The 68,510-nt window shown below is 37.5% G+C and overlaps 8 protein-coding genes and 1 pseudogene across 15 annotated transcripts in view; 6 read left to right on the forward strand and 3 right to left on the reverse strand.

Annotated features, from left to right (window-relative positions):
* LOC117624019 (G-type lectin S-receptor-like serine/threonine-protein kinase At4g27290) overlaps positions 1 to 3,880 on the forward strand; it is a 4,495-nt gene extending 615 nt beyond the window's left edge. Inside the window, exons 3-9 of one of the 2 annotated variants that reach the window (XM_034355133.1) lie at positions 347 to 1,549; positions 1,738 to 1,851; positions 2,084 to 2,232; positions 2,325 to 2,535; positions 2,650 to 2,893; positions 2,990 to 3,140; positions 3,227 to 3,880. In XM_034355133.1, coding sequence (XP_034211024.1) covers positions 347 to 1,549; positions 1,738 to 1,851; positions 2,084 to 2,232; positions 2,325 to 2,535; positions 2,650 to 2,893; positions 2,990 to 3,140; positions 3,227 to 3,529 — 2,375 coding nt within the window. In that variant the 3' untranslated portion in view covers positions 3,530 to 3,880. Of the gene's footprint in view, positions 1 to 51; positions 1,550 to 1,737; positions 1,852 to 2,083; positions 2,233 to 2,324; positions 2,536 to 2,649; positions 2,894 to 2,989; positions 3,141 to 3,226 lie in introns of those variants that run through there. The other variant, XM_034355132.1, reaches the window with a different exon arrangement.
* A 6,751-nt stretch (positions 3,881 to 10,631) lies between these two features.
* On the forward strand, positions 10,632 to 23,360 carry LOC117625377 (annotated as a pseudogene). Its single transcript, XR_004585429.1, has 14 exons — positions 10,632 to 12,260; positions 12,456 to 12,569; positions 12,802 to 12,950; positions 13,043 to 13,253; positions 13,368 to 13,611; positions 13,708 to 13,858; positions 13,945 to 14,242; positions 20,063 to 21,307; positions 21,429 to 21,535; positions 21,780 to 21,922; positions 22,018 to 22,225; positions 22,344 to 22,587; positions 22,678 to 22,817; positions 22,904 to 23,360. The product of XR_004585429.1 is annotated as an uncharacterized LOC117625377 (transcript).
* A 2,210-nt stretch (positions 23,361 to 25,570) lies between these two features.
* Positions 25,571 to 29,027, forward strand: LOC117624020 (G-type lectin S-receptor-like serine/threonine-protein kinase At4g27290). Its single transcript, XM_034355134.1, has 7 exons — positions 25,571 to 27,012; positions 27,127 to 27,249; positions 27,421 to 27,554; positions 27,652 to 27,862; positions 27,993 to 28,230; positions 28,330 to 28,480; positions 28,571 to 29,027. The coding sequence occupies exons 1-7, from the start codon at positions 25,728 to 25,730 to the stop codon at positions 28,871 to 28,873; spliced, it is 2,445 nt and encodes an 814-aa protein (XP_034211025.1). The 5' UTR covers positions 25,571 to 25,727; the 3' UTR covers positions 28,874 to 29,027.
* A 902-nt stretch (positions 29,028 to 29,929) lies between these two features.
* Positions 29,930 to 32,944, forward strand: LOC117624026 (G-type lectin S-receptor-like serine/threonine-protein kinase SD1-1). Of its 2 annotated transcripts, XM_034355139.1 has the most exons (7): positions 29,930 to 30,520; positions 30,701 to 30,814; positions 31,213 to 31,370; positions 31,475 to 31,685; positions 31,778 to 32,015; positions 32,152 to 32,302; positions 32,383 to 32,944. In XM_034355139.1, exons 1-7 carry the CDS (start codon positions 29,941 to 29,943, stop codon positions 32,686 to 32,688), a joined length of 1,758 nt encoding a protein of 585 aa, XP_034211030.1. In that variant the 5' UTR covers positions 29,930 to 29,940; the 3' UTR covers positions 32,689 to 32,944. The 2 variants fall into 2 exon arrangements, with proteins under 2 accessions (XP_034211030.1, XP_034211031.1); XM_034355140.1 differs by lacking the exons at positions 29,930 to 30,520; positions 30,701 to 30,814; positions 31,213 to 31,370 and having other exon boundaries at positions 31,571 to 31,685; positions 31,842 to 32,015.
* A 2,005-nt stretch (positions 32,945 to 34,949) lies between these two features.
* On the forward strand, positions 34,950 to 40,101 carry LOC117624024 (G-type lectin S-receptor-like serine/threonine-protein kinase At4g27290). Of its 2 annotated transcripts, XR_004585268.1 has the most exons (10): positions 34,950 to 35,082; positions 35,265 to 36,523; positions 36,766 to 36,879; positions 37,696 to 37,853; positions 37,961 to 38,171; positions 38,298 to 38,535; positions 38,671 to 38,821; positions 38,896 to 39,259; positions 39,543 to 39,598; positions 39,991 to 40,101. XR_004585268.1 is itself a non-coding variant. In XM_034355136.1 (9 exons), exons 2-8 carry the CDS (start codon positions 35,533 to 35,535, stop codon positions 39,214 to 39,216), a joined length of 2,184 nt encoding a protein of 727 aa, XP_034211027.1. In that variant the 5' UTR covers positions 34,950 to 35,082; positions 35,265 to 35,532; the 3' UTR covers positions 39,217 to 39,259; positions 39,543 to 39,835. The 2 variants fall into 2 exon arrangements, 1 of the variants encoding a protein (XP_034211027.1); XM_034355136.1 differs by lacking the exon at positions 39,991 to 40,101 and having other exon boundaries at positions 39,543 to 39,835.
* Positions 39,641 to 42,471, reverse strand: LOC117624022. The gene has a single exon (XM_034355135.1). The coding sequence runs from the start codon at positions 42,197 to 42,199 to the stop codon at positions 39,812 to 39,814; it is 2,388 nt and encodes a 795-aa protein (XP_034211026.1). The 5' UTR covers positions 42,200 to 42,471; the 3' UTR covers positions 39,641 to 39,811.
* A 604-nt stretch (positions 42,472 to 43,075) lies between these two features.
* LOC117624025 (G-type lectin S-receptor-like serine/threonine-protein kinase At4g27290) lies at positions 43,076 to 47,254 on the reverse strand. 4 transcript variants are annotated; one of them, XR_004585271.1, is made up of 8 exons: positions 46,236 to 47,254; positions 45,870 to 45,980; positions 45,012 to 45,169; positions 44,710 to 44,920; positions 44,332 to 44,569; positions 44,101 to 44,251; positions 43,613 to 44,022; positions 43,076 to 43,520 (listed from the first exon to the last, which is right to left on the reverse strand). XR_004585271.1 is itself a non-coding variant. In XM_034355137.1 (7 exons), exons 1-7 carry the CDS (start codon positions 47,161 to 47,163, stop codon positions 43,684 to 43,686), a joined length of 2,142 nt encoding a protein of 713 aa, XP_034211028.1. In that variant the 5' UTR covers positions 47,164 to 47,254; the 3' UTR covers positions 43,076 to 43,683. The 4 variants fall into 4 exon arrangements, 1 of the variants encoding a protein (XP_034211028.1); XR_004585270.1 differs by having other exon boundaries at positions 43,076 to 43,373; positions 45,870 to 45,986; XR_004585269.1 differs by having other exon boundaries at positions 45,870 to 45,986.
* Positions 47,255 to 58,613: 11,359 nt separating this feature from the next.
* LOC117626176 (probable NAD(P)H dehydrogenase (quinone) FQR1-like 1) lies at positions 58,614 to 62,564 on the forward strand. Its single transcript, XM_034357828.1, has 4 exons — positions 58,614 to 58,773; positions 60,715 to 60,808; positions 61,644 to 61,906; positions 62,003 to 62,564. Exons 1-4 carry the CDS (start codon positions 58,751 to 58,753, stop codon positions 62,232 to 62,234), a joined length of 612 nt encoding a protein of 203 aa, XP_034213719.1. The 5' UTR covers positions 58,614 to 58,750; the 3' UTR covers positions 62,235 to 62,564.
* A 3,075-nt stretch (positions 62,565 to 65,639) lies between these two features.
* LOC117625139 (transcription factor bHLH123) overlaps positions 65,640 to 68,510 on the reverse strand; it is a 3,102-nt gene continuing 231 nt past the window's right edge. Inside the window, exons 1-7 of the mRNA XM_034356737.1 lie at positions 68,288 to 68,510; positions 67,484 to 68,084; positions 67,198 to 67,299; positions 66,996 to 67,061; positions 66,725 to 66,790; positions 66,593 to 66,643; positions 65,640 to 66,454 (exon numbers count right to left, since the gene is read on the reverse strand). The exon at positions 68,288 to 68,510 is cut by the window's right edge and continues 231 nt beyond it. Of these exons, the coding sequence (XP_034212628.1) occupies positions 66,302 to 66,454; positions 66,593 to 66,643; positions 66,725 to 66,790; positions 66,996 to 67,061; positions 67,198 to 67,299; positions 67,484 to 68,084; positions 68,288 to 68,510 (1,262 nt within the window). The 3' untranslated portion in view covers positions 65,640 to 66,301. The remainder of the gene's footprint in view (positions 66,455 to 66,592; positions 66,644 to 66,724; positions 66,791 to 66,995; positions 67,062 to 67,197; positions 67,300 to 67,483; positions 68,085 to 68,287) is intronic.

Genomic DNA, 68,510 nt, shown 5'->3' on the forward strand with positions numbered 1-68,510 from the left:
GGTTATAAGTCTTGCACCCATAACATACTGAGAAATACATATGCTTTGATTGGCTATGTGAATTCCAGCATATAATGTTCTTTTCTTGATAAATACATCAGCATTTTGTAAAGATCAGAAGTTGCCTATGTTTTCAATGCATACTACTAACCAGTCAATTGTCGTGTCCTTCACGGAACATACAGGGTCTTTTCAGTTAACAATCACAGGGGTGTTTTCTAATTCCATCCTTAACTTGAATGAAACCAGTAGGAAAGGAGATTCAGAACAAAAATGAGTCATCTTTGTTTTTCGTTTATGATCGGTACTAATTTGCTCTTTCTGTTATTCACACTTTCCTTTGCAGTTGACAGCATTAGTCCCTCCCAGTCTATCCGTGATGGAACGACCTTGGTTTCAAAAGGTGGAAGCTTTGAGCTTGGTTTCTTCAGTCCGGGTAGTTCAGAGAACCGTTACTTGGGAATTTGGTACAAGAACATCCCAGTTAGAACTGTTGTGTGGGTTGCAAACAGATGCAACCCCATTAATGATTCTTCCGGCATCTTGATGATAAACAGTACAGGACATCTTGTGCTGTTAGGTCAGAATAAGAGTGTTGTTTGGTGGATAAGCTCAGCTAAACATGCCCCGCGTGCAACAGTAGAGCTTTTAGATTCTGGGAATTTAGTACTAAGAGATGCAGGAACCTATTTGTGGCAAAGCTTTGACTATCCTTCTGATACGTTCTTACCAGGAATGAAGATTGGATGGGACTTGAGGACAGGTATAAAACGGAGTTTATCAGCTTGGAAAAATTCAGAAGACCCGTGTCCAGGAGATTTCACTTATGGGATTGAAATGGAACGTGATACTTATCCTGAGGCATATGTTCGGAAAGGCACTGCAAAATACTATCGTACTGGCCCATGGAATGGCCTGAGATTCAGTGGTTCACCAGAATTAAGGCCTAATCCACTTTATAGTTTCAACTTTGTCAATAATGATGATGAAGTGTACTACATGTACAACCTTCAAAATAAGTCTGTAATCTCAAGAATAATTTTGAACCAAACCACCAGTACTCGCGATCGCCTTACGTGGATTGAAGCAGATCAAAGTTGGAGGGCCTATTCATCAGTACCAAGAGACTTGTGTGATAATTATGGCCTCTGTGGAGCCAATGGAAAGTGTATCATTGAGGAGAATCCAGTCTGCCAATGTCTAAAAGGATTCAAGCCTGTGTCTCAAGAAAAATGGAATTTGATGGACTGGTCTCTAGGATGTGTGCGCAATAAACCATTAAGCTGCCAGGAAAAATATAAAGATGGCTTTGTCAAATTTGTTGGCTTGAAACTGCCAGATACTACACATTCTTGGGTGAACAAAAGTATGAATCTCAAGGAATGCAGAACCAAATGCTTAAAAAACTGTTCCTGTATGGCTTATACAAGCTCGGATATCAGAGGAGGAGGTACTGGCTGCGCCATCTGGTTTGATGATCTAATAGATATCAGGCAGTTTTCAGATGCTGGGCAGGATCTGTATATTCGAATGTCGGCTTCAGGATTCGGTATGGAACTTTGTAACATTGGCAGCTTGTTAAATACTTTTTATGTGACATGTAGCTTGATTGTTGATTCCATGTTGTTTTGATAAGAAATCTATTTTTCTTCTAAGTTAAATCATTGACCTGATTTTTCCTTTATTGTTTGCTGCATTTTTTACTCTTCTCTACTGCATCATACAAACATGATGAAGAAAGTGGTGGTAAAGTGAAGACAGCAATGATAATTGCAGTTTCCGTAGCAGTAGTGTTTTCTGTAGTGCTTTTAGTTGGATATTACCTTCGCCACAACAGGAGAAAATTAAAAGGTACATTAACTACCTTGACCATCTTTGCAAAAAATTTGTGGGTGTTGTTTGATTGTATTTTGATGAATATTTGACAGAAAGGGATTTAAAGTTGTATGGAGTTTAATTTCGCGAAAAGAGATGGTTAAATTAGTACATAGTCTGTTTGCATATATAAGTTTTTGTTTCCTTTACTCTTACTTATAAGCTATCACTGACATCAACCCCATTTCTACTACATGTGGGAAAACAGAGATAGGTGAAACAAATATGAACAATGAAGGGGAACCAGAGGAGGATCTGGAGCTCCCGCTCTTTGACCTGCCCACAGTGGCTAGTGCCACAGAGAACTTTTCAAGCGATAACAAGCTCGGAGAAGGTGGATTTGGACCCGTTTACAGGGTAAATTTATAACTTGTATTTTAAGGGCCAGACTAGGAAAAAATAACTACATCCAGAGTTTCACAATATTTTGAAATACTGTAAATTTCCAGGGGACACTACCAGATGGACAAAAAATTGCTGTGAAGAGGCTTTCAAGAAGTTCTGGCCAAGGATTGAATGAGTTCAAGAATGAAATTATACTGTTTGCCAAGCTCCAGCATCGAAATCTTGTAAAGCTTCTTGGATGCTGCATTAAAGGAGAGGAGAAAATGCTGATTTATGAATACATGCCCAACAGAAGCCTGGACTCCTTTATTTTTGGTTTGGACCTTTGGTGGCTTATAAATTTAGGCAGAATCAATTGCTTTCAAATAATTCATATGTAGGTTTTTAAACAGTTTTGAACTGAAGTTGGATTTGGATTAAACTTGCCAGATAGTGTGAGAGGAGAACTACTGTTAGATTGGCCTAAACGTTTCCATATTATTTGCGGAGTTGCTCGGGGTCTCCTCTATCTCCATCAGGATTCCAGGCTAAGGATTATTCATCGAGATCTCAAAGCAAGTAATGTTTTACTTGATAATGAAATGAATCCAAAAATTTCAGACTTTGGCTTGGCTAGAACATTAATTGGAGTAGATCAGTCTGGTGGAAATACAAACAGAGTGGTTGGAACATAGTAAGTTTTTCTTATAATATTTTGCATGATCTAGTTTTCATCCTCATCAATGGTTTATTTGTTCTCACTTGCATATGATGTTTCTACTTTCAACAGCGGTTATATGGCACCTGAATATGCTATTGATGGGCTGTTTTCTGTCAAATCGGATGTATTTAGCTTTGGTATTTTGGTGCTGGAGGTCATAAGTGGAAGGAAAAATAAGGGATTCTACCATCCAAACCACAGTCATAACCTTATTGGACATGTAAGAATCAGCAGTATAATTTCTTCTTTATGCATATTAGGCCTGTGAATGGCAATTGACTACAGAGGAGTTTTGACATGTTTCAGGCATGGAGATTGTGGATTCAAGGAAGGGCTTTAGAACTGATTGATACGTGTTTAGAAAGCTCATGTACTCTATCGGAAGTGTTACGTTGCGTCCATATTAGTCTCTTATGCGTGCAACATCATCCGGAGGATAGACCAAGCATGGCATCTGTGGTTATCATGCTGGGAAGTGAGATTGCATTGGCTCAGCCCAAACAACCTGGTTTCTTTATAGAAAAGGAATCACATGAAGTAGGCTCTTCTTTAGGTAATCAAACATCTTCAACAAACGAAATATCGATTACACTTTTGGAGGGCCGTTAAAGAATCGATTAATTCATGGTATATAGGTTCATGCTGCTTTGTTTACTTCTTGTGCCTACTTTCAAAACAAGTAACTTAGGAAAAGTTTGATAACCATTTCAATTTTAATTTTTAGTTTTCATTTTTTGTGCTAGAGTATAGAGGAAAAAGAGGGAGAATGGAAGTGAGAATGAGAGTGAAGATGGGATTGAGAGGGCCCTTAGTTTATAGATCGAAGTGGTTTGAGGTATTGAACAATAGATAGGTTGGGTGATAAAGACCATTTAGCTATTCATGTCATACTAATTTATATATGCTACCAACTAATTTCTCAACGGACACTTTTGAACAAAGCAGCAAGGTTATCTTGAAGCATGAATATGTGAATTCTTTGTTTTATGAAATTTTTTTAATATCCCAAGTTCCATAGATCTCATAAACGTTCCGCATCACCCAAAAAAAAAAAGCTTGTTGGCTTGTAAAGACTGGCGAAGAAACACCCATCGCAATTCACAAATTATCAAAATCCATTGTTTATTTGATTTAGACAAATTTTTGTAATTCATAGTTTTAAAATCCTTTTGTAAAATATATCTAGAAAGGACAAAGTATAAAACTTGGAGTTAAAAATATTTGTCATGTAGTAAAAATAAAAGATAATGATATCACTATAATTACCATACGCGGGGGGCACTTGGTGAGATAATAGAAACTATTATCTTTTGAAAATATTTGTCACCACCTTTGAACTTGGTGCACTTGGTGAGAGCCAATGACATTATATAGGGCTGACACGGTTTGGTTCAGGTTGATTTTAAGCTTAAATTGGAAATCAAATTAGGGTCTATAGTTTGAAGAATTTAGGAACCGGACCCATAGGTGATGAAACCGAGCAATCCGCTTAATTAGTCACTCTAATTTAGGCAACATGTGAACAGTTTTGGGCCGACTTTACTTTTGGCCCAAATTTCAATATGCATTTTCATACAGCAAGTCCTAATTTTATAATTGATGAAACAAACATGCATTTTCAATCTCCCTATTTCATTCTAACATCTAAAAATACTAAATTTCAAAACATTCAAAATCTACAACCTGCATTTTCAAAATCCTTAAGATTCCAGGCTAAGGATTATTCATAGAGATCTCAGAGCAAGTAATGTTTTACTTGACAACGAAATGAATCCAAAAATTTCAGACTTTGGCTTGGCTAGAACGTAGTTGGAGGAGATCAGACTGGTGGAAATACAAACAGAGTGGTTGGAACATAGTAAGTTTTCCTTTGAATATTTTTCCACGATCTACTATTCATCCCCATCAATGGTTTATTATGTTCTCACTTCCATATGATATGATGTTTCTACTTTCTACAGCAGTTACATGGCACCTGAATATGCTATTTATGGGCTGTTTTCTGTCAAATCTGATGTCTTTAGCTTTGGTATTTTGGTGTTGGAGGTCATAAGTGGAAGGAAAAATAAGGGATTCTAACATCCAAACCAGTCATAACCTTAACCACAAAGGAGTTTTGACATGTTTCAGGCATGGATATTATGGAATCAAGGGAGGCCTTTAGAACTGATTGATACGCGTTTGGGAAGCTCATATACTCTATCAGAAGTGTTACGTTGCATCCATGTTAGTCTTTTATGCGTGCAACATCATCCTGAGGATAGACCAACCATGGCTTCTGTGCTTATAATGTTGGGAAGTGAGATTCCCTTGGCTCAGCCCAAGCAACCTGGTTTCTTTATAGAAACGGAATCACTTGAAGCAGGCGTTTCTCCAGGTAATCAATCGTCAACAAACAAAATATCGATTACACTTATGGAGGCTCATTAAGGATCTATTAATTCGTGGTATATACAGGGACCGACCCAGGATTTCAATTGGGGTGGGCTAATTTTACATTATGCATAAACCTATTAAGAAGATAGAAAACTTGACAGTATGAGTGAATTTTATTGATCACAAAAAATATATTCTAATCAAGAGGACATAATTGAGCGTTACCCCACAAAATTCATCTAGTACATATCGCTATTTTGTTTTCTACGAACAGGGGTGTGTGAAGTGAAGAACATGTTATTTTCTATCAAAAAAGAAAATAGGGGTATTTTTGACCGAAAATGGGGGTTTAGCCTTTGGCCCTTTTTGTACCCAAAAAATAAAAAATAAAAAATAAAAAAGGTGAAGATTCGGGGTTGTGGTAACTGACCCTGGCTTATATCTTACTATTTACTTCAAACCATATTATCTTCTTCTTATTTTTCCTTTTTTTTTTCTTTTTTTCTTTCTTCCTCTTCTCCCCATTGACTTTTCTTCTTCTTCCTTATCTCAGGCCCGTTTCTTTCTTCCTCCTTTCTTATTCTTTCCAAAGCTTCTTTTTTTTTTTTTTTTCTTCTTTCTTCCTTTCCAGGCCGTTCCTTCTATTTATTTTTTTCTTCCTATTCTTTCCTCTCTTTTCTTCTTCCTTCATTCCTTTTCACTCTCTCTTCATGCTGCACCCCAACTTTTAAGAGAGCCATATCCACTTCTGGATATGTGGTGGCTGCAAACACCCACCCCTCTCTCTTTCTAGTTCCACTAATTAATGGTTGTTGAACTGAGTATGTGGTGGCTGTTTATGGGTCGTGATGATGCTTTGTTTAACTAATTGGGTGGTGATGATGGTTCGATTGGGTCTCTGGCGGCTGGTTATGGGTTTGATGGTGGTGGTCTGACAGAGATGGCGAAGAGAGATGGTTCTGGGTTTTGCGGGTGGCTGTGGTGGCGAAGAGAGATGGGTCTGTGTGTGGCTTACGGGTGGTGGTTATGAGGGAGAACAAATTCGGGGGAGAAGAGGGAGAGCTGGGCAGTGCCAGAGTCTGTCGATTGGGTCTGTGGTGGTGGTGTTTTGATTCAAGGCGTAAGGAAATCCAACCGGACTCGTTGGTTCTATTTTGCGAACTGCATTTGGTTCTATTTTGCGAACTGCATTTGGGGCTCACTGAATTAGACATGTGAGTCCGGTGATTTTTTCACTGTTGGACTATGCAGTCTCATTTAAGTTAATCCCTTTCCTTACCAAACATGGGTTTTAAGTGTTATTTAACACAATCCAGTCCAGTGAGGCATAGTGAGGCCTACCAAACATGCCCTTATAGTGCAAAATTGCAACAACCACCAAAAAAACAAAAAAAAAAAAAACCAACGAAAGAAAGAAAAAGTACCAAAACAAAACGAGTGACCATATAAATTTGTTCTTTTTAGTGTGATGTGCTCATGAAAAGTCATACGCTCATAACAGTGGATAACCAAGTGGCGCACAACCAATCCAAGAGTGTAGTGCATGGTTGTCTCTTGGCTGGGCTAGGTATGTTAGTTTAGGCTGAAAAAAGACAAACTCAGCCCAGGTTAGCCAAAAGGTAGGTCCGTCCCTGGGTATATAGGTTCATCCTGCTTGGCTCAATTGTTGTGCATACTTCCAAAACAAGTCACTTTGTTCATAGATCGGTGTCAGTTTTTGAACACTTAAATTAAAGCATGAATATGTGAATTCTTTGTTTTATGGAATAGGGGTTAACATCCCTAATTCCATAAATCTCATAAACAGGCTTGGGTTATTACTTTCCCATAGTGTTATTCTTTCGTACAGGGCCAATAAAAGGCTTTAGGGCCATCCAATTTTGTAGGTTCAGGCTTTACCAACGTGAAGCATTTATTTATTTATGTTTTATGGAACTTAGACAATGTTTTTTCCTTTTATTATTCGCATTGGTTGGGATCTCTTAATAGTCTTTTAGAAGCATAATTTATTTCATTTTGCTCGAAACTCATGAAATAAATTGATTAACGTGAGTATATGTGTGAACTTTTAGTCACAACACGTGAGTAACATGCTCTTGTTTTTTTTTTTTATATTTTATTTATTTATTATATAAATGATATTTTACTTTAGTCTAATTTAAAGATCAGCTTCAGAAAAACCAAAGTCTAAAGTCAATGTGATAATAATAAGGCAGAGAAAAGAATTGAAAAGAAATGAATTGCATGACCTACTTTATCAGCCATGGCTTACATTTAGGACTTTGAGTTTGAGGTTAGATATAAATTTTTAAAATATTTTGTTAAATGACTTTAGCATATTGACATTAACTGCATTCTCATAATCACTGCAAAAAAATTTACATGTAACGTGGATATTATTGTTTTGTTATTCTACATGTCATTGTGTTATTGGCCAGAGATAGCAGAAAGTGTTATCCCCATTACATGAGAGTTTCTCTCCAGACACTGAGCTCACTGAAAAGCTGAAGAAACTAGCTCCAATTAAAATTGTCAATTAATTAGGTGAATTATAATTGCAAATGTACAGGTACAGCCATTAAAGGAGTGCATTTTCCAGAAGCTTGTTGGCTTGTAAAGACAAAAAATGAAACAGCCATCGCAATCCACAAATGATCAAAATCCATTGTCCATTTGATTTAAAGAAATTTTTATAATTCATTCTTGTCATGGTTTTAATATGCTTTTGTACAATATTTCTTGAAAAGACAAAATGGTACAAATAAAGATAATAATTTACCATACGTGAGATAATCGAAGTCCTACTCTCTTTTGAAAATATTTTTTACCACCTTTGACCTTGGTGCATTACCGCCATCTCAGTTAAGTTGTTGCATGTGTTCTACCTTTGGTTAACTTTGTGAAAACTATAAGTAACTATGATGGACCACATTAGTTTAGAATAAAATGTGGTTTAGGTCAGCTACGTACTTTTAGCATTCTCATACCATGATAATAGGTGGAGAGCCCATGACATTATATAATGTCATTCAATACTTGAATTTCCTATTTCATATACTACTTTTGACATTTCGAAATATGAAGTGATTGGCAATTAAAAAGGTCATTATGTTATTATTTTTATATAAGCGATAGTTTAAATTATTCTAAATTATCTAATATATAGAGAGGGGACTCGAACTTGGATGCAACCCTTAATCTTTTATTTTGAAATTAAATCAGCGATATTAAGAGAGAGGGAGAATCGAACAAAGGACCTCAGATGTAGAATCTTTTAACCACTATACATACCCCTTCCACTTAAATTTAAATTTACATTATGTACAAGTTAAACAATTAGAATATCATTTTGGTACAATAGCATTTCATTTCTTTCACGTAGATAACATTTAGGGTCTATTTGTGCTTTTAGAATGGCTAAAAGTGGGTTATGACAACCAAAAGTGTTTCGAACAGTGTTTAATAGAAAAGTTTAGAAGTGATTTTGGCTCATGGAAGCACTTTCTGGAGAAGCGAGTGCTTTTTCAGGAAGCACTTGGATTTCTTATGAAGATTTTGGGCATATTTGGGAGTGCTTCTGAAAATGCTAAAAGCGCTTCTGACAGCGTTTGACATAAAAGTTTAGAAGCGCTTATAGATCATAGAAACACTTTCTGGAGAAGCACATGCTATATCCTTCTTCAAGAAGCACATGCTATATCCTTCTTCAAGAAGCACTCCCAAGTGATTTTCCATGAAGCACTTGGATTTTTTATGAAAATTCAAGATTTTCATAATAAAAGTGCTTATGAGCATAGGTACTTCCTAAAGAAGCAGTCCCAAACGACCCAACATCTTTATAATAAAAACACTTTTTCTAGAATGCTTATGAGCACAAGTGCTTCCTAGAAAAGCAGTCTCAAACGATCCCTTAGTCATATCTTATTTTTTATTCTCTTCTCAAAGCAACAACAATTAATACATTAGAGGTATATTGCATAATTAGCTTTTGTATAGAGAAAATTTTCATAAGTCTTTTATTTGATTAAAAGGATACAGCTTGCCTCCCTTCAAAGATACTCTTCTCTTTTCTATAAATCACGGTTTAACACATTTGCCAAAATAATTAATCAAAAATACAAAAATAAAAACTTCTACACACATATCAAATTTCTATTGGCAAAACTGTAGGAGTTACTACTTACAAGAGAACGAGGAGAAATTTTTGTATGTTTCAGATACACTAGCTGTTGTACCATCCAATATACATGGGACATGTGGAAATATTTTATTTTATGTCCTATATGTATTGGAGAATATCTCCACATATCTCATATGTATTGAATTGGATGGTACCCGGAACATACATAAATTATTTGCTTTGGAAAGATCACTAAAATGAGCAATTTTTATTTTCAGTCTGAAAAATGAATCGTAAACAGGAAGAAAAAGGAAGAAGCCAGAAAGTTTTAAAGTGGAAAATGGAAGAGGGGAGCCCAAATACTTATTTGTTGTTCCGTACAATCAGAGGAGAGAATGTTAATTTTCGTTCAGAGTGTTAAGTGTTTGTATAAGAAAAATACACTTTTATTTAATCCCACATTGAAAGGGAGTTGTTTCCTTCCATGATTTATAAGTACAAACACTTTAGAAATACTAAATAGAATATGAGGGCCTCACCATTGATTATTAGCCCCTCGAGGTCTATCCGGGACAACCCGACCTTGGTTTCAAGTGATGGAAGCTTTGAGCTTGGTTTCTTCAGGCCAGGTATTTCCACGAATCGTTATTTGGGGATGGAAACCCTTCACATTAATGCCTTGGCTTCTACAACACATCAGCTGCGCATATTTAATACTTTTGGATGTCCAACTACTCATATCAATGCCGTGGAAAAGTCTTCTGTAGAACCTTTTGCTCCAGACTTAGCCTCCTTACATCCTTTGGGGAGCCAATTTTCCCAAAGAAAAAGCTCTCCACATACAAAGGGGCTAGAGGCCCGGTTTATTGTTTCCGAAACCCTCTTTTAATTCTCTTTTCAAATTTGAAAGTCAAATGAGCTCAAAATCTGGAAGAAAGAAAAAGGAAAATTGGAGCGAAAAACTCAAATTTCTTTCTCAGGCTTTTTATTTCCCGAGACTCATCTGTTGATTGTGACCTTAATTAACATAACTGTTAGCTCGAAAATGAACCGCAAGACACAACCTGTGAATGTGAAAGGAGGGAAATTCTTTCTTCACTAAAACAAATTTTTGGTCTTTCAATTGCTGATTGGTGGGGCCCGAGACCAAGCATTGATGCGCTCATTTGGCCAACTGGTATGTACCATACCTCTACAAAGTTACGTGATCTATCGATCAAGACAGAAAATAACAAAAAAAGTTTCAATTTTTACCTGCAATTTTTCCACCGTCGTTTGATGTTTGAATGAGGATGGCATTGGCTGCTTACCAGTCATTTGGGTTATCAGTCTTGCAATTTTTCCACCTGCAATTCCAGCATATAATGTTCTTTTCTCGATAAATACATCAGCATTTTGTAAAGATCAGAAGTTGCCTATGTTTTCAATCCGTACTACTTACCAGTCAATTGTCGTGTCCTTCACGGTACACGCAGGGTCTTCTCAGTCAACAATCACAAGGGTGTTCTCTAATTCTATCCTTAACTTGAATGGAACCAGTAGGAAGGGAGATCCAGAACAAAAACTAAATGGGTCATCTTTGTTTTTCGTTTATGATCGGTACTAATTTGCTCTCTCTGTTATTCACACTTTCTTTTGCAGTTGACAGCATTAGTCCCTCCAAGTCTATCCGTGATGGAACGACCTTGGTTTCAAAAGGTGGAAGCTTTGAGCTTGGTTTCTTCAGTCCAGGTAGTTCCGAGAATCGTTACTTGGGAATTTGGTACAAGAACATCCCAGTTAGAACTGTTGTGTGGGTTGCAAACAGATGCAACCCCATTAATGATTCTTCCGGCATCTTGATGATAAACAGTACAGGACATCTTGTGCTGTTAGGTCAGAATAAGAGTGTCGTTTGGTGGATAAACTCAGCTAAACATGCCCCAAGTGCAACAGTAGAGCTTTTGGATTCTGGGAATTTAGTACTAAGAGATGCAGGAACCTATTTGTGGCAAAGCTTTGACTATCCTTCTGATACGTTGTTACCAGGAATGAAGATGGGATGGGACTTGAGGACAGGTATAAAACGGAGTTTCTCAGCATGGAAAAATTCAGAAGACCCGTGTCCAGGAGATTTCACTTATGGGATTGAAATGGAACGTGATACTTATCCTGAGGCATATGTTCGGAAAGGCACTGCAAAATACTATCGTACTGGCCCATGGAATGGCCTGAGATTCAGTGGTTCACCAGAATTAAGGCCTAATCCACTTTATAGTTTCGACTTTGTCTATAATGATGAGGAAGTGTACTACATGTACAACCTTCAAAATGAGTCTGTAATCTCAAGAATAGTTTTGAACCAAACCACCAGTACTCGTGATCGCTTGACGTGGATTGAAGCAGATCAAACTTGGAGGGCCTATTCATCAGTACCAAGAGACTTGTGTGATAATTATGGCGTCTGCGGAGCCAATGGAAAGTGTATCATTGGTGAGAATCCAGTCTGCCAATGTCTAAAAGGATTCAAGCCTATGTCTCAAGAAAAATGGAATTTGATGGACTGGTCTCTAGGATGTGTGCGCAATAAACCATTAAGCTGCCAGGAAAGATATAAAGATGGCTTTGTCAAATTTGTTGGCTTGAAACTGCCAGATACTACACATTCTTGGGTGAACAAAAGTATGAATCTCAAGGAATGCAGAACCAAATGCTTGAGCAACTGTTCCTGTATGGCTTATACAAGCTCGGATATCAGAGGAGGAGGTACTGGCTGCGCCATCTGGTTTGGTGATCTAATAGATATCAGGCAGTTTCCAGCTGCTGGGCAGGATCTTTATATTCGAATGTCGGCTTCAGAATTAGGTATGGAACTTTGTAGCATCGGCTGCTTTTTAAATACTTTTTATGTGACATGTAGCTCAATTGTTGATTCCATGTTGTTTTGATAAGAAATCCATTTTTCTTCTATCTAAGTTAAATCATTGACCTGAGTTTTCCTTTATTGTTTGCTGCATTTTTTACTCATCTTCTCTACTGCATCATACAAACATGATGAAGAAAGTGGTGGTAAAGTGAAGACAGCAATGATAATTGCAGTTTCCGTAGCAGTAGTGTTTTCTGTAGTGCTGTTAGTTGGATATTACCTTCACCGAAACAGGAGAAAATTAAAAGGTACATTAACTACCTTAACCATCTTTGCAAAAAAATTGTGGGTGTTGTTTGATTGTATTTTGATGAATATTTGACAGAAAGGGATTTAAAGTTGTATGGAGTTTAATTTCGTGAAAAAGAGATGGTTAAATTAGTACATAGTCCGTTTGCATATATAAGTTTTTGTTTCCTTTACTCTTACTTATAAGCTATCACTGACTCAACCCCATTTCTACTACATGTTGGAAAACAGAGATAGGTGAAACAAATATGAACAATGAAAGGGAACCAGAGGAGGATCTGGAGCTTCCGCTCTTTGACCTGCCCACAGTAGCTAGTGCCACAGATAACTTTTCAAGCAATAACAAGCTCGGAGAAGGTGGATTTGGACCGGTTTACAGGGTAAATTTGTAACTTGTATTTTAAGGGCCAAACTAAGAAAAAATAACTACATCCAGATTTTCACAATATTTTGAAATACTGTAAATTTCCAGGGGACACTACTAGATGGACAAGAAATTGCTGTGAAGAGGCTTTCAAGAAGTTCTGGCCAAGGATTGAATGAGTTCAAGAATGAAGTTATACTGATTGCAAAGCTTCAGCATCGAAATCTTGTAAAGCTTCTTGGATTCTGCGTTCAAGGAGAGGAGAAAATGCTGATTTATGAATACATGCCCAACAGAAGCCTGGACTCCTTTATTTTTGGTTTGGACCTTTGGTGGCTTATAAATTTAGGCAGAATCAATTGCTTTAATATAATTCATATGTAGGTTTTTAAACAGTTTTGAACTGAAGTTGGATTTGGATTAAACTTGCCAGATAGTGTGAGAGGAGAACTACTGTTAGATTGGCCTAAACGTTTCCATATTATTTGCGGAGTTGCTCGGGGTCTCCTCTATCTCCATCAGGATTCCAGGCTAAGGATTATTCATCGAGATCTCAAAGCAAGTAATGTTTTACTTGATAATGAAATGAATCCAAAAATTTCAGACTTTGGCTTGGCTAGAACATTAATTGGAGTAGATCAGTCTGGTGGAAATACAAACAGAGTGGTTGGAACATAGTAAGTTTTTCTTATAATATTTTGCATGATCTAGTTTTCATCCTCATCAATGGTTTATTTGTTCTCACTTGCATATGATGTTTCTACTTTCAACAGCGGTTATATGGCACCTGAATATGCTATTGATGGGCTGTTTTCTGTCAAATCGGATGTATTTAGCTTTGGTATTTTGGTGCTGGAGGTCATAAGTGGAAGGAAAAATAAGGGATTCTACCATCCAAACCACAGTCATAACCTTATTGGACATGTAAGAATCAGCAGTATAATTTCTTCTTTATGCATATTAGGCCTGTGAATGGCAATTGACTACAGAGGAGTTTTGACATGTTTCAGGCATGGAGATTGTGGATTCAAGGAAGGGCTTTAGAACTGATTGATACGTGTTTAGAAAGCTCATGTACTCTATCGGAAGTGTTACGTTGCGTCCATATTAGTCTCTTATGCGTGCAACATCATCCGGAGGATAGACCAAGCATGGCATCTGTGGTTATCATGCTGGGAAGTGAGATTGCATTGGCTCAGCCCAAACAACCTGGTTTCTTTATAGAAAAGGAATCACATGAAGTAGGCTCTTCTTCAGGTAATCAAAAATCTTCAACAAACGAAATGACGATTACACTTCTGGAGGGCCGTTAAGAATCGATTAATTCATGGTATATAGGTTCATGCTGCTTTGTTTACTTGTTGTGCATACTTTCAAAACAAGTAACTTAGGGACCGTTTGATAACCATTTCATTTTTCATTTTTAGTTTTTATTTTTTGTGCTAGAATATAGAGGAAAAAGAGGAAGAATGAAAATGAGAATGAGAGTGAAGATGGAATTTTCTTAATATTCCGAGTCCTATGGATCTCATAAACAGACTTGTGTTAGTATTTTTCCTTCTGTTATTCTTTCCAACAGGCCCAATAAAAGGACTTAGGCCCATCCAATGACGAAGGTTCAGGCTTTAGCCAAACTGAGCTATGGAACCTAGCATTTATTTTCATTCTTTTTATTATTCACATTGGTTGGGTGTTTTTTTTTTATTTTTTTAATTTTTATATATACAAATAATATTCTACTTTAATATAATCTAAATTACGAAAAAGGGGATTCGAACTTGGGTGCAAAATTGAAACTATATTCCGCTCTAACCAATTTAGCTAAGCCCATTTATGCACATTGGTTGGCATGTTAATCTTTTAGAAACAGAATTTATTTCATTTTGTTTGAAACTAATGAAATAAATTGAGTGACGTGAGCATACGTGAATGTTCGGTCCAATGTGAGTAACATGCTCTAATTCCATATTAAAATGTGAAGATGCGAGCTTCAGAAAAACCAAAGTGTAAAGTCAATGTTATAATAATAAGGCAGAGAAAGGCAAGTTTTTTTTTGACAAATGAAAAGAAATAAATTTATTTGATGACTTGTGACCTGCTTTATCAGCCATGGCGTACGTTTAGGACTTTGAGGTTAAATTTAAATTTATAAAATATTTTGCTAAAGGACTTTAGCATATTGACATTGACCTAAAATCTTTCAACTGCAGTCACTGAAAAGCTGAAGAAACTTGCTCCAATTGAAATTGTGAATTAATTAGGCGGATTATGATTGCTTACAGAAGCTTGTTGGCTTGTAAAGACTGACGAAGAAACACCCATCACAATCCACAAATTATCAAAATCCATTGCTTATTTGATTTAGACAAATTTTTATAATTCATAGTTTTAATATCCTTGTGTAAAATATATCTAGAAAGGACAAAGTATAAAACTTGGAGTTAAAAATATTTGTCATGTAGTAAAAATAAAAGGTAATATCGCTATAATTACCATGCGTGGGGCACCTGGTGAGATAATAGAAAGTATTCTCTTTTGAAAATATTTGTCACCACCTTCGACCTTGGTGCTTTTGCCATCTCACCTAAGTAAATATATCTACAACCTGCATTTTCAAAATCCACAATCTGCAATTTCAAATAAATACTAACTCATTGATCATCAACAATCTGCAAATACTAACTCAAGTAAGCCTTACAAACCAAAATAATAAAAACATAACATAAATATAAATGGTCTACTACTCAAAGTCGTCAACTTCAAATATTGGCAGCAACATCACTTGTGGAATCATTTGTACTAGGGGTGGACACAGTCTGGTTCGATTCGATTCAAGTGAAATTTTAAAAAAAAATTGGCCGATTTGGTTCTAATCGATTTCGGTCTGGTTCTAATTGGTTTCAATCTGGTTCTGACCGGTTTCGATTTTGAACTGAATTATTTTTTTATTGTTATTTTATTTTATTTTTATTTTTTAAAAATACAAATTATAATAAACAATTATTTTTTGGGTTTGAAAATTAACAAATGATCCAATTCATACAATGAGAAATATTTTGAAGTTGAACTTGGAAAAAAAAAATTATAAAATTAAAAATATAGCATTGGATTTAAAAATTTTGTAAAAAAAAATACAAAATACAAAATTGGTCTGGTCTGGTTTGGTGTGGTGTGAAACTGGAACTAAAACTAGTTCGATCCGATTCCAGTCTGATTTGTTGACTTTTTTGTCAACCGACTTTTTTCCCCTTTTTTTCATCTGGTCCGGTTCTATGTTCCGATTTTCCGGTCCCGATGCCCACCCATAATTTGCACTACGTGGCAATGATGTAATCTCAACAAAACATACATAATGTGAGATAAAAAGGAAGAGGTTATTGAACAACTTTAAAAAAAGTAAAAAAAAAAACATTACAGCAACAAGTTATAATCTCTACAAATGCAAACTTACCAGATTCCATTTTCACCAAAGTCTAATAAAACTCAAGATCATCTTCAGTAGGCTTCTTGTTGAAGTAAAAGCCTCACACTTAAGCCAATCATTAGCGCAAATAAGGGCCTCAATTGTTGTCGGGGTCAAACTAGCTTCAAAATGATCCACAACCCTCTTCCCAACACTAAATGCAAATTTTGAAGGCACACTAGAAACAGGGTTAGTAAATACATCCCTCGCAACCTTAGACAAAATTGAGAACCTTGGAGAGTTTTCTCTCCCCGAAACTAACAAATCAAATCTACTGCTACTTCTGGATCTTGAGCTGCCTCCAATAAGTATTTATCAACCTCATTCTTTATTTGAACTATATCTTTGTCCTTTCTTGTTCTTAAAAACCTTTTTAAGTCTTGGATCACTCCCAACGACTTAATTCCCCCCACCCTGGGCATTAACCTCCACATTGGATTAGCTAAATGTTGGATCCTCTTTCTCATAAGCCTCATACTAACGCATTAAAAGTTATTTCACCCTACTTACCATCACCTCAACCTTAAAAGCATCATCTTCTAAATCATTATATAATGTCATTCAATACTTGAATTTCCTATTTTATATAATGTCATTCAATAACATGTGTTTAAGAAATTGTTGGTCACCCTTACAATTACCTATTGTTTGAAAGGTGGAGAAACACCATTACTAGAGGCTTTAGCAATGTTTCTTGTCACATTAGGTCTTGGTTTCACTAATAGAATGGTACAAGAAAGGTTCCAACATTCAGGGCAAACTGTGTCAAGGTAGTTTGAGATAATATTATAAGCTATATCTCAAATGGCTACTGATCTTATAAGTCCTAGTAATTCTGAATTCAAGAGAGTTTCAAAGAAAATTAAAGATATAATCTATATTGGCCATACTTTAAAGATTGCATAGGGGCAAATGATGGAACACATATATAGTTGTTGTGTCTAAAAAAAGACAAGTGCCTTATATTGGTAGAAAACGCATCACTATCCAGAATATCATGGTTGTATATGATTTATATTTTCTTGGGCTGTATGGGAGGGCGCCGCCCATAATACATGTAGTTATTAAGGCCTTAACAATACCAGCATTGAAACTCCCACATCCACCTACTGGTTAGTAATCAAAATGTTATTTATTTCAAGTTGGATATGTTTCTTCTATCAAATATGGAAAACAATATTGATATTGTTATTGATTCACATGTATAGATAAATATTATCCGGGTGATGATGGCTATCAACAAATGAAATGATATTTAGGCCTTTATAAGGGTGAGCAATATCATCTTCCTGATTTTTGACTAGAAAACCAAACAAGAAGGAGAAAGAAATTTTTAATCATATACATTCATCTCTAAGATGCACAATTGAAAGAACATTTGGAGCCTGGTGTGGTTGTTGAGCTTCTTGCTGCTGATGCCAAAAGCTTGGCTCGTCCAAGGATGGTTGTTGTGTAGTTCTTTTTGTGTTGTTTGGGCTTCGGCCCCTTTTTACCAAAAAAAAAAAAACAAAAAAAAAAATTTGGCGTTTAGAAAAACTGATGGAGAATGATATGTCAAATTCATAATTTTTCTTTGGAAAAACAAGTACAGGTCGTTGTCGCTTTAATGGCTCTCCATAACTTAATAAGAATTCATTCCAAGACAGATGTTGAGTTCCAACCATATGATAATGATGAAGAGCTACTTCCCCCAACACATGAGGCAGAGACTATTATAAAAGAAAAATTAACTCGTGCACGAGAGATGGATAATTGAGAGAAGTACAAATCTTCTTATGTCTTCTTGATATTTGTGTCTTTTTATTTTTGAACGGCATATTTGTGTCATTTAACAAATATTTTCTCATTATAACGAAACATTTATCCATGTAGTTTTTTTTTTTTTTTTTTGAGAAATTCTATGATTGCATTCATAATTCAGCTAAAAAAGTCACTAGCCACAAAAGGGCCATTACAATAACGGAGCGGTCTAATATCAAAATTAAGCAAATCAGGTATGTCTCCACTAACGATCAGGCAAGATCGAAGAAACTCTGGCATAGGCATCCCAACTAAGATTGCAAACTTAGAATAATAAAAAAGAGATAAAGCTTGAAAAAATCAAGCCATAACAATACAAATAAAACTCTCACCAAGGAGAGATGAAAAGCTCTCACAAAGGAGAGATGAAAAACTCTCACAAAAGGAGAGGTGAAAACTACACAGAGAACCCAAAGAGTCTCTGCAACTTATTTCAAACATAAAGAAATTGTAAAAAAGATGGTGGTGGAGATCCGACGCCGAAATGCAGGTGAAGATCCGACGTTGAGCCGCAGCCGCATTTAATGATTGGATGAAAATCATAATAAAACTAAGACAAATAGGGACAACTCTTTGTCTCTGAAAATGAGGGAAGAGATGAAAGGAGGAAGAGAGGAATCGAATAGGGGAGAGGGGAGAGGGAGGAAGAACAATGGCTTCCTCCCCCCTCAAAGTGAAAAAGGCTCTAAGAGTATTTTTTGGGAGAAAGGGGGCTAGGGTTTTTGTGTTTTGGTCGACCTCCTTCATCCATGTAGTTTTTTAAAAGAAAATTTTGGTATGATTTAGAGCTATATATATATTTTTTGTTTAAGAATGCTCAAAATTTAATATTATATGTGTTTTTTCAATTTTAATATGTTTGATGATGAAAATTTACAACAAAAAAACACTTTTTCTTTAGGTAGCCAAACACCATAAATAACATTAAAATCACTTATGTGCAGTATAAAAGCACTTATTTGCAATAAATTGATTCTATGTAAGAGCGATACTGGCATGAATTGATTCAGCTAAAATCACTAATGAGTAAAATCCCTTCTACAGAAATACTCCCATTCTCAAGGCCCGATTAACCAAACGCACTCCAGGCGTAGCTTGATTAGCTTTTATATAGAGAAATTCGAAAAGTCTTTTATTTGATTAATTTCTTTAGGAACGAACGATGGCTAAAATGAGCGGTAACTGGGAGAAAAGGGAAGAAGCCAGAAAGTTTAAGGTAGAAAAGGGAAGAGGGTGGCATTGGCGAGCCCAAGTACTTATTTGTTATTCCTTACAAGCAGAGGAGAGAATGTGGAAACAGAGATTACAGTGATGATATTTAGAGGTCGCAACAACAATGCCGCCACTTTCTCTGTCTTTGACAATCTTCAACTGCCAACAGTAAGTACCCAGACCTCTTTTGAAATTTTGAAGTAACGAATTCAAATAGGCCAAGATTTTGAGCCAAAAAGCTTTCAAATTTCGTTTGGATTAGGCAGTAACAATGTAAAATCTGGGGCTGATTTTCGTCCAAGATGGAAACTTTTACTCCAAAACGCATTTTGTATTCAGTTGTTGACATGTAGGGCCACACCCTTGATGGATTATGTAGATCAAGCAGAGGAAAATCTACTTTTGACTTGTCAAAAACCAACCATCTTCAAATTTCCACAATTCTTTGAAGTTTGGTTGAGGATGCATATAATCCTATCAATTCTGAACCACAAGTATCTTTCCTTTCTAATTATATCTTTAACTTGCTGGAAACCATTAGGCAGGGGACATCAAGGAAAAAAAAAGGAAAATTTAGAGTTTAATGGGTGAACTTTATTTTGTGCTTATCAGTACTAATTTGCTCTTTCTGTTATTCACAATTTCCGTTGCAGTTGACAGCATTAGCCCCTTGCAGTCTATCCTTGACAACACGACCTTGGTTTCAAGTGATGGAAGCTTTGAGCTTGGTTTCTTCAGTCCAGGTAGTTCCACGAATCGTTACTAGGGGATTTGGTACAAGAACATCCCAGTTAGAACTGTTGTTTGGGTTGCAAACAGATGCAACCCCATTAATTATTCTTCCGGCATGTTGATGATAAACAGCACAGGCAATCTTGTGCTGTTGGGTCAGAACAAGAGTGTTGCTTGGTCGACGAGCACAGGTAAACACGTCCAAAGTGCAATGGACAGCTTTTAAATTCTGGAAATTTGGTAGAAAGAGATGTGAAAGATGGAAATACAGGAACTTATTTGTGGCAAAGCTTCGACTATCCTTCTGATACATTGTTACCAGGAATGAAGTTGGGATGGGACTTGAGGACGGGTCTAAAACGGAGTTTATCAGCACGGAAAAATTCAGAAGACCTGAGTCCAGGATATTTCACTTTTGGGATTGAAATGGGACATGATACATATCCTGAGGCATATATTTGGAAAGGCACTGCAAAATACTATCGTAGTGGCCCATGGAATGGCCTGAGATTCAGTGGTGCACCAGAATTAAGGCCTAATCCACTTTATTGTTTCGACTTTGTCTACAATGACGAGGATGTGTACTACATGTACAACCTTCAAAATAAGTCTGTAATCTCAAGACTAGTTTTGAACCAAACCACCAGTACTCATGATTGCTTTACATGGATTGAAGCAGATCAAACTTGGAGGGCCTATTCATCAGTACCAATAGACTTGTGTGATAATTATGGCCTCTGTGGAGCCAATGGAAATTGTATCATTGGTGAGAATCTAGTCTGCCAATGACTAAAAGGATTCAAGCCTAAGTCTCAAGAAAAATGGAATTTGATAGACTGGTCTCTAGGATGTGTCCACAATAAACCGTTGAGCTGCCAGGAAAGATATAAAGATGGGTTTGTCAAATTTAATGGCCTGAAACTGCCAGAGGCTATACATTCTTGGGTGAGCAAAAGTATGAATCTCAAGGAATGCAAAACTAAATGCTTGAAAAACTGTTCCTGTATGGCTTATACAAGCTCAGATATCAGAGGAGGAGGTACCGGATGTGCCATCTGGTTTGGTGATCTAATAGATGTCAGGCAGTTTACAGCTGCTGGACAGGATCTGTATATTCGGATGCCAGCTTCAGAGTTAGGTATGGAACTTGGTAACATGAGCTGCTTGTTAAATACTTTTTATTTTGCTTCTATCTAAGTTAAATAATTGACCTTGATTTTTCCTATTTTTTAGCTGAATTTTCTGTTTATCGTCCCATCTCTACTGCATCATACAACCATGATGAAGAAAATGGCAGTAAATGGCAGTGGCAATTGCAGTTTCCGTAGCAATAGTGCTCTCTGGAGTGCTGTTAGTTGGATATTTCCTTCACCGAAGCAGGAGAAAATTAAAAGGTAGATTAACTAACCTACCCTGGCCATCTTTGCAAATTGTTCATGGCTGTTTTTTTATTGTATTTTGATGAGTATTTGATAGAGGGATTTAAAATTCGATCGAGTTTAATTTGGTTAGAAGAGATATGGTGAAACTAGTACATATTCCATCTGCATATATAAGTTTTTGTTTGCTTACTCTTACTTATAGGCTATCGCTAACATGAAGCCCATTTCTAATATATATGAAATAAAACAGAAATAGGCAAAACAAATCAGAACAATGAAGGGAAACCGAAGGAGGACCTGGAGCTCCCGCTCTTCGACCTAACCATAGTAATAGGAGCCACAAATAACTTTTCAAGCAATAACAAGCTCGGAGAAGGTGGATTTGGACCTGTTTACAGGGTAAGCTTGTAACTTGCTTTATAATAAGGGCCAAACTGACAAAGAATCACTTCATCCAGAGTTTAGGAATATTTTGAAATGATGTAAATTTCCAGGGAACACTACATGGACAAGAAATTGCTGTGAAGAGGCTTGCAAGAAGTTCTGGCCAAGGATTGAATGAGTTCAAGAATGAAGTTATTCTGATTGCCAAGCTTGAGCATCGAAATCTTGTAAAGCTACTTGGATGCTGCGTTCAAGGAGAGGAGAAAATGCTGATTTATGAATACATGCCTAATGGAAGCCTGGACTCCTTTATTTTCGGTTTGGACCTTTGGAACCTTATTTAGGCCAAATTAATTGCTTAATTGTTTTAAAATAATTAATATATAGGTTTTTAAACAGTTTTGTAAATATTACTGAAGTTGGATTTGTGTGCCAGATCAAGTGAGAGGAGGACTACTGTTAGATTGGCCTAAACGTTTCCACCTTATCTGCGGAATTGCTCGGGGTCTCCTCTGTCTCCATCAAGATTCCAGGCTAAGAATTATTCATAGAGATCTCAAAGCAAGTAATGTTTTACTTGATAATGAAATGAATCCAAAATTTTCAGATTTTGGCTTGGCTAGAACTTTAATTGGAGGAGATCAGACTGGTGGAAATACAAACAGAGTGGTTGGAACATAGTAAGTTTTTCTTATAATATTTTGCATGATCTAGTTTTCATCCCCATCAATTATGTTCTCACTTGCATATGATGTTTCTACTTTCAACAGCGGTTACATGGCACCTGGATGGGCTGTTTTCTGTCAAATCGGATGTATTTAGCTTTGGTATTTTGGTGCTGGAGGTCATAAGTGGAAGGAAAAATAAGGGATTGTACCATCCAAACCACAGCCATAGCCTTATTGGACATGTAAGTATCAGGCATATACTTTCTTCTTCAGACATATTAGACATGTGAATGGCCATTCACCACAAAGGAGTTTTGACATGTTTCAGGCATGGAGATTATGGAATCAAGGAAGGCCTTTAGAACTGATTGATACGTGTTTAGAAAGTTCATGTACTCTATCGGAAGTGTTCTGTTGCATCCATGTTAGTCTCTTATGCATGCAACATCATCCCGAGGATAGACCAAGCATGTCATCTGTGGTTATAATGCTGGGAAGCATTGGCTCAGCCCAAACAACCTAGTTTCTTTATGGAAAAGGAATCACATGAAGCAGGCTCTTCTTCAGGTAATCAATCATCTTCAAGAAACGAAATATCAATAACACTATTGGAGGTTCGTTAACGATTGATTAGTTCGCGGTAACTTAGTTTATAGATCGAAGTGGTGTCCTTTATTGAACAATATACAGGTCGAGTGATAAAAACCTTTTAGCTATTCATGTACATGCTACCAACTATTTTTCAAACGTACCCTTTGTGAACGAAGCAGTAAGGTTATCTTAAAGCATGACTATGTGATATTTTAAATTGGAATTAGAATCTTATAGTATCCAACTTAAAATCAATTAAAATAGTAAAGTACAATACACAATGAGTGACGTAAGAGCACATGTGACCATTGAACTCAAAACGTGAATAACGGACCATGGTACCATAGTAAAGCCGAAGTCTGAAGTCAATGTGATAATGAGGCATAGAAAGCCTTCTTCTTCTTTTATTATTATTATTATTTTTTTTAAATGAAAAGAAATGCATTTATTTGATGACCCGTGAGCGTGACCTGCGTTTTCAGCCATGGCGTACATTTATGACTTTGAGGATGTAGGTATATATATATAACCTAAAACATTTCAGTCTCTCGGTCGCTGAAAAGCTGAAGAAAAGAAACTGGATCCAATTAAATTTGTCAACTAATTTCTAGGTTATGATTGCATAAGTACCGCCATTAAAGGGTATGTTTTCCGAAAGGTTGTTGACTTGTAGAGAAAAACAAAGAAATACCCATCGCAATCCACACGTTATCAAAATTCAGTGCCCATTTGATTTAGATAAATTTATACAAGTCATTGTTCTCATAGCTTTTTGACTCAAGGAAAAATAACAGGCGTAATGAAATGTCTGTGGAAATCTAGAAATTACATAGGCATGTGATGCATTTTTCCACAAGCTTTTTGACTCAAGTTAAAAACAACAGGCTTAATAAAACCATGGACAAAATACTTGGCTCCTTTCTTAAGACACATCACAGTCAGATATATATGTGCAGAAATTTTTCATTTTGCAATTTTAATGAGTTAGTCTTGCACGTGTATTTGACGTAGCGTAGTGTCTTTTTGGAAGAAGAGGCTGATGACAGCAAAACCTTCATTCTAGAATAGCTTGGTTTGGTTGGATCCCAGTATTTTCTGAGCTAAATCAACCTAGGTCCGGATGACACCCAAATGCTGGAACTCTTGTTTGCTCATGAAAGCGATCGGACAAGTGACGTGGTCGTCGGGCCAAGAGTTTTTCTTCTTCTAGAATGACATATTATGTAGTGGTTTGAAAATTCAGACAGAATAGTCCAAGTGGGGTTATTGATATTAAAGATAAAAATACAAAAAAAACAAAGTCGTCTTGTTGATGAGTTGCTTTTGGTGATAATTTAACCGACCTTTAATTAGCTTGACACTTCAGCAACAAAGTAGTTCGACTAACAATTGAATTTGAATTTTTTTTAATTTAGGTTGAGAGTAAGCCTGAAAACATAATAAAATGAACTAGAACTGTGCAGGATGTAAAATGCTTAAATGAATGATTGATTAAGGGGAAGGGCAAATTATACGAATGCTCCCTAAATTTTAACTAAAATTTCATTTTGGTCTACATACTTTCATATGTGTGTCCAAACTCCTTTAACGGAAATACTATGAAGGTACTATGAGATTACACCAATAAATGAATCTTTTTTACTGAGCTAAACTCCATCACTTTCGATTTTAAATTTTAAGCACTACATTTTGAATTAAAGACTACACCAATAAATGAAATTCAATCTATAGAACATTGAATTGAAATAAGATTTTCTCGCTGCATCCGAGGGACAAGTATCCTGTTAGAAGAACTATACATCTAACTATATTGGAGTTGATACATAAAAGTATCAGCCAACCACCTTATTAAAAAGTGTCAAGATCTAAAGTAAACCTTGACCCAGAGCATTACTCTAGTCAATAATATCAGCATGGAAAAAGGGGACGCCTTGTCTTTTCCGAACTAGTCTGCTGCATAGTACACAATTACATCCCTTACTGCAATTTGAAAGCCATCCACGGGCAACATCAAAGCTTTCAACTTTAAACCACAAGGTGTGGTGTGGTTGGCAAACTGTCATTTTTAACTAGCGAGTTACCTGGTATCTTAATCGTAAGGATTCGAAATTCGTTGAAAGTATTTTGTAGTCATAGACAAGTCGAATCCTGAGTAGAGATTAATCTTATCCTTCAAATGTTGAGACATCTCGTAATATTTATCCAAAAAAATAAAACTTTTAACTTCCCACCAATATATATATATATATATATATATATATATATTTCAAGAAACGTTCCCTTTTTATTTTCAATACAAAATCTTCATTGTAAGAAAATGATTAAGAATTTTTTAAAAAAACAGGGGTTTCTCATACATATATGTCATGGTCAGAAAAAGTAAAAGAAATGAAGTGCGCTGTTAATGCTAGATAGGGAAGGGACCAAAAATGTCTGCTACAGACAAGTCGACTGCGTGCAGTTCCGGGTCTTTGGGTTCTTCTTAATGCTCCACCAAATAGTATCAATACTTCAACTTGTAAGCAGTAAGCTTGATACTGAGAAAGCTAGAATAGATTTCAATGGAGCTCCTCTGTTTCTTGGTTTTCAGTATCTGCTTACTCTTTTCTCCGAGCAGAATTTCATCAGCTGCTGATACCATTACTTCATCTCAGTCCCTCAGTGATGGCAAGTCATTGGTTTCTTCTCCGGGTGGAATATTTGAGCTGGGTTTTTTCAGTCCAGGCATTTCCAAGAGCCGCTACTTGGGAATTTGGTACAAGAACATCCCAACTCCAACTGTTGTTTGGGTTGCAAACAGGCAAACTCCAATCAATGGTTCCACTGGCAGCTTGATGATCAACAGCACAGGCAATCTTGTCCTTGTCAACAACAACAACCAGACTGTTTGGTCTACAAATTCATTAAAACAGTCCCAGAGCCAGCGCCCTGTCCTGCAGCTCCTGGACAATGGCAATCTTGTCCTCAGAGATGAGAAAGATGCAAACTCAGAAAAGTACTTGTGGCAGAGTTTTGACTACCCATCTGATACTTTGTTGCCAGGAATGAAGCTTGGATGGGACTTGAGAACCGGACTTAATCGACGTTTAACGGCATGGAAAAGTCCAGATGACCCTTCTCCAGGGGACTTCATCTGGGAAATGGAGCTGCATGAGTATCCTGAGCCAGTTATGTGGAAAGGGTCCAAAGAGTACTTGAGAAGTGGCCCATGGAATGGTGTTTTGTTCAGTGGTAAACCAGCCAAGGCACTTCCTGCATTGAACTTCAGTTTCATTTCCAATGAGGATGAGGTTTACTTGACAATCGACATGGTGAATAAGTCTGTACTTGGAAGGATGATCATGAACCAAACCACGTCGACGCCGTATCGACAGGAGTGGATTTGGTCCGAAGCAGACCGGAATTGGACAATTTATGCAACGTTTCCAAGAGACACTTGTGATAGTTATGGCCACTGTGGTGGTAATGGCAATTGTGATCTTAGTTCATCCCCAATTTGTCAATGTTTGGATAGGTTCAGTCCCAGATCACCGGAGAACTGGAACTTAAATGAGTTTTCACAAGGCTGTGAGCGCAGGAAGCCATTGAGCTGCAAGAATGATGGATTCGCCACGTATCCCGGGTTGAAATTGCCCGATACTACGCATAGTTGGGTAGATAAAAGCATGAATCTCAAGGAATGCAAGGCCAAATGCTTATCTAATTGTTCTTGTTCTGCTTATACAAACTTGGATGTGAGAGGAGGAGGCAGTGGTTGTGCCATCTGGTTCGATGATCTAGTCGATATCAAGCAAATGCCAGGTGGTGACCAGAATATATATATCAAGATATCTGCTTCAGAACTAGGTATGAACTTATGGATGTTCCAATTTGATCTTTATGACTTTTTCTGTTATGTGTAAGTTTTGTCTTGATTTTAACTATGTCTGCATACTGTCTCCAACAAAATCATACATGAAGGAGGGAAAGATGAGAAGTGGAAGATAGCTGTGATTATTGCATCTGCCTCTGCCCTTATTCTTGGGATGCTCTTAGTTGGCTATTGTTGCATTCTCAAAACCAGAGGCAGGAAATATGTCAAAGGTAAGATTACCTACTGTAACAGCCTTTGCAGTGATAGAATTAGAGCCATATTTATCTTAAAAAACTTGCAGGAAGATTTTCCTACTAATTGTAATAGAATCACTAGTTCATTATCTTGAACAAGATTAGTTATAATGACTGATAGTTTTTACTTTTTATTGGTTATATAAGGTCAAGACATTGAAGAACAGAAAGACGAAGATCTGGAGCTGCCATTGTTCGACTTGACAACAATAGAGGGTGCCACTAATTTCTTTTCAGTCAACAATAAGCTTGGTGAAGGCGGTTTTGGACCTGTATACAAGGTAGTTTTTAATCTGCTAGTATAAGAACCATAGTTTGAGGAAGCACTTGCTTCATTTGGGACATCACCATCTTTCTGCAAATATGAATAATCTTCAGGGTAGACTCGTAGATGGTCAAGAAATTGCAGTCAAGAGACTTTCAAGAAGTTCTGGACAAGGAATAAAGGAGTTCAAAAATGAAGTAATACTGATTGCCAAACTTCAACACCGAAATCTTGTAAAGCTTCTTGGTTGCTGCATTCAAGGAGAGGAGAAATTGCTGATCTATGAATACATGCCCAACAAAAGCTTGGACTACTTCCTTTTTGGTTTGTTCCCTTAAAATTCTGAATCTAGTTGGACTTTGTTTTTGGTTTGATCCCTTGAAATTCTGATAGTGTAGTGGGACTAGCCTACTGTACAATACTCCTCTGACAGTTCAAGTTTAAAACTTTCCAGATGAAACACGACGTAAATTGTTAGATTGGCCTCAGCGCTTCCAAATAATCTGTGGGATTGCTAGGGGGCTTCTCTATCTTCATCAGGATTCCAGACTGAGGATTATACACAGAGATCTCAAAGCAAGTAATGTTTTACTTGATAGAGACTTGAACCCGAAGATCTCAGATTTTGGTCTTGCTAGAACTTTTGGTGGAGATCAAACTGAAGGAAATACAAACAGAGTGGTTGGAACATAGTAAGTATTTCTGGCATTTTCTTTGCATTCTATACAATTCTCCTTTTGTTTGTAATTTAACATTGCTTAATTTGTTTCAATGATCTTTTCTATATCTAGTGGTTACATGGCACCTGAATATGCTACTGAAGGGCAATTCTCAGTGAAATCTGATGTCTTTAGCTTTGGTATTTTACTGCTGGAGATAATAAGTGGAAAGAAAAGTAAAGGGTTCTATCATTTGAACCACCGCCTGAATCTTATTGGAAATGTAAGTTAAACCAGTAAGTTCAAGCCCAAGATTTCTTTTTTCTTATGTATGTTAAAAGAATGAATGACAAATATGTTCAACATGTTTTAGGCATGGAGATTGTGGAAAGAAGGAAGGCCATTAGAGCTGATTGACGAAGGGTTTGGGAACTCGTGCACTCTATCAGACGTACTGCGATGCATCCATGTCAGTCTGTTATGTGTGCAACTACAGCCTGAGGACAGGCCAACCATGGCATCTGTAGTTCAGATGTTATGTAGTGAAAGTGCCTTGCCTGAGCCCAAAGAACCAGGATTTGTTCCAGAAAAGGATTTACTCAGCGGAGAGTTTCCCCTAATTAACAACGAACCATCTTCTAATGGTTTAACCATTACACAACTCGAGCCTCGTTAAGGATCATTAGATCATATAAATTTATGCAGTGTTGTTTGTCAGACATTGTGTATATGTTTAAGTCTTCCAATGCCCAAGTTACAATAGTCCTTCTTGTAAAATAAACTGTTACAATGTACTCAATATTGAAATAATCAGTGCCTTTTTCCCTCTACTTGTCCATAATCAAACCAAAACTGGATTTTTGCCCAATTCACCCTGCCCCAACCAGCTACAAGCAGTTCTGTGCTGCAAATGTAATGTGGACATACAAAGTTGTTTCCATGGTTTATGGTGATAAAACTAAAAAGTTAGTGCCTATAACTGTCTCCAATTGCAAATGTAAGACACCTCCTGTAGCTTATCACTCAGCTCAAGACTCCAGAGGACATGCCAAAACTCTTGGCACTTCGTCCTCAATTTCAGGCAGGTAGCCCAGCTTGCAGCATATTACAGCACATCATTTGTCAGCAATGAGATCCCTGCAAATATTTGTTTTAAGTACAAGGCCAGAAGGAGAGGGGAGGTTTATTTGAAACTTGACTCCCTTGCACATATTATACAATACTTTACTTGCCACTTGACTATAACAAAGGAAAAAAATTAAAATTGTCCACACAACTTGCAGATTGTGTAATTATGTTCTTGACATTTCAGTTGCTGGGATGCCAATCTTAACGTTTCAACATCGCTGCTTTCTTTGACATTCGTTCTAGTTGCCTTTGAATTTTTTGGATGACTTTCTTTGGCATCCAGTTCAAACAATATTTGCTTTTACTCTTCCAATTTTTTTTATAATTTTTGGGTCCAATAGCCCCTGGAATTACACATGCAGCAACCACATTAATCAAATCACATGTCGACAAACTGCCCCATCAACTTCTAGCTCGTTTTTTCAAGCAAAGAAATCTGGTTTCACCATTAAGTGGGTCAAAAAGTCAACTAACTTGTGGTTGAGGTCTATGCCGTTGAGCTGCTTCATAATGTCTCCATCTAGCTATCATCTTCATCTGCAACTTGCTCACATTAAAGACTTTACAGTTGTGAATTGTAATTAGTAGGCATACTAATCCAAAACTAGAAAAAAAATGGACAAAATTCTTTCATTCATTTCCATTGGAATTTATGTGTTCCTCATTTTCTGCAGAACCTCAACTGCAGCTGATACCTTGATTTTCAAACATGGCAGCTTTGAATTGCGTTTCTTAAATACTGGGGTTTACCGGCGTCTATTAGCATCAACTTCAGGAGATTACTGCGACAACGATGGCCTTTGTGGCGCCAATGGAATGTGTGACATTAGTAATTCACAAGTCTGCAGTTGTTTAAAAGGATTCAAGCCCAAAAGACCAGAAAAATGGAACTTGGGAGAATATACAGAAGGTTGTGTGCGGCCTGAACTTTTGAAATGCCAAATTAAAGTTGGGTTTATGAAATATGCTGCAGTGAAATTGCCAGATAACACAAATTCTTGGGTCAATCAAAGTATGAACCTCATGGAATGCAGAGCAAGTTGCTTGAGCAACTGTTCTTGTATGGCTTACTCAAGCTCCGGTATCAAAGGAGAAGGCAGTGGCTGCACCATCTGGTTTGGTGATCTTATCAACATTAGAAAGCTTTTGGCTGGTGGGCAGGATCTGTATATTCGAATGCCTGCTTCGGAACTGAGTATGTGCAACAGTTTTTTCTTTCGTCCTCAATGAATAATTAGGTTCTCCATTATGTATTTATTTAATCACATTGCCTGCTGAATCCATTATATTATTTCCCCTGCTTTATGTTCTTCACATATTTTTCATTTTACCTGTGATTTAACAATAACTGTTTTTCCCTGTTGAAACTACAAAGACGCGAATTGCCGAAAGACAAAGATTGCAGTGATAGTTGTATCCATTGCTTCGATTGTTTCTGGGATGCTCTTAGCTGTTTGTTGCATTTGCCGTAAGAGTTCGAAGTTCAAAGGTAATAATTCTTCTATCACCACCTTCTTTGCTTTTTTCTTTTCTCAATTAGATATTGTAAAGAGGGGAGTTACTTCTCCATTCTGCAATGCAATATCATGAGCAAGAATACTTTGATGTGTTCTCATTTAGTTTCAACTTTCTACGCTTAAGAACGCCATCAGTAAACACACTGAGATTTTGGCACATCGACATCATCTCACGTGACTCTCTGAATTCTGAGGCAGGCATGGTGAAACTAATGGATATGGAATGACTTGCATCACAAATAATGATTAAAAGAAACCAAAAAGGGAAAGAAAAAAAAACTATCTGGGAGTGCTGTTGATATAAGCTTAATATGGGCAAGAAGTTTCTTTACAATTTGTGGTAACTTATATCTAGCATGCTTCTTATTAGAGAAAATGGGAAAGCATGGAACAATGAGTCAGAACTGTGAAGGACAGAAAGAAGACCTGGAGGTACCATTATTTAGTCTGTCCACAATAGCCACTGCTACTGACAACTTTTCATTCAACAAGAAGCTTGGAGAAGGTGGTTTTGGACCAGTATACAAGGTAAATTTCCTAGGTGTGAGCAAAAGAACTTTAAGCCTCACTGGAGCAGTTTTTCTTTTTCTTTCTCTGAACTCTGTAATCCTTTTGCCAATGAGAATTTTCAGGGTAGACTAATAGATGGGCAAGAAATTGCGGTGAAGAGGCTCTCACAAAGTTCAGGGCAAGGATCAAACGAGTTCAAAACCGAAGTACGACTAATAGCCAAACTTCAGCACCGAAATCTCGTGAGGCTTCTAGGTTGTTGCATTGAGGGCGAAGAGAAGTTGCTGATTTATGAGCACATGCCCAACAAAAGCTTGGACTTCTACATTTTTGGTTCGGACCCTTTTTATATCTTACTATATACTTTTTATGTCAGTTTTACTTATGAGATCTCAAATTGGAGTAACATGAATAAAACTTGCTAGATCAAACTCAAAGTAGACTGTTGTATTGGTCAAAACGCTTCCACATTATCTGTGGGATTGCCAGGGGTCTTCTCTATCTGCATCAAGATTCAAGATTGAGGATTATTCATAGAGATCTTAAAGCAAGTAATGTTTTACTTGACAAGGAGATGAACCCAAAAATCTCCGACTTCGGCTTAGCTAAAACTTTTGGAGGAGATCAGAATGAAGGAGTTACAAGAACTGTTGTTGGAACCTAGTAAGTATGCAGAACATCTCTGCTTATGATCTATTAGTTTCTTAACTAATGTGTTTTGCTTCTTGCTCCATTACATCTCTCCTTATTATCTACTAGCTTTTAAATTAATTTGTTATGTTTCTTATAAATACTACAGTGGTTATATGGCACCGGAATATGCCATTGATGGCCAATTCTCTGTAAAATCAGACGTTTTTAGCTTTGGCATTTTGTTGTTGGAGATAGTAAGTGGGAAGAGAAGTAGAGGATTTTATGATCCGGATGAACACCTTAACCTCATTGGACATGTGGGTATTCTCCATCAAATTCTTCATTTACCTGTGTTTGATGTTGTGGCTGATAAAAATATATATTATGTGCCTCTTAGGCATGGAGATTGTGGAAAGGAGGGAGGTCTCTAGAGTTGATTGATGAAAGCTTAAGCGACGCATGCGCTCTATCAGAAGTCTTGCACTGCATACACATTAGTCTTTTATGTGTGCAACAGCTTCCTGAAGACAGGCCAACCATGTCATCTGTGATTCTGATGTTAGGTGATGGGGGCGCCTTGCCTCAACCCAAAAGGCCAGGTTTCTTTGGTGGAAGATATTCATCTCAAGCAGATTCTTCGTCAAGTAAGAACGAAATATCTTCACCCTTTGACTCTACAATAACCGTGCTGGAGGCTCGATAAGATTCAATCTTGTACCATGTAAATTTTTCGAGGTATTATTAATAACAGTGTTGCAGTTAGGGATTGTCATCTAAAACCGAAATACCAAAACCATACATTAACCATACTGTACCATAGTGATTTCATTTGGGATGGGAAGATAATTGGTACCGTACCGTACCAATAAAATATGGTATGGTAGCGGTATCAATTATCTGGTACCGGTCAATATTGTACCATACCAAATACTGAAATATAATTTTTTTTTAACTTTTTATACTCATATTCTCTCCTTCTCATATCAGCCCCTATTCTTTTTTTCGTTTTAAAATTAAATGCCAACATTCCAACACATTTTCTATGTTATTATTGTTCTTCTTCTCTTCAATTCAACCCAAACACAATGCCTCAGCAAGGGACTTCGACCTAGGTATTCAGCTGGGAAAGTACATTTGACCAAGAACATGACACAAGCCCAATTCTCAGAACAGCAATTCATGAAGTGGGTGAGGTTTGTTGGAAGGCTGAAGCACTCTGTGTTCAAGACAGCCAAAAATAAGCTCTTCCCTTCTTACACTCTGCATGTGGCTAAGAACCGTGCTGCTGGAGACTTCACAACCATTCAGGATGCCATTGACTCTCTCCCATTCATCAATCTCTTGAGAGTGGTCATCAAGGTCCATGCAGGGGTCTACACGTGAGTGTCTTTTTCCTTGAGTGTCTTTTTCCTTGTGATCAGAATTCAGATCACTCTTGGACTTAGTCTCTGTCTTTGACCAAGAAATGCTCTTTTCTTCATGAATTGTCCTATGCTCTGTCTTTCATTATTGTTATGTGGTAATTTCTGAAGCTGTGAAATGTTAAATGTTAAATGTTGTTATTGTTTATTTTTTAGTTGTGTCATTTTGGTTCCGAAATGGTATCGATACCGTACCGATACTAATTTGGCACGGTACTGTACGGTATTAATTTTGACAAACGATAATCTCATACCATACCATACTGATTTTAATTTCCGGTATCGGTAGCAGTACAAGCTCAATACCGTACTGTACCATACCGTACCCACCCCCAGTTGCAGTGCAATTTTCCTGCAGAAACAGTCAAATTATATTAACACATGGAATATTTTTTCTGAATGCACCTTGGAGTAAAAGTAACATTATAGCTTCCACTTCCAGGCTCATGTTCTGTTTGAAGCTTGATAGTTGGAGTTTCTGCAAGCACCGGTCTAAAAAAGCTTGGCAGGAGATTTGGGTGCATTAAACAGTTTTGGGCCTTCAATGTCCCAACATTCTTCAATGATGTGTTTCTCAAAGCTTGTGATTGGCATAGAATGATCATGAGCAAGGAAGGATGGGCCATCAATATTAGCTCTCAGTCCCAGTCAGGGGATACAAATTTCATCTGCACACCCAACAGCCAAACATGTAATGGAGCCTAACAAGAACAGCTGTAGAGATCCTACTTGTATATCTTATAATAGAATCACTAATAAATCACCTAAAGCAGCAAGAAATGAAAACAGAAAATATCCATTTTGTTATGAATGTTAAACCAATTGCAATGAATGGCATACATTCTATGCATATCAAAGATTTGATGCAGAAAAAATATATGAAGTGTTGTTTATCATACATTCCATGCATAGATCTTTCTACTGTCCAAGCTAAGCCACTCCTTTTGTAACTTTTTTTTTTCAAGGGCTAAATATCAATCTTTACCTGCTACAATGCACTCAATATTGAAGTTACCAACCATTACTTACCAAAACTAGATATTTAACCAATTCACCATGTCTCACCCAGCTAACCTGATGCTGTGCTGCAAATGTATTGTGGACTACAACAGTTGTTTTAAGGGATGCGATGATTAATCTAAAAGGTTAATGTCTAATTTTTTTCCCGTATCATTGTATTATTAGTTGGAATAGTAAAAAATGATATTCCCGTTGCATGAGAGTTTCGCTCATCAAATAGACACGAGTTGGGACAATTTGCTTATGGCTTGTATAAAAAAAAATAAAGGTTAATGCCTATAGTCACCAATGATCTATGAACTTAATTTTAGTCCTCGGTCATTCATGTAACTGTTCAACTCCATCACACACGTTTAATCATTCAGTCAACCCCGTAGATTTTTATCGAGTTCATAAATGAGTTAGGAATTTCATCCCCACATCATTTAATCCCTTTTATTTCTGACTTTCTCCCTATCACAGATTCGCAGTAGCCTCTGTGTGATGTGACTACCCACTAAAATCAAATAGGGCCCGCTTGTCTACTGTGGTCACTTCACTTTCATCTTCTTTTTCGGTCCAAACGCACTTGTGTGTACCCTATAGGACCCTTCGCGCCATTACACCCCAACAATCTTCTTGGGTCTTCTCTTCTCCTGGAAAAGAAGGAATTGCAGGTCTCCCCCTCTCTCTCTCTCTCCGTTTTTTATTTATTTGGGTTACAACTTCGGCTTTTTTCCTATTATTGTCTGAGTTTGAGGCTCCAGAATCTGATGGACTTACTTTACTCTTTCCAGTTTCATTTTAAGTAGTATTACGCATGTATATTTGCAAAGAATATAATTTTCCCAATTCCCAGGCTGGCCCGTCACCCGCTAAACTTCGATCTGTGGGGCCAAGCCATGTTTTTTTCATCTTTGTGGGCCACAAAAGTCAACAAATCTGTGGATGGCGGTCAATGGCATTATGCCCCCTTCTGGATACAATACTACATCATCTTTGTACGTATCTACCCATCTAAGAATCTTGAACTTGTAAAGATTCTACTTAGTAGTAGGCTGGCAGGCATAGATGATGTAGAACTCTAAGACTAGATGATGTAGAACTCCAAGACTAGAAAGAAAACAATGGGCAGTATTTTTTCATTCATGTTCATTGGAATTTACGTGTCCCTCTTTTTCAACAAAACCTCAACTGCAGCTGATGCCATTACTCAATCCCAATCCCTTAGAGATGGTAACACCTTGATTTCCAAACATGGCAGTTTTGAATTGGGATTTTTCAGTCAACCAGCTCCTGACTCCAAAAACAGCTTCTTGGGAATTTGGTACAAGAGTTCTGTTTCATTAGTCACAAATGTCACTTGGGTTGCAAACCAGCAAAACCCCATTAATGGTTCATCTGGGATTTTGATGATAAACAGCACGGGCAGTGTTGTCCTTCTAAGCCAAGATCAGACTGTTGTTTGGTCAATAAATTTGTCCAGACAACCTAGGAATCCGATTTTGCAGCTCTTGGATTCTGGCAATCTTGTCCTAAGAGAAGCCAAAGATGGAAACTCAGAAAACTACTTGTGGCAAAGCTTTGACTCTCACTCTGATAAGTTGTTTCAGGGTATGAAGATTGAATGGAAGGTAAAGACTAGGGCTTGCAGGAGTCTATTGGCTTCAAGGGTAGAGCATGACACATCAACTTCAGGAGACTACTGTGACAGTAATGGACGTTGTGGACCCAATGGAATATGTACCATTACTAAATCCCCAGTTTGTAGTTGCTTCAAAGGCTTCGAGCCCAAAGCACTTGGAAAATGGAACATCGGAGCATACCAAGAAGGTTGTGTGCGTACTGAACCTTTGAGCTGCCAAAATAAACATGAGTTTATCAAATATCCTGGGGTAAAGTTGCCAGACATCACAAATTCCTGGGTCAACCAAACTTTGAGTCTCAGGGAATGCAGGGAAATTTGCTTGAACAACTGTTCTTGTATGGCTTACGCAAGCTCCAGTGTCAAAGGAGGAGTCAGTGGCTGCACCATCTGGTTTGGTAATCTGATGAACACCAGAGAGCTCTTGGATGGTGGGCAGGATCTGTATATTCAAATGCCTACTTCAGGATTAAGTATGTGCAACAGATTTTCTTTTTCTCCTCAGTAAATAATTAGGTGCGCCACTAATGTTAAATCATTAATCATTTTCTTCCTAGGGGCTCAATCATTAAGCCAATAGTTGTGTATTGCCTGATGAAACCATAATTTTCTGTAAACTTTTGATCATTTCACTTGTTTTATGTTCTGCTCATATTTGTCATTCTAGCTGTCATTTAACAGTAGTTCTCTTTCTCTGTTGAAATTAACTATGAAGAGGCTAATTGGCCTAAGACAAAGATAGCCGTGATAGTTGTAGCTGTTGCTTCGGTTGTTTCCGGGACACTCTTAGCTGTTTATTGCATTCGCAGAAAGAGGAGAAAGTTCAGAGGTACTAGTTCTTTTATGACCTTCAACTTTGTAAAACTATTGCCATTTTACCTTAGTGTTATTCAATAAAATATTATAAAGAGAGGTTGCTACATCCATTCTGCAATGCAGTATTCTGAGCAAGAATATTTTTTTATGTGTTTTCGTTAATCTCAACTGTCAGTGCTTTAGAAATGAATTCCATTATTGAACGTTGTCACCAGCCAAAAATACCAAGCCGCTGTCTGAATTGTGAGGCTGCCTTGATGAAACTAATACACACTTCATGAATTTCAATCACACAATGATCAAACAATAAAAAAAAGGCCACCCAGGACTTCTTTTTATACAGAAGACTAGAGGTTGGTTCTTGTTATTCTAGTTTGTGTTGACTTCAAATCAAGCATTTTTCTTAATTGATAATTATATAATATTTCTGGGTTCCATCCTACGTCTGCATCAAGTGCTGCTCATTTGACTTTACCAATGATCTCTTTTCTTAAGATGGTGTATTTAGCTTCCAACCATAGGATGGTGTACTGAATAATGCGCTATCCACTCCCCATGACATTTGCTTCTGGGCAGATTAAACTCATTACTCATGTGGATTTAGATTCCTTAAGTTTGCAGTTATTTGTTGTATACGCTCTGTTACCTGAATGGAACAGTGACCCTTTTAAGAGTGAATGCATGAGTACAGGATAGGAAAACACAAAAGAGACACAGCTTTTATATTTTAATTATATGGTCATTTGATTTGTAATTACTCTAAATGTATTCATATTTTGCTTCTCATTCATCATACTTGGGGAGTAGTTGATCTTCTTTATTTTTTTAGAGAAAATTAGGAAGAATGGAATGATGGGTCAGGACAATGAAGGACAGGAAGCCGACCTGGAGCTACCATTATTTAGTCTGCCAACAATAGTCACCGCCACTGATAACTTTTCATTCACCAGGAAGCTTGGAGAAGGTGGTTTTGGACCTGTATACAAGGTAAGTTTCCTAGATGTAAGCATAAGAATTGTAAAGAACAATGAAGCAGTTTTTTTTTTTTTTTTTTCCTGAAACTTTGTAATCCTTTTCCTAATGAGAATTTTCAGGGTAGACTAGAAGATGGGCAAGAAATTGCTGTGAAGAGGCTCTCGCAAAGTTCAGGACAAGGGCCAGATGAGTTCAAAAATGAAGTACTACTAATAGCCAAACTTCAGCACCGGAATCTTGTAAGGCTTCTAGGCTGTTGCATTGACGGAGAAGAGAAATTGCTTATCTATGAATATCTTCCCAACAGAAGCTTGGACTTCTACATTTTTGGTTAGGATCATTAAAACTTACTATATATTGTTAAAAATAGTTTTACTAGTCATTTTTAGGTTCTAAAACTCTTCAGCTTGTTCATTTGGGATTTCAAATTGGACTAATTTCAATTAAAACTTGCAGATAAAACTCAAGGTAGATTGTTAGATTGGTCACAACGGTTCCACATTATCCATGGGATCGCTAGGGGACTTCTCTATCTTCATCAAGATTCCAGACTGAGGATTATCCATAGAGATCTTAAAGCAAGTAATGTATTACTTGATAAGGACATGAACCCAAAAATCTCAGATTTCGGCTTGGCTAGAACATTTGGAGGAGATCAGACTGAAGGAGTTACAAGAAACGTGGTTGGGACCTAGTAAGTATCCATTATAACTCTCCTTATCACATGCTATTTTCGAAGTTCAAGTGATTTGTTTCTTCTCATATAGCATTTTAATTATCATCTAATAGTTTCTTAACTAATGTGTTTTGTTTCTTGTTAATACCACAGTGGTTATATGGCACCAGAATATGCCATTGATGGTCAATTCTCTGTAAAATCAGACGTTTTTAGCTTTGGAATTTTAATGTTGGAGATAGTAAGCGGGAAGAGAAGTAGAGGATTTTATGATCCGGATGACAACCTTAACCTCATCGGACATGTGAGTAGTCTCCATCAAAGACCTCATATACGTGTGTTTGATCTTGTGACTAACAAACATATTATGTGCCTTAGGCATGGAGATTGTGGAAAGGAGGGAGGTCTCTAGAGTTGATTGATGAAAGCTTAAGGGACTCATGCACTCTATCTGAACTCTTGCGTTGCATACATGTTAGTCTTTTATGTGTGCAACAGCTTCCTGTAGACAGGCCAACCATGTCATCCGTGATTCTGATGTTAGGTGATGAGTTCCCCTTGCCTCAACCCAAAAAACCAGGTTTCTTTGGTGGAAAATATTCGTCTGAAGCAGATTCTTCAAGTAAGAACTTAACATCTTCAACTAACGAACCATCTTCAACCTATGACTCTACCATAACGTTGCCTGAGGCTCGATGAGATGCAATTAATTGCAAATCTTGCACCATGTAATTTATTCGAGGTATTATTCATAGCTGTGTTGGCGTGCAATTTTCCCATGGAAACAGTCAAATTATATAAAAATTGAAGTAGTTTTTCAATCAACATTGGAAAACTTGTAGCTACTAGAGTAAAAGAAGGGAAAAGATAAGTGGCCAGTGATTGTATATGTGATACTGTTACACCAAAATAGCTTCCAGGCTGATGATGGTCTAATGCAGGCTTGAATGTTTTGTAATTTCTGCAAGCATGGTCAAAAAAGTACTAATACTAGATGCTTTGGATTTTTTAAATTCTTTTGGCAGGAATGGATCATGTTGAAATTTTGGGACCATTAAAAAGAACATTGGGCCTTCAAATGGTGGGTTTCTCAGAGCTTGTCATTGGCATCCACAAAGAATAATGAGCAAAGATGAGGCCATCAATTTCAGTCAAAAATTTCTCACAACGCTACTCAAATTGAGATTTCAACTGCACACCCAACACCCCAAATATGTAATGGACACCCAGACTCTAAAACAAATAACAACAGACAGTCTTGCTGAATGCTGAGCCTAACAGGAACAGCTACTTGTTAAAAAAATAACATCTTTTTCCCTCTCCTCGAGTTTTTTCTCACATCAGCCCTATGGATAAATAATCTTAATGTGAGCACAACTGTATCTCTACAACAGCTTTCATTGTCTGCTCTTAAGAGATACTCATTACCACCACCACCACCATCCGAGCCACTAACTATTATGAATTCTGCAGGACTTCCATAAGGAATTGTGACAAATGTGTTCGGCGAAAACTTCTCTGTAACTACAACACCACTTCCACTAGTTCCTCCACTGCCCTTAATGCTGTAAGCTCCCCTCTTAATGGCCAATGTAGCAGGTTCCCAAATGTCAAGATATCCAGCGAACTGAAATATTTTGAATGAAGCCTGACCCTTATAAAGAATCTTCTCTATCTGGCCTTGCATTTCAGTATCACAAGTGATCTTCTTGTGCTCATTGGCAAACACCTTTACAAGCTCTCCCTTGCGCTTCCTGTTATCCAGAGGCTGGACTTCGATAGCAAGGTATGTATCGACATCATCAGCAGTTACAAGATAATTTGGTTGCTTTGCTCCATCGATGTAATTGACAGATCCATCTTGCATGTGGCGCACCCACTCAAAGTTGCAACTGGTTGTTCCGTTGATAGAGTACCCGCACGCTTGAAGTTCATGCCCCGGAAAAGCTTCACCCGAAATTTGGAGGCCCTCTATAGCTGGTAATGGATCATCATCTGCAGCCTCTGAATATGAAGATGAACCACCCTCTTCGAGAACCGGCGGTAGATAATGAGGATACGGGGAGCTGGAATCGTTAAGCGGGGATGTGTAAGGAGAGTTCCCTGCACTCCAATTGGATGAGTTTTCTCTGTCATTCTGGTTCCCCTCTGCATATTGATCATCCATCTCTCTGTGTGTGTTCCCAACCGGATCACGAAAGGTGACCTGTCTATTGCTTGTCCCTCCACTATACTGATTTACCCGCTGTGTATCACCTTGAGTAACAGCAAGATTAAGAGGAACATCTTGATCTTGGCCTGCTGAAGTCCTGCTTGGAACAGGTGAATACCTCCCCAATCCCAAGTCATTGGTTTCCACATTGTTGGGGGCACCACCACCGAAACCACTCTGAGGATGATGATCCCAATCCGCAGTTGTCTGAGTATCAGAAGCCGAAGCTGGCACTCTTCCACCATTGGAAGCATATGTTGGCTGATTCTGAGGAACCATTTCAAGCCCATTTCTGCTCACATTTAGCAATGCTCCACCACCAATGGACTGAGATGGTGGTGAAGGAGGCGCAGCAATGCTAATGTTATTAGGCTGCTGATTCGAATCTGATCGCCAAGGCGTTAACTGATACTGCAACTCCTTCAATTTGGACTCAGTAAGAAGCAACTTCTCCTGCAAATGCCTAAACAGAACCTTGACATTGCCAACAATGGACTGTGCATCAGGAACCGGAGGCTGCAATGAGTACTCAGCCAGAATTGGCAGCAAAGAGGAAACAAACGTCGATCTCTCCTGCTGTGCATCCTGCACGGCATAAGCGAGCCGAATGTTTTCCTCAATAATGTCCTGTCTGTAAGACAGAGCCTTTGATGCAGCATCAGCAAGGTCCTGCTGCTGCTGATCAAATGCCAAACGCATATAAGCAATGCGCTTCTCCAGCACATACTTTTCGTTTCGAATTTGCGCTTCTTTGATCGAATAATCCGCCAAATGCTTTCGCAATTGCATAATCTCTTGTTCATGTTCATGAACCTTAACAACCAGATCCTTCTTCCACAGGCTGTTGCTGGGGTTGTTTCTTTCAGTCAATGGCATCAACCCATGTCCAGAAAAATTGACACGCTGAGGATCATATTCCCCTTCGGTGCTCGACCTTCCCGGAGAAAGCGACGTCGTTGTGGACGGTGAAGACAACCGAGAGATGCCACTGCTGGCGTTTTCTGCAGCTACCTGATTACCAGAAACTCGAACGACCTTCATGGCTCCATTGATCTCGCTGCTACCCAATTGGGTTTCTCGGGTTTCTGATTCTCTATGAATCTGCGCGGGATTTGCAATCCTATCGATTTGATTGTCGACATGGGCAACTGGTTGATGAGCTTGATCATGAGATCCATGGAGGCGCTGGGCCCATGGATCAACAGAAGGCGGCATTTGGGTGGGCATGGATTCCTGGAGCTTGTATCTGTGGAGCTCGAGCATCTTGTGTTCGAGCTGGGTCCTCAATCGGATGTTCTCTTCAACCTGTTGCTTGATTGTGGCCTCTGCAGCTTCCATGGCTTTCATGACCTGAAGCAAGTTTCCGTCTTGATTGCTGGTGCTGTTGTTTGAAGAACGAATTGGGTCAGCGCCGGAAATCGTCAAACCTGAGAATTTCTCAGCAATTTTCCAATCGTGACCGTTCTCCATTCTCTCTGCTCTTTTCTTTTTTTGGAGAGGGATTTGGGGCTTTCTGGTCTTCTTCCTCACTTCATCTCATTTGATTTCTGTTATTTTACTGCTGCAACTTGTGCCCTGCCTCTGCCTGCCTGCCTGCCTGCCTGCTTCTGTTGTGTATTTGGGAATTAGGGCAGAGATGTAAAACGATTTTTGAATTGGAGTGTGATTTTGATAATTTATTGAATGAAAGAATGAAGGCTTTGAAGCTTTGAAATTTGGAATGTGACAAAGAAATTGACCAAGTCTTGTATTTGCCTCATATGAAATGAAGACATGGAATATCTGGATTTATTACGTGGCTTGGTTTGGTTGACCCACTAATCATTTTTAAATTTCATCTCTTTAATATCAAGTGTTATGATTAGTCATCCCACTAATCTCATATTTATTTTTCATTTCTTTATTTAACTATATAGTCTACCATATTATAATCCTTACTATTAAATTTTATTTGTTTCCTTTTTCTGATTTAAAAATATATATATTATCTGGGTTGGCAACCAAATATTTATGCATGCTGCAACTTCAGCTTTATAAAGTTTAGTTGCTATTAACCAATTGAGTGTGTGTTAGATTGATCCAGATTTTTGACGTGCTTCTAGGTGATTGTGGGTTCAATTCCCACTCGTGTGTGTGAGTTTTCCCCTCTCCTCCTTTCTAATTCCGGCAACCAAAAAAAACAAAACAAAAAACAAAAAAAAGTTTTTGTTGCTATAAAAATTATAGAAAACACCTTGACAAAGTGGAAATAATTATTTTTTCTTGTGTCTTAAGAGTTTATGATTGTTATATAACATGACATGCATCATGACCTCTATTTAATGTAATGAAGCATTGGAATCATCATGGGAATAAAATCAAATACTAATCAAAACAAACTACATTGTGACAAATTAAAACAAAAACAAAAAAACAGAAAACAAAACAAAACAAATGTTTGGGTACATGCTTGAAGAAGCCCATGATACAATTTCCAAACGCACCTAAAGGGTCATAATGGTCATAGCATTCTTGGCACCGAAGCAAAGCAAAGACATTTCAAGTTTGAGTTTGCCACATTTCTCTTGTAGAGCACAAGGAAGTAATTGGTCAAGAGTCAAGACCTGTCTTTTTAAGCTCCAGCTGCCAAGCTTCATTCAATTTCCTGGTAAAAATGTATCAGAAGGATAGTCAAAGCTCTGTCACAAATTTTCGACCGAAAAAAAAAAAAAAAAAAAACTGTGTCACAAATAGATCCCTGAATTCCCATCTTTCTATCTTGAAGCTGTCTGTCAACAAAAAATCAGGCTGCCTGTTTGAACATCAGGTTACATTGTTACTTTGAGTTCAAATTCTTTGCTTATACTTATGGAGTACAAAATGAGGATATGAATTGAATTATACCTTGTATAAATCAGATAGTTCCTTCAGATCAAACAAAATTAGCATGGTACTAGATGTACAATTAGCAAATCTTATCGAGGCTCCAACACTGTTATCGAAGATTCATTAGTTGAAGATGTTTCGTTTCTCACACCGAAAGTTGAAGACGTTTGGTTCTTACTTGAAGAAGAACCTGCTTCAGAGGATGGATGTTTTCCTAAAAAGAAAGCTGGCTTTTTGGGTTGAGGCAAGGCGCTCTCACCACCTAACATCAGAACCACAGTTGACATGGTTGGCCTGTCTTCAGGAAGCTGTTGCACACATAAAAGACTAACATGTATGCAACGCAAGACTTCTGAGAGAGTGCACGAATCACTTAAGCATTTATCAATCATCTCTAAGGACCTTCCCTCTTTCCATAATCGCCACGCCTAAAGGCACATATAACATGTTTGACAGTCACAAAATGAAACACAAGTAAAATGAGAAACTCAATAGTTGATACTTACATGTCCAATGAGGTTGAGGTTGTGATTTCGATCATAAAACCCTCTACTTCTCTTTCCACTTAGTGTCTCCAACAATAAAACACCAAAGCTAAAAACATCGGATTTTACGGAGAATTGACCATCAATGGCGTATTCTGGTGCCATATAACCACTGCAGTATGTCACAAAAAACAAAAACTTTAATGATTCAGAAAGTAGTAGATAATAGGCAGAGATGCATGGGATACTTACTAGGTTCCAACAACTTTCTTTGTAACTCCTTCAGTCTGATCTCCTCCAAATATTCTAGCCATGCCAAAGTCTGAGATTTTTGGGTTCATCTCTTTATCAAGTAACACATTGCTTGCTTTAAGATCTCTATGAATAATCCTCAGTCTGGAATCTTGATGCAGATAGAGAAGACCCCTTGCAATCCCACAGATAATGGGGAAGCGTTGAGACCAATCTAACAGTCTACCTTGATTTTCATCTGGCAAAGTTTTAATCTAACATGTCACTCTAATTTGAATTCTCAGAAGTACAAATTCAAGCGTCTTAGAACCAAAAGTACGATGTTTGTAGTGCAATATCTAATTCCAACAGTATTAGTAAGTTACAAAGGATCCATACCAAAAATGTAGAAGTCCAAGCTTTTGTTGGGCATATATTCATAAATGAGCAATCTTTCTTCTCCCTGAATGCAGTAGCCAAGAAGCTTTACAAGATTTCGGTGCTGAAGTTTGGCTATTAGTATAACTTCATTTTTGAATTCGGCGATTCCTTGCCTAGAACTTTGGGAGAGCCTCTTCACTGCAATCTCTTGCCCATCTCCTACTCTACCCTGAAAATTCTCTTTAGCAAAAGCATTATGAAGTTTTGAACAAAACAACTGCTTCATTGATATTTACAGGATCACAAAATTAGAAATTTACCTTGTACACGGATCCAAAACCACCTTCTCCAAGCTTCATGTTGAATGAAAAGTTATCAGTGGCTGTGATTATTGTTGGCAAGCTAAAGGATGGTAGCTCCAGGTCTTCCTTCTGTCCTTCATTGTTCTGACCCATCATTCCATCTTTCCGCAGTTTCTCTAACACAAAGAATAAAAACAAAGAAGATCAGCTTCTCATCAGGTACAATAAATCAGTAATAGACTCTTAAATAAAATCAAAAAGCGTTGAAGGAATTGACTTGATACATGTAAACTTATTACATGTCAATTGACCCTTAATGAAAATACAGATCCAGTGAATCTTTTGCCTTCTTCTTACCCTACATCAAGCATCTTCCTCAATTGGTAGTTAAATGATTTTTCTCGGCTCTTTCAATATGAAATATATACTAAGGCCTGTGCTGCTCATTTGATTTCATCAATCCTCTTTATTTCCTTAAGTCTTATTCTTGTTCTGGTTTTAGTGCAGATTAAGACTCACGTCGACAGATGTTCCCTTTAACTTTGCAACTTTTGTTGAATTCATTCTAGTGTTAAAACAAGAGCTTCAGTTACAATTGCAATGGAACTTCCAGACTTGAATTAAGCTCTGTCTCATAGCATTCCTGAGGAAATTTTATATCATTATGTGCAATGTAAAAATTTTCTTTGGTTGGTGACAATATTTACTAATACTTATGCTAAAGCATTAGAAGTTGAGATTAAATGAGAACACATCAAAGCACCTCTTGTTCGGGATATTCCATTACAGAATGTAGGCAGAGTCTCTTTACTGTACCAATTGGGAACAAAAAGATGATATGGACTAATGGGAATATGTTTTAGAGAAGAATATTACCTTTGAGCTTTCTCCTCCTTCTGTGAATACAATAGACAGCTAAGAACGTCCCGGAAACAATGGATACTGCGGCTACAGCTATCACTATTATTTTCGTCTTACGCGGACGGTCTGTGTCTTCATAGGTTATTTCAAAAGGGCAAAGCAACTAGAGTTATATCACAGCATCAACTAAAAATACGGGAACTATAAAGCAGGGGACATAATCAAAGTTTTTAGAGCAGCTAATGGATTCATCAGGCAATACAAAACAACTGATACAAGAACTAGCAAAACATGAGAAGTTTACATAATTATTTAGGCCCTAGGCTAAAAAAAAAGATTACTAAAATGGCACACATAAAGTTAAAAGATTAAATCACACACCTGATTCCGAAGCAGGCATTCGAACATATAGATCCTGCCCTTCATCAAGAAGCTTCCTAAGGCTGATAAGATCACCAAACCAGATAGTGCAGCTACTGCCCCCTTTGACATTAGAGATTGCATAAGCCGTACAAGAACAGTTGTTCAAGCAACTTGCCCTGCATTCTTTGAGGCTCATACTTTGGTTGACCCAAGAATGTGTTGTATCTGGCAGCTTCACCCCACCATATTTCTTAAACCCGTCTTCATTTTGGCACACGAATGGTATAATACGCTCACAACCTCCTGAGTTGTCTGCATACTTCCAATTTCCAGGATCTTTGGGTTGAAACCCTTTTAAACAGCTGCAAACTTCTGAGTTGCTAATGTCACACATTCCATAGGGGCCACAACGGCCATAATTGTCACAGATGTCACTTGAACTCGAAGCCAATAGACTCCGGTAAAGACCGGCCTTCTCGTCCCACTGCAAGCTTTGCCACAAGTAGTTCCTTGAATTCCCATCTCGGGCTTCTCTTAGGACAAGATTGCCAGAATCCAAGAGCTGCAAAATGGGATTCGGGGTTTGCTTGGACAAAGCTATTGACCAAACAACAGTGCTATTTTGACTTAGAAGGACAACATTTCCGGAGCTGTTGATCATCAGAAGGCCTGACGAACCATTGATGGGGTTGTGCGGATTTGCAACCCAAGTAACAGTTGTGGCTGATGAGACTGATGAATTCTTGCACCAAATCCCCAAGAAGCGGTTCTTGGTGTCACTTGCTGTTGGACTGAAAAAACCCAACTGAAAGCTGCCATGTTTGGAAACCAAGGTTTTGCCATCTCTAAGGGTTTGGGATTGAGTTACGGCATCAGCTGCATTTGAGGTTGTGAAGAAAGAGACAGACACATAAATTCCAATGAACATGAAACAAGGAATGGTCATGGTTTTATGCCTACTGCCGACCGCTAACTTCTAACTACTACTACGCAAATTTTACAAAGTTCCGGATTAGATTACATTTTGTCGAATCAAAAATAAAAATATTATATTAGATTTTGATGGAGTGAACCAGAGACCATGAACCATAAGCCAGGGGACTTTTCTGGTCCCCACTAGTTGAGCTACAATTGGATTTGGGGCATCAAAGCATGTGACAAGTGTAATTATTCTGGTTGTCCTTTGAATTTAAGATGAAACAAAGGGTAGGTGCCCTTGTCTCCTTAAATTGAATTTTGTCAGTGGCACGTGTCAGAACAGGAGGAAAATGATAGGTTTTTTATGGTCTGTATCCAACAGCTGTGGTCCATCAGGATTCGATGATCATGTGGCTTCCAAATATACGTTGTCATTGAGAATACGTCATTTGGCATCGATTCAAAAGATTTGTCTTTGTTAAAAATTGAAAATAGCCGAATGTGTTCAATTATCTTAAGAAAATTAGGTGACATGTTGCTGTCATAGACGTCCATGAAACATGAATGTCATGGTGTTTCCACTGGCTTTTTATCCAATTCAAAGAAAGTCTCTTCATTTCTTTGAAGATTGGGCAAAAAAAAAGAAAGAAAAATATATATTTCGTGGTGGTAGTTGTAACTTTTACCAACTGGCTTGTGGAAAGATTTTATCAGTCATTCCCATGAAATCAATCATCAATTACCATGGTCTGTTCTGGTGTTTTAGTGATTGGTTTGGCTTTGTTGTCTTTTTCTTTTGCCGTAATCAATCAATGTTCATTCCAATTCTAAAAATAGGAGCGAAACAAACAGATAATATAAGAGTCGAAAAGACTACATACAGAAACAAAGCACCACAAACATAAGAAGATTAGATTAGAATCAGCACAGTCTAGTATAATAATCTTTCTCGTCACAAAATCAAAACAAATTACAAAATAAAGCCATCGTCACTGTGGGAGCAAATTTTCCCACCAGAATATTCGCCCAAGATTCTTTCGTCTTCTCCACCTCTCTTTCTCCCTGCAAAACAGATCAGAGTAAAAGGACCACACCCTAGGGGTGTTGGCCAAAGGCCCTCCGATGCCTAAGTTAGATAGGGTGTTTCAAGGAAAACTGGGTGGGCAGAGTCGTGTGCAGTGGCCGGAGCCTTGTGTAAGAGAGAGAAAGAGAGGAGGTGGCTAAGGTTTTTGAGAAATAATTTCTGCAGAGTTTCAGTAGGAATTTAGACGTACCTCAACTTTTGTGTGTGGCCATCTTTTTATAGTGGTCTCGGAGGCTAGGTTTTCAGAGGAATAATTTCGTAGATGGAAAGGAATTATTCCTCCCCGTTTGGAATTGATTTGATTAATTAGGGATTTGATTTATTAGGGTAAATCAAATCCCTAATTGTGGTAGGTATCAAATCAATTCCTAATTTAATTAGGTAACTCCTCATTTAATTAGGAATTGGGATAGGAATCAAATCAATTCTCGACTCAATTAGGTAACATTCAATTTAATTGGGTAATCCCCAATTAAATTGAATAATTCCCAATTAGGTCAAATAATCCCCAAATAGAAGGAATTATTCAACTTAGGATTTTGATTTAATTCGGTTCCCACAGTCACTATAAAAAGAACATAGACCACACCATCATAATCACAAAGGAGGGGATACACAACCACCACACAGGTCAACATTGCCTCTTGTATAAGTTGTTTGGGGTCTTTGGCTTTTGTTTCTTATGTTTTGTTGGAAATTGCATGCCTTGTGTTTGTACTCTTGTTGAGGTTTGCCCTCATTTTGGTTTCCTCATTTATTGCTTACCTTCAAAATTCCTAATAACCTGATTTTGTGGCATTAATTATGCATATAGGAAGTCATTGCTAGCCCTGGTGGCATATTGTTTTTACTTTGTTAGAGGATGTCTTAGATTCACATCTTATTGATGACCAGTGTATTGTATTGCTCAATAAAAAGGAACTCGACTCAACATTCATTAATATCGCATTTTCATTCATTCTTAATTAATTTTGAGTTGAATGCTCTCATGTATTATGTTATCAAAGCATGATTTGTAGATAAACTAAAAAAAAAATAGTGTTTTTTTTTTTTTTTTAATTTACTGGCTCTTGTTGTTGATGGCCTTTGTGCATGAATTACATATAATAAATAAATAATGTATTTTAGATAGGTATATGGTGAATGTATCTTTCTTGTGTTGAAGAATATAAGTTTCATATCGGAAACTTGACTAAATAAAATACAAGATATAAATGGTTCCACTACTAATATTACCGAGGTCTTTTGTGATAAAACCTCAAATCTACTAGGCTTTATAAGTGATTAAGTTGGGAATAATATCGGTGTTGTTAATAGTGAGCCGCTAGCCCATGTTTACCTCTACCCCTTACCCAACCGTCTCTCTGAAATTAACATCTTAATAACAATGTTTAATGTATTTAAGTGTGGATAACTTAACGTACCCGTTTTGTGTTGTCATCACCTAACCGAATTTTCATTTATAGAATGGTCACTCAAGTCAACAACTCGTGCATCGGGGTTTCTTTACATGCCCTTCTAGATGTTTCATTCATCATGTCTTTAATTGACTTCTAAGCAGAAAAGACCCCCCAAAAAACAAGAAAGCAATGGAGATCTTTCTTGCCTCAACTCTTGAGTGCAACTGATGTTATTGCCCAGAAAAAAACACAGTTGTTTGGCCAGCAAACCAAACAAAAGTTGTCCAAACTCCAATTATGCAACTTTTAGATTCTGGAAATCTAGTACTAAGAGATGAAAAATATGACAATTCAGACAGGTATTTGTGGCACAGCTTAATTTGACTGTCTTTCTGATACATTGTTACTTAAATCGTTAAGCTGCCAAGACAGAGATGTAGATGTGTTTCTCAAATTTGTTGGCTTGAAATTGCTGGATGCTAGTACACATTATTGGTTGAATGGACATGTACATTTGAAGTTCAATGATATACCATGAAAGCAAAAGCCTCATCTCTGCTGTACTTTGCTGATGAATTTAAGAAATTAGTATGTGTTAGAGTTTGAGGTGTTTGAGTTGAAATTTCTCTGAGTGTTCTTTTGTCGCATTGAAAGATTAAAGAACACTCTACTCAAGTGTTGGTCCTCCTTTTGCTGGGGTGATTGCAAGTTGTGTTGCTTTGATGAGTATGTTTGAATCTGTTGAGCTTATTCATATTTATAGGGAAAAGAATGTTGCTGCAAATTGTTTAGCTAATTGGAGTCTGAATATGGATTTGGGGGTCTGCTATTTTGATGAAGCTCCGGTTTGGATTAGTTCTATCCTTATTGATTTGTTGGGGGCTGTGAAGCCTCAGATGATTAGTGTTGGCTAGTTGATTTTTTGTTTCCGGGGTTTTTCCCCCTTCTTCATCACAAAAAAATATATATATTTTAAAATGTTGGTCCTCCATTTAGATTACTTTGGGTCCGTAATTTTTGGTTTTGGGTCGAGCTTGGGCCTTGACTCTTTCGGGCTTGAACAAGGTTGAGGGATCAGCCTAGGCTGGACTAGACTAGAATTAAGCCTCGTTGCTAAAGCCCAGGAACACCAACCTATGCTATCATGAATCATATATGCTTTCATTATTTATCAAAATGTTGAGTTTACGAAAATATGGGCTTAGCCTAGTTGACTAGAGCGGATGTACTCCCCACTCTACACCCGAGTTGAAATCCCTCATCCCGTCTTTTAGATTATATTAATAGTAGAATATCGTTTGTATTTTGTAAAAAAAAAATGTTGAGTTTACTTATTAATAAGTTTGGTCTAAAAAGTAAGTAACCACTCTGAACTGAACGCCTCTGCAAAACATATATTTCGGAGACCCTTGTTGAAGTATAGAGTTCATGCATACATACTTGTTATAACAACCCTGGTTACTGTTATCAATATAAATCTGGTAGGAATGGTCTAAAAGAGGTGCCCATTAGAAATGGTCAAATAATATGATTGATCCAGATAAAATAGTTGGGTTCTCTTCTCAATTTGAATCTATGTGAAGCTGGGCCATTTCTTTTGTTAGAGATCATTGGAATGCTAAATCAGAACAATAAATAAAGCCCAAACTGAAAACGACTTTGTATACTGAATGAGCTCAGGAATGAACTTATTCTGATAGCCAAACTTGAGGATCAAAATCTTGTAAGGGAAGAGAAAATGCTGATTTATGAATATACGCCCAACAAAGGCCTTGAATCCTTCATATTTGGTTTGATCCATTGCCACAAAACCTTAAACATTTAATCAAGTTAGAGAAATTAACAATCCTTAATTTGATAAAATGTCAATCTTCTAAAGTTTTTGTCTAAATTAATCTGTGGAATTGCTAGGGGGGCTTGGTTCAGGTATGGACACTGTTGAAATAACCTGGTTTAGTTTCTTTATAGGAAAAAGGTCTCTCTCTAAGTAGATTCCTCATCAAGCAAGAGTGAAGTCTCTTTTACTAATGATTTTTTTTTTTTTTTTGGAATATAGAGTTCGAACCCGAGACCACTGGTCTGCAAGTCAAAGCCCTTTTTCACTAGACTGGACCCGTTAGAATGAAATTATTGTTTTACTGCTAGACAATAGCAAATACTTGTGATCTTTTACATATGGTACCCCATATTTCCAAAGCCAATTGTTGATGCTCAAAATGGTTAGGCCAAGGTTGAGTTCAACTTAGTGATGAGGTGTGATGGATGATGGATAAAGGTGAGGACCTTCACCAAGTGTGTGAGGATTTGGGCAAACGATAAACATATAGAAGACAAGATATACGTGGTTCACCCGAATGATGGGCTACGTCCACGGAGAAGGGTGTTCTCATTATGATAATGTTTGTTTACATTTGTACAAGGGGATTGGACCCAAATATAAAGATAACAAGTGAGAAGCCCAGTCCAGAGATGGATCCAGCCGAGAGAGTCCCCAAGAGCCAGTCTTCTTTTATAGGTGAGGGGCAGTCTCCATCTCTTGTAGTTTTCCGATGTGGGACTCCTCTTACTTTGCTTAGAGTTGTGATTTGTGGTGATACTTCTTTGGCTAAGGTGATGACCTCTCAAAGCATGGCACTCGAATGATCTAGCCTAGCTAGTTGCTCGGTCAGTTATGGTACAAACAGTAGTACCCCAAGTTCTCGAGTAAGAAGGTACTTCTTGGTTGGGGACTTGTAATTTTAAGTGCACTGGCCGAGCAACACCATAGTTCATCTTCCAAGCTGTATAGTGCACTGGCCATAGTCCCCCTAAGTCCCCGGGTCAGAAGGATATTTGGAAGGGAGAGAACTTGGCACGAGGGTGCCGAAGGTAAAGAGGATGCCGAAGGCACAAAGCTTGCATGTCGCAAGGCAATGTGCCTAGGCACGAGGATGCCGAAGGCATAAGAATTGCATGTCGCAAGGTGATGGGCCTAGGCACGAGGGTGCCGAAGGCATAAGACTTGCATGTTGCAAGACATTAGACCTAGGTACGGGGGTACCGAAAGCAAAGGGGGATGCCGAAGGGTCACAAAGCTTGCATGTCGCAAGGCGATGTGCCTAGGCACGAGGGTGCCAAAGGCATAAGAATTGCATGTCGCAAGGTGATGGGCCTAGGCACGAGGGTGCCGAAGGCATAAGACTTGCATGTTGCAAGACATTAGACCTAGGTACGGGGTACCAAAGCAAAGGGGATGCCGAGGGTCCTAAAAAGAATTATACAGGTGCCGGAATGCATAGAACCTGCACGGGGCACCAAAAGCAAAGGGGATGAAGGGTTACAAAGTTTGCATAACGCAAAGGCGATGTGCCTTGCAAAATTGGTAAGGTGATGGATTAGGCACGGGGCCGAAGGCATAAGACTTGCATGTTGCAAGACATTAGACCTAGGTACGGGGGTACCGAAAGCAAAGGGGGATGCCGAAGGGTCACAAAGCTTGCATGTCGCAAGATAAGGTGCCAAAGAGCAAGGGGTGCCGAAGGTACAAAGCTGGCTTGTCGCAAGGCGGTGTACTTAGGCACGGGGTGGTTGCCAAAGGCACAAAGATTGCATGTCGTAAGACAATGTGCTTAGGCCCGGGGGTGTCGGAGGCAAAAGGGATGCCGAAGAAATGCATATGTGCATTTTTTTTTAATTAATTAATTAATTTTTTTTTTTGAATGGCCGAGCCATAAGGCTTTCTTGGATTGGGCCTTCGGCAAGTATGAAGGGCTTGAGGTGGGCTTCGGCAGGTAGGGTTTTGGAGGAGGGGAGTATAAAAAAGTGTGGCAACCATGCCGTTCGGCAGTTCTCCCTTCGGCACTTTTGGGGTAGAAAGTCTTGGTGTGCTGGGTCTCCCTTCGGCACTTTAGTCCAGCCGTTCAGCAAGTGTGATTCGGCAGGTAGCGTTGGGCTTAGCAGCTGCTTCGGCAGGAGTATGGCTTCGGCAGGCGGCGCGGCAGCTGGTAGGCAGGTTCTGTGCCATCGGCAAGTTCTGGCCGAGGTGCAGTTGAAGTGCTGCCGACTGGTCTTGCCGCTCGGCAAGGGATGGAGGCTGTGCTGCGAGCATATTGGTTGTGGCTGGACCCTTGCCGTTCGGCAAGGGTGATTGGGTGGTTGTCGAGATCAAGTTGGAGCCGCGGCAAGCTTCGAAAGTTGTTTTCGAGGGAGTGGTCTTTCGGTTTCGGCGAGATTTGATTGTGTTCCAAAAATCCGAGTGGCTGGCCCTTGTTGTTCGGCAAGTCCTGGCCACGGTTGGCTTTGATCTAAGCTTCGGCAGCTGGGTTCTCTCTCTCGGCAGGAAGTTTGCTTCGGCTGGGCAGCAAGAGGCAGCAAGGCTTCTTGCGAAGGGGCTGGACAGTTTGGTCTGCACGGCTTCGGCAGGTAGGAAGGTGGGCTTCCGAGTGGCGCTTCGGCAAGCTTCTCGAGCTATGGAGGTCGACACATGGTAGTTGTCGTTCAGTATGTATGACACCATGGGTGTCTTGAGAGATTTCGGCAGAGATAAGTTTTGACATTAAAGGTCCCATGTTGGCTTCGGCACGTATGGTGCCAAATGATAAGTTTAAAAGGTGATGATTGGAAGGGTGCCGAAGAGTACTGAAGGAAGGGAGAACGACGAAGGCTTCTTGTGTCGATTCCCACAGACGGCGCCAAACTATTGATGCTCAAAATGGTTAGGCCAAGGTTGAGTCCAACTTAGTGATGAGGTGTGATGGATGATGGATAAAGGTGAGGACCTTCACCAAGTGTGTGAGGATTTGGGCAAACGATAAACATATAGAAGACAAGATATACGTGGTTCACCCGAATGATGGGCTACGTCCACGGAGAAGGGTGTTCTCATTATGATAATGTTTGTTTACATTTGTACAAGGGGATTGGACCCAAATATAAAGATAACAAGTGAGAAGCCCAGTCCAGAGATGGATCTAGCAGAGAGAGTCCCCAAGAGCCAGTCTTCTTTTATAGGTGAGGGGCAGTCTCCATCTCTTGTAGTTCTCCGATGTGGGACTCCTCTTGCTTTGCTTAGAGTTGTGATTTGTGGTGATACTTCTTTGGCTAAGGTGATGACCTCTCAAAGCATGGCACTCGAATGATCTAGCCTAACTAGTTGCTCGGTCAGTTATGGTACAAACACCAATTATGGTAACTCCAAATGATTAACTCATTTAAAGCGGTTAATCCTCTTAATTAGAAATAAACTTTCTATTGAAATTGGATGGATCATGGATGCAAAATGATCATGAGCTTCAGAGAAAGTTGGTCAAGAGACTGGAAAAAGTGCAGCAGAGAAGCTTATCCAGGACTTACCTGTGGCTGTAAGGGATATCATTGTGATGGACAAAAGCTTTTCATACATATCATATCGTATGTCTTTGTTCCAAAAAAGCTTGTCATATCAATTTGAGGTAGCTTGGACATGTGGTCACAGCTTCTGTCCAATACCTGTTCTAAGTGCTTTTAAGCTGCTGCTAATTGCTGTGGATGATTGAACCCAAATGATTTAAGAGTAAAAATATGTAACTTTGAGGACAAGGAAGGTGAGCTGCCCTCCCCTACAACATTATGGGACAAGGTTCAGAATTCTTGAAGCAAAAGCCAATTTCTTCTTCTTCTTTTTTATTTACTGGTGGACCTATTCAAGGAATTATGAATAATAATGATAATAAAAAGAGGCATGAATGTTTCTGATAATCTAAGGGAAACCCATGCTTGCTTTTTCTCATCAATGTTTGAAAAGTTAGTTTTGTTTGTAGGGCAAGAGAAGCCCATCAGAGTTGAGATATGTTCATGGATGACTACAAATTCTGCTTTTTACAAAAGTATAATGGAATGGTCGATGCCAAACAAATGAAATACTTGGACTCGATCAATTCCCCAGTTGCTTTCTCCAATATGTTTATAAAAAATTTACATTGCATTTTGTTTCTTCTGTTTAATTGACTAAGAAATTACCAATAATAGCTTGACTGGGTATGAAGTTTGAGATTTCTCCTTCCAGCTTGAGCTTTTATCAAGTTAAGCTCAAAATGGCTTAAATCCTAAAATAGTCTTTGTGTTTTAGCACGTTGGTCAATTTAGTCCCTGTGTTTTCAATTTGACCGATTAAAACATGGACGATTTTAGCATTTATGCCTTCAAAAATTGAGGGTAAAAAAATTGGCACAAAACAAAAGGCAAAAGAAATTGAGAATTGGTATTAATCAACTGCCGGCTTTGTGTTTTATATACAACTTGCTTTCACTTGATTTATTTTATGGGAGGAATTTAAGGAAATTCGTTATTTAATTCCACTTCAAAGGAGCAGCCATACATCATCATGAGCACAAGGGGAGGCACTAAAATTCATGTGAAGCCTGCCTTTGACCTGATCAGATTAATCAACCGCCTTGGCAGACTGCATGCCATGGCTTTGAACCAATTGGGATTTGGGGATATGCAATTTTGACATTTAAAAAAAAACAGCTGGAAGTTGGATTTTCTTGACCAAAATATATTTCCTACAACACCCTCTTTCATGGACTTAGATAATAATAAAAATAAGGTGCTTCTCATTTGAGGAGTTCTTTCTAGGACCCACTACGTAATATTATTTAATGATTAAATAATTGGTGTTTTAAATTTTCTCTCAAAGATTATTTTTATACAAAATTACCTAATAGTAAACTATTTCATTTTAGGATTTTTTTTTTTCTTCTACAAAATTTTTTGTTTATTTATTTTCTATCACATTTATATGTTTAATGATTAGGGTTTGTCTTATTTTTTTTTGCAAGAGTGATTTGTTGATAAGGATTTAAAGAATAAATAACATAAGTCTACTCAACAAATGTGTCTCTCAAATAAATTTATTAGAGAAATAAATTAATTAATGCTAAAATGTGATTTTTGGTGAATATAACAAGTTTAATAATGTCGAGAGACATAAAGGGGCGGGGAGGGGGGGAGGTGGATTGAGGGTGGTGTTGGGTTGGTAGGTGACGTGCATCATAGAGAGGGGTAGGGGTTGTGCTGGAGGTGGCTGGTGAGTTGTCGTCGGGGGAGGAGGTGGCTGGGTGGGCGTCAATGGTCGTATGGTTGATGGAGGTGGGGTTTTTTTTGCTTCTGAAAATTTTAATATATTTTAATTATTATTTTTCTTTAAAATTATGAATTTACTCCTTAGATATACGGAAATTTGGATGGAGATCCAAAAAATTGACAGCAAGTCCCTTTTATATAGTTGAAGTCCTTAATTTAGCCAAAAAAACTTAGAGAGTAAATTGATAATTATGGTATAGTTTAGGGGGCAAACCATATTTTAACCGTGATTTTATTAGATACTTAACCTTCATTATAAGTCTATTAACCTTTATTAGCTCAACCAATATGAAACTAGTTCTTAACAATGATGACAAATGAGTGAGTCACTATTTCATCATTCAAGTTACAAACTCCATTGCCGCCATTGAATTTAGAATTTTGGTGCACAAACTTTCATATAAAAAATTGATTATGAATGAAACTATTGCCCTCATGCTAACTTTTGTATGAAATTATTGGATTATAAACAAAATCTCTTTTCTTCTAAAAAAAAAAAATAATTAATTAATAGTTTGTCTAATATTTTCAAGAGTGATTTATTGATAAAGACTTGAAAAATAGACAGCGTAAGTCTACTCAACAAATATGTCTCTCGATTCGAATGAACTTATTTGAGAAATAAATAAAAATAGTGCTAAAATGCGATTTTTGGTGAATATAAAAGGGTTAATAATGTTGAGAGATTCAATGAGTGATTTTATTAGATACTTAACCTTCATTGTAAGTCTTTTAAGCTTTATTAGAGGAAAATGAAACTAGCTCTTCTCTTAACAAAGATGACAAATGAGTGAGTCATTATTTCATCATTGAAGTTACAAACTCAATTGCAACCATTGAATCTATAATTTTGGGGAACAGACTTTCACATATAAATTTAAGGTCTTTCCTTCCAAGTTTGACAAATCTTAATGAAATGATTTTCTTTTTTAATTATCTGGCATACCAACTTTTTTTTTTTTTTTTTTTTTTGGGTCAAAGGCATGCCAACTTGGTATGACCTGTACTGTATGTAACCTTGAACAAATTAATTAATTAATTAATTATTAATTAACAGATAGGAGTTGGTAGGTAGGTAGGTTACTTCTGTAATTTCAGTGATTTCGCTAGTTTGGGTCAGCATGCAGCGTCTGATACGTCATCATCCTTTTTGGCCCCATTATTTTTGCAAAAGTCATATGCCATCAACATCCTTTGTCTTTTTTTGGCCATTAACTTCCTTTTCCATATAATACTTAAATAAGGTAAAAATGTAATCGAAAATGCAAGTTAGATTAGTTGGCCAGGGCACTAAATTCGGTTTCTTTATAGTTAAATTTGAGTCTACAAAGTATATATCATCTGTTTAATTAAATTTTTTTTTCATATGTTAACGACGTCGTTCATTTGGTCATGTTATTTAATAATCAAAATTAGTTCATAAAAAGTACTAATAATGAAATCAACCTCTAATGCTTAAGCACACCCCACATATCACTTCACCTCACATATCAACATTTTCCCTTTGTCTTCTCCTCTTATATATTCCCTCCAATAAGCCAAAACTAATTACAAAAGTCAATAAATAAGTGGAATACTAATTAAAATCCTCAAGAGAATGACATCCTTCTAGAGCCTTTGCTTGAAACGATCATGATGATGAGCATGACACCACTCTAGCATCATCATTCTTTTTTTTCTTTTTCTTTTTTTTTTTTTTTTTCTAGTGATAACAAGGAAAATAAAAGGAAAAAACAAAAATAGAAAGAAAATTTTCTTGAGCCCAATATCCCCAAAGGATCACAAGTTTGATTTTTTTTTTTTAAAACAAAATTCAGGTAGAAACGGCACCGTTTATCCGGGTCAGCAAATTAATCAAAACAATCAGCCACCATGAGATTAAAAAAATACTTAAAACTAATCCGATATTCAACTATAAAATGGGCTCTGGCTCTTCCACTAGTGCTGCAATCAAAATCTTCAACGTTCCCTACGTTTAGCTCACAAACCACAGAAAATAGTAAAATCACCGACTCCGGAGGACTGCATTCATGGCTACCAAAGTGTATATTGTGTACGTACCAATTCTTTGCTTCTACTTTTATTTTCAATTCTAATTTACTATGAACTGCGAATGTGTTCTTCTATGATCGGGCCTTTTGTTTTGATTTTTTCTTACTTGGGTAATGATCGTTTTTAGTCTGTTAGAGCTTCAAGCTATTAAAAATTTAAGTTAGTTGCTGCTTTATCTGAATATGGTTGGTCGAAATTTTGAAGTAGAAGGAAAGAAATTGATTTATCTTTGTTGGATCTTTGTGTTTTGCACTTTTTATTGAATTGGGTATTTCTTGATAGTTAACAAAGGTTTGAAGATTGAATCTTTGTATTTTTGTTTTTGAAAATTATATTTTTAGGAAGATTTTTGTGATGGTGAGGCAGAGGCTGTGGCTTTCTGTGTTTAGAATTGGGAAATTTATGCATCTCTGATAATTTTCTGTGTTTAGGTTATTTCTTTATGTGAATTACACTATTGCATCACATATAAGTGAGATATAACAGAATGACTGTTGGTTTTCTTCCATTGATCCATGTAGAAGAGGGTTGGATTACCCCCAAGATCTGATTTTGTGCTGTAGAAAACTATGATGATTGTGTTTTGCTTATGGCCATGGTGTGGTTTTATAACGATTTAATGGAGAAAAAATTTTGTTTAATGTGTTCATCCTGTTGTGGAATTTGTGAGTCTGGAAACCACTTGGGCTAGGAATTGAAAGGTAGGAAAATTAAATCAAGTAAAAGCAAACGGCGAATAGGAGAGGGGATTGGAGGGAAAGGCAGAGGTGATTGGCATTTCTCTGAAAGTCACTACAGTCAGTGTTGATTGAAATTTTATTAAGAGAAGTAAAGTCACTTCAGTTGGTGTCATTTGCATGATTGTACAAAACTGCTTTAAACTGTTTTGATGGTTATGTATGGAATGCAGTGATAGGTGTAGTACAGAATTCCTAATGGAACTTATGAAGCTACTTTCTCACATTTTGTGGTGTGCTTGATTGGCTGCATCATTCCCTTCCCGAATTATTTCTGGACTCAATTCATGTTTCTTTACACATTTAGTTTCTTTTGTCTTAGTAGAACCTCAATATGTACTTGCAATTATTTTATGCTTGGGTAGTTCTTCCTATGCCCCATTTAATGTCTCAAAAATTAAAAAAGAAAATGGCATTGCAAGTTTGTTTGGAAATAGGTTGTTAGTAAGAGTACATACAGCTATTCTCAACATTTTCTATTAAATGGAAAGTTCCTGCATTAATGCTTACAGCTTCTTATGTAGTTAAAGGCACATGTCAATCCACATCCTTCTTGATTGTGTGGGGGCTTCTATGGTTGATTTTAAAACCTTATGAGTTTTTGTTGTGTTGCGACATGAACTTCGTCACATGCCTGTGGGTTGGCATAGTGTGTCCAATATAGTTGATCTTGATTCTGGAGGTAGTTGTATCATAATTTAGTAACTAGTGGGGCATGTAATGGTTTTAGACTACTGTTGGAGTTGGTTGAATAGTTTTACGGCGAACTTAGAATTTCCTCATTACGGAGGATCAAGCTTCATATCTGAATATGGATGGATATGAATGCATATTAAGATTCTCAAAATTGTGACAATATGTCTGCAAATTTGGAAGAATTTCTGTTTAGTGAAATAATGAAATAATTGGCTATGGAAATGCTGACAGAATCCAGCAGTTCAATTAGAGGTTGCTTTTGTGAAAATATTATTCCCAGTAATTTGTAAAGAAGGATGGTGAGTTGGGGACTGAATGTAAGTCGGTCACAGTTGCACATTCATGTATTGATATGTTTTCACTTGATCTCTCTCTTTTCTTAACCCATAGAAAGAATTTTTAAAAAGAAAAACAGTAAGCTTTACATTCAATTGATTCTCAAGGATGCTGTTATAATTCTTCTACATAAAAACAACCCTCCTTATCAAAATTGTTTGTTGATTTTACAGGTACTACTCCATGTACGGACATGTAGGGAGACTAGCAGAAGAAATTAAAAAAGGAGCTTCATCTGTTGAAGGTGTAGAAGCCACCCTATGGCAGGTGAGTGTGCATTTTCTTTGATCCATGTATTGCGATCTGTAACATTTCATGAAATTTCAGCCTGTGTTTAATTTGAGCTTGAGCTTTAAAAATGGGAACGTTTATTTTGAGCAACAAGCCATTGTAGAAAAACATCAAACTTATCTTTTTGCATAAGGGAGTATGAACACAAGATGATTGAAAACGTTAAACCTAGCCCTATTACTAAGATTTCGAGGTTGTCACCTTGCTTGATGGTTAGTCAGCACTCAATAGTCATGACAATTATTTCCCAAGGTCTAGTTTTGAACTTTAAAGCTGACCATCATTTAAATCCCCCATTTGCCATCAGTGGTAGAAATTTCATATGCCCTCTTAGAATTGTCAGATCAGTGCCCTTCTGTTCTGTTGAAAAGTTGAATGCTTCTCCTTGACTGATTGTCCGAGTATCAGGGTTGCTTGTCAATATTTGATGAACTTGTATATTGTTCACCATCATAAGCTTTGTATTTTTCTTACTTACTCTCTCTCTTTCTTCGTTCTGCCTCAACAACATCGTGCCAGGTGTGCTAATTATTATATTATAGCTTCAAGATTGGCAATACTTGTGTGTACCGTGTAGTTTTCTCTAGTTTTATTTTTAATTTTGTTCGTGCCTCTGAGAAATCATGATTTTAGTTTGCTCATTTGTTTGCATAGATATGAAGATCCTGGTTCTTAGTACGGGAGAGTTTTCCCTTTTCATTTTTGGGGTTCAATTAGAGCTGATTCTCTTCTATTTCATGATTAACTGGTCTTCTAAATCTGGTGAACATGAATGCACAATAAGACTGAGTAAAATGGACTTATGAAACAGGTCCCTGAGACACTGTCAGAGGACGTGCTTGGGAAAATGAGTGCACCACCAAAGAGTGATGTAGCAATCATCTCGCCAAATGAACTTGCTGATGCAGATGGATTCATTTTTGGCTTTCCAACAAGATTTGGTATGATGGCTGCTCAATTTAAAGCATTTTTGGACGCAACTGGCGGGTTATGGAGAACACAACAGCTTGCTGGCAAACCTGCTGGGATCTTTTACAGCACTGGATCTCAAGGTGGTGGACAAGAGACCACTGCGTAAGTTTTGATGTCACATTTAATCAACTAAAAGAACTTTAAAAAAATGTGTCTGTATCTTAGTTGGAGATAGTAATGATATTGTGACTTTTATAGATTGACCGCCATCACTCAGCTGGTTCATCATGGAATGATCTTTGTACCCATTGGATACACATTTGGAGCTGGCATGTTTGAAATGGAGAATATCAAAGGTGGAAGTCCTTATGGTGCCGGAACTTTTGCCGGGGATGGATCACGACAGCCAACTCAGCTTGAGCTGGAGCAAGCATTCCACCAAGGGAAGTATATTGCCACCATCACAAAGAAGCTCAAGGGAGCTGCTTAATACCACGTGCACAAAGATACTCAAATGGAAAGCCTGATCAATTCTTTCTCCCTACAATTTCAGTTTCCATTTCTATTTGTCTGCAAGTATAATTCTTGCTTTATCTGTTATATGTTTTCTATGTGTTTTTATGCAATACAATTATTATTCACAATGAAAAGCTTTAGTTTGCTCATGATACTAGCCTGTGAACGTTTGCCTTTTGCTTTACTTTTTTCTCATCATTAATCAATCTGTGTAATTACTACTCTCAACAATGTAAAAGGGATGGAATGCTTCAAATTTGGGCAGGATATGCACAATAAGATCAGGACCATGTTATTTGATTGATTTTTCAAGTTTCCTCATAAAGTGTTCTGGTTGTGTTATTTACGGTTGATCTCGATGGTGGATGACATCTGCAACTTCTATTTCTGTTTTTTTTTTTTCTCTTGTACCTTGTTCTGGGACATCTCATTCTAGTGGCAACATTGACCTATATGTATATTATAGAGGATTTTGGCCCCTCTGCTATCAAATAACTTGCATGCTTTGCAGTTGCCTAGTCCTTTCTTGTGTGAGTTTGTCAGTTATTGAGTTTCTGAATTTGGTTTCCGTTTTCTTTTCGAAAATGGTAAACAAAGATATGGCCCAACAAAACAGTATTAAGAAAAACGCAGAGGAGTGAAGAATATATTAACCGAAGAAAGATACAAAAGGTAAAGCCCTACAGAAAAATACAAAGGGCAAAGCTCAACAGAACAGCCAAAACAAAAGAGCCTTAAAGAAACAAAGGAAATCAGACTAAATCGACAAAACAGGCCCAGAAACCAGACCTAACAGATCATCCAGCTAACAACGGCTAACAGAAAACTGACCTGCAATCAATACAACCTAAAAGCTTAGATATATTCAAACCCCCCAAAAAACAAAAAACAAAACAAAAACAAAACAAAAAAAAAAAAACATAGATATAGTGACAAATGAAGATTACCAAAACATTACATGATCATTTTCAACAAGGTTTCTTCATGTTGGGCTATCTTGGGTTTGGTATTTTCCACGACCAAACCAATCCTATCGGTCTAGTTTTTAATAAAGTTTTTAGCCCAATCTTATTCCAAATATATCCCGAACCTTTCTCATATCCATTGCATGTTCATGTTGAAACAAGATTAGTTGGTTGATTGAACTTGTATAATATCCATAGGAAAGCCTTGTAATTGTGGCCATTCATTCATATTGGCTTCTGCAGCTAGTGGGATAACCTCACATTTGGCTGGTAAAGACTCAATCTCTAGACCTTTTGTCCTCCTACTCGTTTAGTGAGGACCTTTTGCAACTCTAAGAATTGTGTTTAGCCCAAGCAGAAAGAATCTAACTATGTTGGTATCAAGAGCTCGTTTGGTTCGCGGATTAGAAGATTTGAAACTTGAGCAGCAATATTTCCGTCCCTCCTCTCATGTACGTATGCAAGACGTGGAGAGCATGCATCACTGCTGATGCATTTCTTACTCTTGAAGAAGAAGTAAAGCTTCAATGCTAATAAACAATGACTGCTAAGTTCTAACAGAGAAATGATTGTTATGGGATAAAAGTAGTTACCAAGTAAGAGACTCTCACCGCTGGCATTAGTAATAAGACAACGGAAAGCAACAATATTTAAGAATTGGTAATTAACTTCTAAGAGAAGACAAAATTTAGTAGCTGGTAAAGTAAGCTATAAGATACTACAATATCTCACATTATCACATAGGCTATAGTAGCATGAATGATAATGATCATTGCTTAGATTTTTTATTTATGCGATGATCACATTTGTTTGCTTATGTTTCTCACTGAAGTTGATGTTACTAGATGAATTTTTAAAAGATACTGTTTTTCTAAAAGTTTTCTCATACACACACTATTAAGGTGCTATAAGATTCGAACCTCAGATCATTAGTCTGCAAGTCAATGTCATTTCCACTGTAGTAGACTCTATTGGACATTGTCTAAGTTTTAATTTACACTTTAACCTAGATCATTCAATGGTTCTTTTTAATTTACATTTTAACCTAGATCATTCAGTGGTTCTTTTGTAATTCAATTTCCTAGAGTACTCAATCACAAGGTGCCAATCCCAAGGTAAAGTAGGTGCCAAGATTATCCCAATCAAATAGATCTAATTTTAAAGTTTTGATAACTAATCAGATGTTTGAAAAGGTCATTTACAAAAGTTATTCCTTTTATCCCACTTCCATTGTGATAAATTACTCACAAATTATTCTTATCATCGATATTAGCATTGCAATCTTTCAGCAAAACCAAGTATTATATTTTAAACATTCGTGAATTCTTTGGGTAATTTCTTATCATTTCTACATTATTATGGTATGTGTAATGGCCCGGCGCCATTTATCTTTTCAGAACTTGGGTTATTCGTAAAAGTTCCCTGTAAAAATATTCTTGTCTTCTGGTAAGCTGTCCTGAACTGATCATCTTTGTACTCATTTATCCTCAACCTTATTTCTTTTCTTCTTCTCAAACAAAAAAAATAGGATATCGAATCATGGCTAGTTTTTACCCCAAAAAAAAAAAAAACTCAATCAATCATGCCTAGTTAGTCTAATCATTACTGTCGTGTTACACACTTAAAACAAGAACAATAACAGCTTACCATATCCAAATGGTAGCAAAACTAAGAGGAAAAACCTCTAATTCTATAACGATATATTCATAAATATGAAAGCCAAGAAATTTTAAAAAAAAATTAAAACGATAATAGGTTTCTTGTGTCAAAAGCAAGTTACTCGTGTTCAACGTTAACACGAGATTAGTTAATTACTCATGCTAGAAATTGTCTCATTTTCAGATTTGTGCCATGTAGTAAACCTAACATTGCTCACTTCATTCAAATGAGGAGAAATATGCGCTTATAAGTTTTTTTTTTTGTAGGAAAATATATTGTATTGAACAATTCTCATAAGATGTGTAATACGATGGATAACTAGAATAGTCAATGCACAATTCAAACGTGACGATCAAGAACAAGAGCATAATCTTAGTTAAAAGATTATTATTATATTTGGTTTAAGTCTTAATATGTTTATTTATTCCATTTAGAAATATATACTTATAAAACATCATGATACATATAAGCCGATGACAATCTCAAAAAAAAAAAAAAGGAATAATAATAATAATTTTAAAGCCCACTACATAAGATGCAAGGAGAAGGAGGGGACCATTCATAATTTCCAGAAGACCATAGCCAGGATAGAAAATATGTCTATGGATGGAGAAAGAAGAAAGCTTTGGCCTCTCTGTACCTTCCAATGGAAGCCCCTCAATGTGACCATTCGAAAAGCACAGATCATGACCCATAGCATCTTTAAAATATATTTTAAAAAAAACATATTACAATTTCCTAATTTAAAAAACAAAAAGAAATCCAATAAAAAAAAAAAGGAAATAAACTTGAAAAAGGAGGAGGTGTGGGCCATCTTCTGACTTCCACTAACATATTCCCAGCACATAAACAAATCCAAAAGTGAGATCTCCAATCAAATGCCATCCCCACACAAACTCACTCACTCTCACTCCTATTCTAAAATCCAATTATTCCTTCCAAATTTTCTCCATCTTTCTTTTTTGTGTTAAACTAATAAAGGTAGTGCCAGCAACAAGGAATAAAAGCTCCTTTATCTTTCTATTAAAATCAGCTGTTATAATTAACAAGAAATTAATTTTGCTCTAAAACTAATCAGCTCTAATCAGCATCTGTTCTTATTCTTAACCCACCTCTAATCATATAATTCTTCAATTATTACAACAATTAATATGCTCCCTATTGGTCCCAATATGGCCAAACCTGCATCATTTTGCCTGTAGCTGACCCAACAATGTCATGTTCTTTAGAGGGTCCTCACTGCCTTTTCTATGCCCCCTCACCAGTTTTATTACTTCTTTTCCATCCCGGACCAGATCACATATGTGGGCATATCTCTGTTTCCTCTCTGCTTTTTTTCATTCGTCTTATCGTTCCCAACTTGGCTAGGGTTTTGACAAGACACATACACATATATTTCCACCATTTCCACTTTGCTCTATCTGAAAGTTCCTCCAAATGTAGGCGTCCAAAAATCAACTGTTGTCCCATGTGTGACCGGGAATGTGCTCGAAACCGGTACCAAACACAGTCCTCGACTTCTAAGATCTTGCTTCGGACCTTGATCTGGGTCCTTAGATTTATCAGAATTCTGTATAAACAAAATAAAAAATCAGCAAATTAATTATTTATAAACAAAAAAAATTAAGTAGTACCAATCGCAGGCATTGGAATCAGCATACGGGTATTATTTTTTTGAATAGCAGAGGAAGGAGAATATGTTACACACCTGCTGGTGTTGTATGGCAGCTCCACTTTTCATGTATGGGGTGCTTAAAACCTGATATTATAAGGGAAGACATAAATTAGCATATATTTTTTTGTGCCATAGGAAATGGCTTGCATTGTTTATGGCACTTACATTAACTTGTTCGTGGAGAAACTTGATATATTCAATGGCTTCAGAGAGCACTGAGGCTGTATCAGTCTGACACAACAAAACATGATTTAAAATCATCATATAACACAGGCAATTTTGTTTCCTTTCAAAAAAAAAGGAAAAAAATGAAAGAAAGAGGAAAGTGCTCTTTTTGAATTGAGAAAGAGAATGGTATCTCACTCTACTAGCCATACGTATAGCTAGCTCTTTGTGAAAGTAAAGGAGATAGATAGCGTTTAGGAGCTAAATTTACCTTTCCGAAAGGTGAAACCAATTGTTGGAGGGCAGTGATTCTGTCCCCCATCTTCTCTTTCCTCACCTACAACCAAAGCTACAAGTTCTCATCTATGTCTATGATAAAAGAAAAAGCTTATAAACACAACTCATTCTCTTGTCACCAAAAAAAAAAAAAAAAAATTAAATGGAAAGAGAAAGACTTATTGGTCTTATTGTACCTTAAAAGCTGGCAAGGGTGTTTCATTCCGAGGCCTTTTGGTTGCTGTTTCACTCCCACTTTTCTTCCCCACTGCACCCGATTCCTGAACTTCAGATATATTCTGTTCAACCCAATATTTAGATATTGTTAAATAAACTTGAATCGTGGTAATCAAAACCCTAATCATGATCATGAAGAAGAAACTCAGTAATCCTAGAATTGTAAGCTACGATATACAATGTTGGCTCATTCCTTAACAGCTTAAACTTTAAGGATCCAGTGGTTTTCTCTAACAATATAATTACCTTGGGTTTTTCTTCAAATCGTGCCGTGGGATACTGCGGCTGCACCGATGGGAAAAAGCTCGGGCGGACATCTTTCATGGCGGCCTCATGAGGTGCATTCCAGAAGGTAGCATTATTAGAAAATTGTAAATGGCTTTGAGGAGGTTGTTTTGGGGGTGATGTTCTTAGAAATTGAGGCACTTTAGACCAAGGCGGCAATAGCTGATCACTAGAGTTAACCCCATAATTTGCTTGATAAGGAAAATTCATAGGGGCTGAGTTAGGCTGCTGATTATCATGATGAGGCCCCAATAGTCCTTGCAATATGGTTGAGGGGCTTCCATACAAAGCTGCTCCTGAATCCATCTGAAAGCTAGAAGGCAAGCCTTGGCACGTCACCGTGCTGTCGCCGGAGCTGTACTGAGGACTAAACTGCGTTTGATCTAAAGAGAAACCCCGGTTCATTTGCTTAAACTCGTTGTTAGAAGAGTCTCCACAACCACCAGCAAACAACTTGTCCCTCCATTGGAGCTGTTGGTCATTTTCTTGATGAAAGTTTGTGTTAGAATTCATGTTTTCTTGTAGTATTGAACGGAAACTGGTCTCCGCCTTCTCCCCGCGACTGTTTATACACATCAAATCATACAAATTCACATTTAAATTTCACGAAAACATATATAGAAAGATTTATAGTTGAAAAAAAAAAAGTGAAGGATTAATTCCCTTATAGGGTTTTAACTTTTATATATTCATGACCATGATCAAGTTGTATATATATAATTGTTCATATCCGAAAAAATAAAATAGAAATAATCTTGGACTTACAATAAGGCATGGTTCCAATCTGTCGCCTGGGAGGAAAGCCCTAAACCCATCATATGCAAGCTGGGGTCTCCGCCGCTTCCCGTGGCGGAGTCAGGGCCTTCTTCCAGCTTGTGAGCACCATGGAAGACCATTGAAGAAGTACCCGAAACAGACCCGGAATCCATAGAAGACCTTGCCTTGATGTCAACCATGTCTGGTTGCCATCCAAAGCTTCCCAAGCTAT

Source organism: Prunus dulcis, chromosome 4, assembly GCF_902201215.1.
Source record: "Prunus dulcis chromosome 4, ALMONDv2, whole genome shotgun sequence".
Taxonomy (NCBI): domain Eukaryota; kingdom Viridiplantae; phylum Streptophyta; class Magnoliopsida; order Rosales; family Rosaceae; genus Prunus; species Prunus dulcis.

What these genes read in the sequence shown, in the direction of transcription:
- LOC117626176 (XM_034357828.1), top strand. Translation starts at nt 58,751, where the DNA reads ATGGCTACCAAAGTGTATATTGT. An exon ending in GCTACCAAAGTGTATATTGT is followed by an intron (nt 58,774 to 60,714) that starts GTACGTACCAAT and finishes TTGATTTTACAG; the next exon opens with GTACTACTCCATGTACGGAC. An exon ending in GGTGGACAAGAGACCACTGC is followed by an intron (nt 61,907 to 62,002) that starts GTAAGTTTTGAT and finishes TGACTTTTATAG; the next exon opens with ATTGACCGCCATCACTCAGC.
- LOC117624025 (XM_034355137.1), bottom strand. Translation starts at nt 47,163, where the DNA reads ATGACCATTCCTTGTTTCATGTTCATTGGAATTTATGTGTCTGTCTCT. An exon ending in CTTGGACTTCTACATTTTTG is followed by an intron (nt 44,570 to 44,709) that starts GTATGGATCCTT and finishes AAACTTTGCCAG; the next exon opens with ATGAAAATCAAGGTAGACTG. An exon ending in ACCTCAACCTCATTGGACAT is followed by an intron (nt 44,023 to 44,100) that starts GTAAGTATCAAC and finishes ATGTGCCTTTAG; the next exon opens with GCGTGGCGATTATGGAAAGA.
- LOC117624024 (XM_034355136.1), top strand. Translation starts at nt 35,533, where the DNA reads ATGGGCAGTATTTTTTCATTCATGTTCATTGGAATTTACGTGTCCCTC. An exon ending in AAAGAGGAGAAAGTTCAGAG is followed by an intron (nt 36,880 to 37,695) that starts GTACTAGTTCTT and finishes TTATTTTTTTAG; the next exon opens with AGAAAATTAGGAAGAATGGA. An exon ending in ACCTTAACCTCATCGGACAT is followed by an intron (nt 38,822 to 38,895) that starts GTGAGTAGTCTC and finishes TATGTGCCTTAG; the next exon opens with GCATGGAGATTGTGGAAAGG.
- LOC117624026 (XM_034355139.1), top strand. Translation starts at nt 29,941, where the DNA reads ATGGACAAAATTCTTTCATTCATTTCCATTGGAATTTATGTGTTCCTC. An exon ending in AATGCCTGCTTCGGAACTGA is followed by an intron (nt 30,521 to 30,700) that starts GTATGTGCAACA and finishes GAAACTACAAAG; the next exon opens with ACGCGAATTGCCGAAAGACA. An exon ending in ACCTTAACCTCATTGGACAT is followed by an intron (nt 32,303 to 32,382) that starts GTGGGTATTCTC and finishes TGTGCCTCTTAG; the next exon opens with GCATGGAGATTGTGGAAAGG.
- LOC117624022 (XM_034355135.1), bottom strand. Translation starts at nt 42,199, where the DNA reads ATGGAGAACGGTCACGATTGGAAAATTGCTGAGAAATTCTCAGGTTTG.
- LOC117624020 (XM_034355134.1), top strand. Translation starts at nt 25,728, where the DNA reads ATGGAGCTCCTCTGTTTCTTGGTTTTCAGTATCTGCTTACTCTTTTCT. An exon ending in CTTGGACTACTTCCTTTTTG is followed by an intron (nt 27,863 to 27,992) that starts GTTTGTTCCCTT and finishes AAAACTTTCCAG; the next exon opens with ATGAAACACGACGTAAATTG. An exon ending in AACAGAGTGGTTGGAACATA is followed by an intron (nt 28,231 to 28,329) that starts GTAAGTATTTCT and finishes TTCTATATCTAG; the next exon opens with TGGTTACATGGCACCTGAAT.